The 70886-nt window shown below is 52.5% G+C and overlaps 1 protein-coding gene across 1 annotated transcript; it reads right to left on the bottom strand.

Moving 5' to 3' along the window:
• Positions 1-33999: 33999 nt before the first annotated feature.
• PLPPR4 (phospholipid phosphatase related 4) lies at positions 34000-60799 on the bottom strand. Its single transcript, XM_081111994.1, has 8 exons — positions 60573-60799; positions 51040-51225; positions 46508-46637; positions 43936-44131; positions 42285-42342; positions 41363-41536; positions 35534-38238; positions 34000-35465 (listed from the first exon to the last, which is right to left on the bottom strand). The coding sequence occupies exons 1-7, from the start codon at positions 60648-60650 to the stop codon at positions 36913-36915; spliced, it is 2148 nt and encodes a 715-aa protein (XP_080968120.1). The 5' UTR covers positions 60651-60799; the 3' UTR covers positions 34000-35465; positions 35534-36912.
• Positions 60800-70886: the final 10087 nt, after the last annotated feature.

Raw genomic sequence — 70886 nt, 5'->3', positions numbered from 1 at the left:
GAGGACAGAGGCAGCAGACAGGGCGGAGGCGGGCGCAGAGCCTGCTCCCGTGGCTGCGCCCTGTCGCCGTCCAACACGAGGGCAGGTCGGCACAGCCAGGCCTGCCGGCCTCGGGGCTGGAAGCACTTGGAGGTGCTGCATGTTTGGGCTGAAACACGCGAGTCAGCGCAGGAGCCACCAGCACCCCAGCAGGCGGCTTCTCGGTTCACACCCACACCCACGAGAGCACTCCTCAGCGAACAGCGTGATGGCCTCTCCCTCTCCCGCCTGCCCATTCCCGGCGACGGGAAGTCAGCGCTGATTCTTTACCTGTGTCAGGGACACGCGAGCTGGGTTCCCATTCACGTCTCAGAGTGGGCGTGATCACTGCCCGGAGTTCCCGAGGGCTCAGTTAACGGGGTCAGGGTGATCGTGTCTGATTTTGGTGTCAGTTGCTTTAGGGAAGATGTGACTTGCAAGAAGGTTCTGGAGGAAACCAGAAACAGGTAAACAGCCTGGCCGGCGTGGCTCAGTGGCTGAGCGGCGACCTCTGAACCAGGAGGTGATGGTTTGAGTCCCGGTCAGGGCACAGGCCCGGGTTGCAGTCTCGATCCCCAGTGGGGGGCGTGCAGGAGGCAGCCGGTCCATGATTCTCTCTCATCACTGATGTTTCTGTCTCTCCCTCTCCCTCTCCCTTCCTCTCTGAAATCCATAAAAACATATTTTTTAAACCTGATAAAGCTTTCACAAAGTAAAATAGACACAGGTAACAGTGGTGGGCGGGGGCTGGGGACTTATCCTTGACCTTGACCTTCTCTTGCGCTAATCCCTCTGGCAGGACCGGTCGAAGAGACTCCACGTTCACGCATCGTTTCCTTTCACAAATGCCACCTGTCGGCCCCGCGTCACAGGAGGGTCCTGGCGAGCTCTGGTTGGGGCGGAAGGAAGACGTGGAGGCCGAGGCTGCCGTGTGAGCGGCTCTTGGTTCCCCCCGGCTGCGCTGGCTGGGCTGGAAGCCGCCCCTGCCTGGCCGGCTGTGTCTCACCTCCCTCCGCGGCGTCAGCTCCTCCTCACGGGAGGCTGGGCTGAGGTGTGGCCCTCACATGCTGGGAGCTTTATTTTGCAACAAACATTTCTTTTTTTTTTTTTTTTTTAAATATTTTTATTGATTTCAGAGAGGAATGGAGAGGGAGAGACAGAAATGTCAATGATGAGAGAGAATCATTGATTAGCTGCCCCCTGCACACCCCCCACGGGGGATGGAGCCCACATCCCGGGCATGTGCCCTGACCGGGAATTGAACTGTGACCTCCTGGTTCATAGGTCGACGCTCAACCGCTGAGCCACACTGGCCAGGCACAACGGAGAACACTCTAGTCCTAGAGGAGAAGGGCTGGGCACTGGCTGTGGGGCTGTGAGGAGGGGTGGGGGTTCGAACGCCAGGGGCACGTCCGGACGGTGGCAGCTCAGGCTGACGCCTGCTGGCAGGGGTGGGGGAAGTGGCGCCAGATGGGCACGGTGGGCAGGCAGAGGGGAGCGGGCCCTGTCCCGGGCCGCAGCGGGGAACAAAGCCGCTCTGTGTCCGCCTCCCCGAGCACAGGAGGCTCCGTCTCGCGGGCTCACTGCCGTCCTTGTTTCCTAGGCACACCGTGCCCTCAGGCCCGGACGGGCGGGTCCACGTGGGTATCCGATGGCGTGTGAACCGAGGTGTGGCTGTCGCGACCTCCGGGCTCAGGATGAGCTTCGGTGTTGTTGAAGGTCAAGCCGTGGCCAAGAAGGACTTGTGCTCCGCGGGGTTCTGCGTTTCCCTGCTTTAGGGGGCGTCCAGCCCAGAGGGTGGGCGTGTCTAACCGATAAAGGGGACCACCTGCTCTGCCTGTGGCTCCCGGAGCTGGCGGGGGGCCCTTGGGGGCTGCAGAGGCTGTCCCCGGGCTGAGTGCCACCTCCAGCCTGGCCCGGTGCCCGCTGGGATGGGAGAGCCCTGTGTGCCCAGTGCCCACCGTCCCACCAGGCAGGAAGGGGTCTGTTGCATCACTGACCCAGACACATCCGTGGATTTCCCACGTGGCCTCTGCCCGCCTGAGCCCAGCCAGAGCCACGTGAGTGCGTGGGACCAGGGCCTCCTGACGGGCGTTTGAGGTAGGAATGGGGAGTGGCCGAGGCGTGAACTTCCCAAAGGGAAGCTGGAGGGTGAGGAAAGGGACCCCTCTTCTTCTCCAAGTGCCTGCAGGAAAGTCCGAGGAGGCGGCGTGCCTGGAGCGGGAATGAGAGCAGGAGCCGAGCCGCGTCGGGGGTAAGCGGGCCTCTGCCCGGCTCTGCCTCGCAGTCCACACGCGGCGTCCGGGGCGGGGCGGCCTCCCGGGGCCAGGGGCCAGCAGAGGAGCCGGGTGTGGAGGAGGAGGGCACCTCTGTCCTTTCCTGATCCCACGGCGGAGCGGAGCAGGGACGCATGCATAACAGACACTCAGCATACAGTGAAAATAATGAACCGATGACAGACGCAGGCCTGAGAGCAGACTCGCCTGGTTCCACGGGGGCACGGCTGAGATTATGTCACGGACGGCCTGGTGGGGCGATCAGGGCCTCTGTCCCGTAGCAGAGCGGCGTGAGGCGTGCAGGCTGGGCCTGTCACCCGTCCGCAGGCCTCCGTCCTTGCACCTGTTTTAAGTCAGGCCGAGAAACCTGTGAGGTCTCGGCAGGGCCTCGGTCGGCGCTGTTCCTGGACACGCTCGGGGGTTCCACTGCCGGTCGTGCAGCTCTAGGTTAGAGTCCCAGGACCATCTGCCCCACAGTGGCGGCTCCATAGCCCTGTAGGCCCCGAGTCCGCACACCCGCCAACAGGCACCGAAGTCTGCTTATGGGGACGTCACGGGAGCAGGCGCCTGGGCTCTCCTCAGCGAGACCGTCACTCGCCCTAGACGAGGGCCCCCAGGGATGGAGCTTCCAGGAACCTGCAGCAGCGTGGGTCTGACTGGGCGTTCTGTGACCCACCAGTGTTCAAACATTGTCCTTTTTAAACAAAAAAGTTTGTATTGATTTCAGAGAGGAAGGGAGAGGGAGGGAGAGATGGAAACATCAGTGGAGAGAGAATCATGGATCAGCTGCCTCCTGCACGCCCCACATGGGGATGGAGCCTGCCACCCGGGTGTGTGCCCTGACCGGGAATTGAACCATGACCTCCTGGTTCATAGGGTGACACTCAACCCTGAGCCCCGCCGGCCAGGCTCAGGCATTGTCCTTTCGTGGGTGGCGATCCAGCATGAGGCCGGGTCAAGGGCTTGGCTCCGGAGTCCCATGGAGCTGTGTGGGATGCCAGCGCTGCCGCTCACTGTGACGCTGGGCAAGCTCCTCCTCCCCTGAACCTGAGGCTCGCTGTCTTTAAATGGGGCTAAGAGCAGGGTCAGGGTCATTGTGAAGATGAAATGCCTGTCCATCATGTCGGTCGCATGTGACATTGTTATCAGGGACCTGGTGCAGCACGCCCTCCTCACGTGGCGGCTCTCACTATCGCATTGCAGGCGTATTCTTTGGCAGAAGACGCTTCCTGGCCCATTGTCTTTGAATCAAAGCCTTTCATTATGACGCTTCCGCTTTCTTTCTTCCTGACTTTCTCTACAAAGCAAAGCGCTATCAGTCCATCTGAGTCCACCCTCCTTCCTGAATATTCCCCACATGGCCACCTCACATCTCGTCTTGACATTCCTATTGCCCAGATATACCAATAGCATACACCAAACTACTTAAAAAAACATGTTTTTTATTGATTTCAGACAAGAAGGGAAAGGGATTGAGAAACATCACTGATGAGAGAGAATCACTGATTGGCTACCTCCTGCACGACCCCGACTGGGGATTGAGTCTGCAACCTGGGCGTGTGCCCTGACCGGGAATTGAACCAAACACTGAGCCACCCTGGCCAGGCTATGCCAAACTATTTACTTGACCACTACTGGCTTTTCTCCCTGGGCTCTGGGTGTGGTCTGTCTCCCTGATTGAGTTTTAAGCACCTTCAGGACAAGGATCATGCCTGACACCACATTTGTCCCACACGGACTATTCTAGAAGGCGCTGGGCAAAGAGCCGGTGCTCAACAAACAATGTGGAGTTCACTTTCCATTTGGAAGGCGAAGACAACACCCCCGCTGGAACGGTCTAAAGGACAGACACCTCCTGAGCTGTCACCGAGAGCTCTGGGCTCGGCCCGGGTAGATGATCCCTGGGCTCCCGAGGACCGAAAGGGATCTGGCCACACGTCACATGTGTGCGTGGGGTGTGGGAGGAGGCCAGTGAACTGTGAGTCAAAGAATTGGTGTAAACAAACCAAGCGATCACATGCCCTCTGCTCTGCCCCTGCCCACGGCTGGTCCAGGGCCGGCCGCGGGGCTGGAGAGGTGGGGAGGGCGGACGCCTGGCGGTGTGGCCTACGCCGTGAACAGGGCGCCCTCTCCCACTGCCTCCCAGGTTTCTCCGCGGCCAAGGGCAGGCCCTGGGCTAGAACAGCAGCTGACAGACAGAAGAGCCGAGCTGGCACAGGGGGAGGGAATGGAAAACGTGGTGCCCGGGCCCACCCTGGGGAGGCAGCGTCTTCAGAGCCGAGTGCGGGCAGCCTGGCAGGCCTGCGGGAGGCGCGCCCGGGACCTGCAGCGCGGTGCCCAGGCCAGGGTGGATTCCGCCTGCGTCACAGCTCTGCAGAGGGCATGGCCCTCCCAGCCATGTCCGCATCGCCGCCCGTCCTCCCTCGTGATCCGGACGGACCCTGGGGTCCACCCTCCCAGCTCCAGGTTCCAACGACAGTCAGGAGACGCCCCATTGGCCGCGTGTCCCTACCCCCCGCAGGCCCCCGTTCGGTTGGTGAGCTCCGTGCCTGTGACCAGGTTGCAGGCATGAAGCACCTGAGTTTCCAGAGCTTGTATGTGCTCCCCTCATGGAGCAGGTGAGCAGGAGGTGGCACCATGCCTCGTGCGTCCCGGCCCGTTTCCGAGGTCTCCTAACTCAGTAAGCGATCTCTACGGCCACAGCGCACACCCACAGGGGCTGGCCTGGTTTTTCTCGTCTGGGAAGAGACAAACCTGTTTAGCCAGATGACTTCATCTTTACTCCAGCGACTGGGGGGGTGGGGGAGGGACTACAACAGAAGACAAGAAAGGCCGCAGTTTCCCGGAGGGATCGGCGTGGGAGGGGGAGGATGCTACTGGGGGCGGGACAGGCCGCGGTCTGCTGGGAAGCAATGAAATGAAACGGTGATTGACGCTCACAACTTCAGCCTCGGGCCTGAAGGAGCTGGCTCCACAGTGGTGGATGTGGAACGCTGGGTGACTGGTTTTCGGATGGGAGAGGGCACGGGGTTTGGAAATAGCACATACATTGCACGTTGCTTTAGGATTTCAGCGCTGCATTTGAACCTGGCTGCTGTGTTTGCTCTGGGTGGCGCTGGCTCCGTGGTTTCTAGTCTTATATACGATTTCACTTATTTTCACAGACACTTAACGGAGCAGACCCCACTGGTTGAGCCTATTCTTTGTAGAATTCTTCAGCAAAGCTGCCCACACAAGTCAAAATTCAGGAGAGTCCACGGGGAGAGTTAAATGCTCCGAATTCCAGGCCCGTCCTACGCACATATTAGCCTCTGTAACCTTCACCTACGACCAGTGCCCAGTACCGTGGACTTCCTACGTCAGTGCAGCGTGTCAGACCGTCACAGACGCCAAGGCTCACTGCGCTCCAGCCCAGTGCCCAGACCACCTGCCACAGGGGCCGTCTCACTGACGGAGGCGGCGTTCGTGCTGCCACCCAGGAGCCAGCGCTTCGAGAACGCAGATTTAAGTCGTGCTGCCTGATGTCCGACCTCAATGACAGCTGTCATTGGGCTAAATACACCCAAGTAATTTCTTTTTTTAAAAAATATACATTTTTACTGATTTCAGGGAGGAAGGGAAAGGGAGAGAGAGATAGAAACATCCATGATGAGAGAGAATCATGGACCGGCTGCCTCCTGCACACCCCCCACTGGGGATCGAGTCCACAACCCAGGCCTGTGCCCTGACCGGGAATCAAACCGTGACCGCCTGGTTCATAGGTCGATGCTCAACCACTGAGCCACACCGGCCGGGCCTCCCAAGTAATTTCATCCCAACGAGTCGTTTACGGGAGGGACAGAGGACAGGTGTAGACTAGGGCTTCGTAAGAAAGTTCGCGTTAATGCTGGGACCGGGCACCTCTGCGACACAAAAATACTCAGTGAGGCCAAAGAATGAGGCATCTATTTGTAGACCAGCTTAGGCAGAAATACTCTTCTCTCGTGACCACAGGAAGCCCTGAGGGTGTATGCGGAACGGACTGCAAGGCTGCACAGCAGTGCCTGCCTGTGCAGAGAGCCGATTGGGGACCCGCCCTGCTGGCTGTGGGCTGTGTGGATGGAAAGAGTGGGCTCTGGGGTTTGACAGATCTGGGCTCAAGCCCCGTCTCTGCGCCTTCAGAGCCGCATAACCTGGCCCTGGCCGGTTTGGCTCAGTGGATAGAGCGTTGACCTGCGGACTGAAGGGTTACAGGTTCGATTCTGGTCAAAGGCACGCACCTCAATCCCCAGGCCTGGTTGGGGCGCATGTGGGAGGCAGTCAACCCATGTGTCTCTCTCGCATCGATGCTTCTCTCTGTGTCTCTCCCACCTCCACTCTCTAAAAATCAACAGGAAAATGCCCTCTAATGAGGAAGCTGCATAGCCTTGGGCCCGTCGCCACCCCTCCGGTGCCTCAGTCTCTCCGTCTGCGGGGTGAAGGCAGCAGCTCTCCTTGCGGAAGTTGAGGGGTCACACCTGTGTGGGGAGCCCCGTGAAAGGCTGTGTAACCGTCCAGGCCCCCATTTCTCCGGTCCCCCCACTGAACCAAGGCTCGGGGTCCCCAGGCAGGATCCCCCGTGGCCTTGCACTCCGAGAAGGAGCGTCTAAAGGTGGAGCAGGGAGCAGCTCTGACCAGAGAGAGACCTGGAGGAGAGGGTCCCACACCTGCGGGGAGAAAGCACGGCAGGCAGGCAGGAAGCGGCGTCTCTGCAGGAAGAAATGAAAGAAACCGCGGCACTGAAGCAGGGCTGATTGTTGGAGCGATGAGCGGCGCAACGTCAATGTCAGGGGGTGTTGGATCCTCACGTCCCCACAGGGAACCGGTGGGAAGGTTCTGGCTGTGGTGGTGGCTGGCCAGCTCCTGGGTGCAGGTCTCCGAGGGGCTATGGCCCGGCTGCCGGACCCAGGGGTGGGCTGCTAGGGAACGAGGGTGCAGCCATCCTGTGTGCGAAATGCTAGAGCCCAGCCCGCGTGGCTCAGTGGTTGAACGTCGACCTAGGAACCATGGTTCGATTCCCGGTCAGTTCACATGCCCGGGTTGCGGGCTCAATCTCCAGTGTGGGCCGTGCAGGAGGCAGCCGATCCATGATTCTCTCTCATCACTGCTGTTCCTCTCTCTCTCCCCCTCTCCCTTCTTCTCTAAAATCAATAAAAATATATTAAGAAAAAATTACAGAACCCGTGTTGGAAACAGTGTCTTGGCGCTGGAGGTGGCCCCTTGACGGACAGCAGCGGAGTGACCCAGTCACCCACACTGGCACGGCCCCGAGGCCGGGCTCTGGGTCAGGCCCCTCTCGCAAGGAGACAGGCTGCCTGCACCCTCGTCCATCTGGTAGCTCACGTGCACGTGGGGGCATCTGGCTGGGCTGCTCAGCTGCCGTGGCCTGACTTCTGCTCTGATTTATGAACCTTGTTTGGAATTCTGGCTCCCGTGTTGTTGACCTCGAATCTGCTGGCCCCGGCGCCAACCCTGCTCTGTGGCCGGGTTTGCTGTTCATGTTCCCTTTGTTCGGAATTCTCCTTTCTTTCCCCTTTGGTCCCTGCCGGGCCTTCAAGAAATGCTTCAGCTTCTCAAAGAGAATACTTTTCTAAATGATTGTGATCATGGACTGGCCTCTGTAATTATCCCCGCGTTACATTCACCGTCTTTACAACCATGGCCGTGCCCTGGGACCGAAGAGGGCCCCTCGGTGCCAGGCCACCCCGCGAGGGTGCTGGACGTCCTGGGACCTTCTGCGGTGTGTTGGATCTGGGAAGACATTTCACTGGTGTGTTATTTGTGTTTTTTTGGAGCACAATTCCTCAAGCTTGATTAAAAAAACACATACACAATTGCCTGGCCAGTGTGGCTCAGTGGTTGAGCATTGACCTGTGAACCAGGAGGTCATGGTTTGATTCCTGGTCAGGGCTCACGCCCGGATTGTGGGCTCGATCCCCAGTGTGGGCGTGTAGGAGGCAGCCAATCAATGATGTTTCTCTCTCATCATTGATGTTTCTCTCTCTCTCCCTCTCTGAAATCAATAAAAATATATTTTAAAAAATAATGCACAATTATCTAGAAGCACTTTGTACCAAATCAATTTTTCTTCCTCTCGGTTAGTGGGGGGAGTGACTGTTACTAAGACAACGTTGGAAAAGTTTTACCAATATCGACCTCTTGCGCCTAGTGAGTGGGTGGGTGGTACATGACTCGGCTCTTAGAAGTGAATGAATTCTTTCGGGTAACAGGCACCAGGCAGGATGCGGAGGCCGACATCCTGAAATGAGTTAAGTGATTTATGATCAAATTTCCCTGAGCGTCAGAAGCTGGGCGGCTGGGTACCAGGCCAGTCAACCTTGTTTTTTGGGACGTGAAACAGGGTCCGAGTGAGCCTCAGGCGACTGCTCCTACCGGAGACCTCTTTCCTTCGTGCTTGGGAACGGCACCCTTTTCATCAGAAACGTTGTGAAACGTGAATCTATCTCACAACTAAAAAATCCCCCCGAGATTGACTTTATCCCTCATTGATTACTTAGTGCCACGTCACTGGGCAAACATTCCCAAGAGTTCAGTACCTCTGGGCCACAGGCAGTTTGATAAGAATATTTGAGGAGCACACCAAATATTTGCTGGGTCTTGTTCTTTAAAACGCAAGTTACATTTCAAAGCTCACCTAAAGCAGTGGGAGGAGACTTTTTGCTTTGGCTTTCCGTGGGCTCATGTTAGTTAAAAGCAGGAAAGTAAACCTATAAAATACATTCAAAGCATTCTTACCACTGAGCAGGAAACCAGATCACTAGCCCCGTTCCTTTCCGTGAAGAGTTTACTCAGGGGCTAACTTTCCTCGTTTGCTTCTGCATCTGGGCAGATGGCTCCTTATACGGGTCTTGGGTGCGACTCACAAAGTATCATTTACCTCCCTAGCGGGATGCTGCAGAGGATGCCGCGGACACTGGAGACTTTCCCGGCAGCGTGGCAGCCTTCTTCCTGCCCCATGGCTGTCTCTTCTCTGGGACTTCAGGTCCGAGGAGTCAGCCTTCCGCCCCTGCCTCCCCTGTCACCCTCTCCCTCTCCCCTGTGTTTCCGTTCTCTCTGCATGTCTACTCCGGCTCGGCTTCCAGTTCAGGAATGCCGCCCTCGTTCGTGTATCATCTAACGTTAGACGCATCCCGTGAGTTTTTAATACTAGTTACTGTATTTTTTTAAACAAAGAAGACTCTAAGGAACTACTTACTCTTTTTTCTAAAAACATTTTTTATTGATTTCAGAGAGAGGAAGGGAGAGGGAGAGAGAGATAGAAACATCAGTGATGAGAAAGAATCGCTGACTGGCTGCCTCCTGCACGCCCCCTGCTGGGAATCGAGCCCACAACCTGGCCACATACCCTGATGGGGAATTGAACCGTGACCTCCTGGTTCATAGGTCAAGGCTCAACCACTGAGCCGGGCCGACCGGGCCCACGGTTATTGTATGTTTCATGCGCAGAATCTCTGTGCTTGAAGGTGTCTATGTCCTGGTCAGGATCCCGAGGGGGATTGTGGGTGTTTGGACGGATGAATGAGGGCGTGAGTCTGTGTAGACGCCTTCGTCTGGACCCCCTGCAGCTCTGGGTCTGTTTCCCTGACTTCCCTTGCTTTGTAATCACATTGTCGGGTGACTTTGGATGGTGCTGAACAACGTGTGCTGAAACACTGAAATTAATTCGAAGCACCTGACAGTCACCCCCGGCCTTTTCATTGTAGGTTGTGTGTGTTTATTTGGCAAGAGCCTAGGAACACTGGAGATCCCAGATCGCCTCGGTCTAATTATAGAAATTAGCATGACACGGAGCTGGATTTCAGGCCCCGAGAAGGTGGAACTATTTCGGGCTTATCTGTACTCCCAGGGCTCAGCCCTTTGGGGTCATAACCCCAAACACGGGTGTCTCCCTAGAACACATCTGCTCCCCTCCCCCTGCCCGGCCTCCAGATCTCCACTCAGCATGTCAGCGTCTCTGTTCGAAGAGGTGGAGAGGGCCCTGAACGCAGGGCTCACTTCTGTGGGTCCCTTTCTTTTTTTATTTTTATTGTTTATTTATTTTTTAAAATCTTTATTGTTGACAGCATTACACAGGTCCTCCCTTTCCCCCCATTAACCTCTCCCAGCCCGCTCCCATCCCCCCCCCAAGCCCTCACCACCCCTTTGCCTGTGTCCCGGATTGTGCCCTTTCTTTCCCATGGTCGGCGTGTCTCACAGACAACGCTGATGGACTAAAGCTGGAATTTCGGTCCTGAGCCGTAGCCACAGCACGGAACCCCCCCCTCCCCCCCTCCTCGGGAGCTGACTTGTCAGAAGCCAGTAACGAAGCTCAGGACCCGGCTGGCACACTGGATGCAAATACAATGCATCATCGTATCATTTAAAAACGCCTGCATTAAAAATACAAATCTATACATTTAGTCTATACGCATGTATATGTAGTCTAGGGAAAAACGGGAAGGGAAGAAATGAAAATCTTTTTAAAAAATACATATTTTTATTGATTTCCAGGAGGAAGGGAGAGGGAGAGAGAGAGAGAAACATCCATGATGAGAGAGAATCATGGATCAGCTGCCTCCTGCACACCCCACACTGGGGATCAAGCCTGAAACCTGGGCAGGTGCCCTGACCGGGAATCAAACCCTGACCTCCTGGTTCATAGGTTGATGCTCAACCCCTGAGCCTCGCCTGAAAATATTAACAGTAGTGACACTGGCCGATAGGAAAGGCAGGGCTCCTGGGAATTCTCAAAACGGTAGGGCTGGTCCTGGGCATCTTTGCGCTCTCCCCCTCCCCCCCACTCCCCTTCTGCCTTCCTCGGTCCCGTGGCTGAGCACAGGGTGTTACTCCCTTGTGGCCCCGAGAGTTGCCCGGTGCAGTCAGGGCCACAGGCTCAGGGGAGGGCAGAGCTGACAGGTGGACCCAGGTTCTCTGCCGCTCTACCTGGAGCTGCTGTCTCTAAACTGAGCTGGCTGTGAGGTCCCGCGGCTGGGACGCCTGTGGAGAGGCCAGTGAGTGCTGAGAACCTAGTTGTGATTCCTGGCGGTTTCGCCGGCATCGCCTGGAATAAGAGAAGTCCGGGCCGATGCCAGGCGTGGTTCGTTACCCGCAGACGGGAGCTTCTGCCGGCTTTGCATAAACAGACCTGGTGTTCGTGGTTCGTGAAGTATGACCTACCAGGCTCATTTATCTCATGCTCTATCCTACCTCTGCGCTATGGCACATGGAAATGCTCTTTACAAAGCGACGTTAGTCACTATTCGTAACTCTTTCTCTCCCTTCCTCTCTCTGAAATCAAGTAAAAAAAAAAAAAAGGCAATAGCCCTAGCCGGGTTGGCTCAGTGGATAGAGCGCTGGTCCACCTGTGGACTGAAGGGTCCCGGGTTCAATTCTGGTCAAGGGCACAGGCCCGGGTTGCGGGCTCCATGTCCGGTGGGGGGAGTGCAGAAAGCAGCCAATCAATGATCCTCTCTCAACACTGATGTTTCTATCTCTCTCTCCCTCTCCCTCTCCCTTCCTCTCTGAAATCAATAAAAATATATTTTTTAAAAAAGAAAGACAGAAATTAAGGTCTTTATCCTGACATATGACTAATTACTCCAGATTTCTGTGGGGTGGTTGGCGCATCAGAAATCAAATGGCAACAGGGGGATGAGAGTATGAGTGGGGGGAGAGGTTGGGGGTTAATGGGGGGTGAGGACACATTTGTAATACCTTAACCAATAAAGAAATTAAAAAAAAGAAAGAAATCAAATGGCCTTCGTTCTCCCTGTCTGTGTCCAAACCTTTCACCCCAGTTAATTGGAGTTGAGTTCCTGCTGCTTCCGCCCAAAGACCCAAGGACGGAAAGAACTGGAACCAGACGTGAGCCGTGAGGCCTCGGCACAGGATGGTCAGGATGGAGCAGACCCTGGGGTTTTCCGGGACTCACGTGTGTCCGAGGCCGTGGAAGCTCGCAGAGCCGGGAGCCGGGCGGGCTGGGCCGAGGGAAAGCTGGGGACGAAGGTGAGGACTGGCTTAGGCGACAACCACGGAGCAGGGCCTCCCTTCAGAGCCGTCACTGGCCTGGGTCCCAGACAGAAGCCACTCTGAAACCCGCCGCCACGTCTGGGATCGCTAGTCAGGCACGTGACACGGCTGTCATTGCATGTCGGCTTCTGTGCGCTTTGATGCTAATCTGCTCAGGCTGCAGTTCTTGCTGCTCCTACCTCGGCTCTCTTTCCTTTTGAAATCCTATTTTCTGAAGCAACGGCGAGCCTGGAAAAGGATGCTCACATCTGGCCGGGGCTGTCACTGGCTGCTCGGTCCCCAACGCCAGGAAGCACATTCCTGGGGAAAACCGTGGCTTTTCGTTAAACCCTCTGGGAGGGCAGAAGCTCGCCTTGCCAAGGGGAGGCCCTCCTGTGCCTCGGCACCTGGAGGGTCACCTCTAAGCCCGCAGCGCAGGGCCTGATGGGAGTATCTCCGTGTGACGGGGGTTGGGCCGCACCCTCGTCTAACGGCGCTCTGCGTGGTGGGGCTCTGAGCCCCGGGGGTACCTGCTGGAAATGGAGGGCAGCCACGCGGGCATCCGACCACGATCCCGAATGAAACCCGAGACACCAAGCAGAAGTTCATCAGCCGAACCCCGGCCGTGAGCCCAGATGGCTCCGAGGTCCCTTCCCCGAGGCCCGGGATGGAGCTCAGCATCCCTGGGCTGGCGATCCTTTAACTCCAGAGCCGCTGGCAGGAAGAGGCCAGCTCCCCGGGAGTAGCTACCGTGTCGCCCATGGAAGAGAAACGTCCCAAGCCGCTGTTCCGGACACGCCCGGGGTCCCGAGGAAGGAGCAGAAACCTGCGGCTGTTGCTTTTCCCAGAATGTAGGGAGAGCGGGTCCGTTCTGCGGGGTTCACGCCCCCTTGTGGCCGCTGAAGGGAGAGAGCTCCCAGGGCCGGGACAGGCGAGGCAGCGCCACTCAGTAGGTCCCTGGATTGGACAAGTGTCCCGGCTGGGGCGCCGGTGGATGGATTTCTCTCCGCAGCCCTGTGAGCGAGGCGGGGGGCCTGGGGTTCAGTGAGAAGAGAGGTGGGGCGCTCGCCTCTTTTGCAAAAACCTGGAAATGGAACCTTGTTTTCAAAATAGTTGTCGAGAATGAGTCGTTCTGCAGGACTTACACTCACTTAGTATTTCCAGAGCGTTCACATGTGAAACACCGTCAGGTTAAGACACACACATCTGGGCGATCCAACCCGGAGCCTTGCGTGGCGTCAGAGATCTATGACGTGTGTAGATGTTTAAAAATAGCACTTCAATGTAGAGCAGCGGTTCTCAACCTGCGGGTCGCGACCCCTTTGGCGGTCAAACAACCCTTTCACAGGGGTCGCCTAAGACCATCCTGCATATCAGATATTTACATGACGATTCATCACAGTAGCAACATGACAGTTATGAAGTAGCAACGAAAATAATTTTATGGTTGGGTCACACATGAGGAGCTGTATTGAAAGGGCCAGAAGGTTGAGAACCACTGATGTAGAGGAACTGTGAATTGCGGATATTAAGCTTAGTGATCGCATGAACAATGGGCGCACAAAAATAATCAATCCAAACCCTCATTCGCTTCTACACGGTTCTGTGACCAGTAAAAGCAAGCATTTTACCAGTGACTCATACATCGCAAGCCGATGCACCTCCACCTATTAAACGTGTATCTTCCTGTTTCGATAATGACGATCTGGGACCTGCTCAAGCCATGTTTCACTAGCTCCTTTCCACATCAATCTCTACACGACCCTAACGCCTTGCAGACAAGTAGAGCGCAGCGAGAAGAGGAGGAGTTTTTAAGGAATAAATCCAGCTCACAACAATGCCAGCTCTTTGCAAGCGCAGGCTGAGCGCTAAGGCTGGGAGTGACTCCAGAAGAGAAGCTGGGGAGTTCTACCAGAGGCCAGATGGAGCGAGGAAAACCCTGTGAGCGGTAACGTCCCCAAACATACAAACATGGCGTAAAAGGTTGCAGACCTACTAATGGCCGATGCCCATTAAGGAAGGAACCTGCTAAGGACGTCGCTTTAGTGGCAGCGACCCCGAGGCAGACTCGGGGGCCTGTGAGCTCGCCCAGGTCTTGTTCCTCATGTGCAAGGGGGTGATGATGGTAGTTGTGGGGTTTGGGAGGAAGAGAGATAATGTAGCTAAAGCCTAGAATGTTTTAAGGGCAGGCAGGAGGGAGGGAGGGAAGCAGGGAGAGAGAGAGAGAGAGAGAGAGAGAGAGAGAGAGAGAGAGAGAGAGAAACATCCATGATGAGAGAGAATCATGGATCGGCTGCCTCCTGCACACCCCCTACTGGAGATCGAGCCCACAACCGGGGCCTGTGCCCTTGACCGGAATGGAACCCGGGACCCTCCAGTCTGCAGGCCGACGCTCTATCCACTGAGCCACACCGGTTAGGGAGGCACAGGCTATCTTTTCCTTTTAAGCAGCGCCCTCTTCTGGCTGAGAGAGAAATGAATGCACACACTGGTTTCTTCAAGGAAAAAAAAAATTTTTTTTTTTAAAAGACCAAAGATTTCTCTGCACAGGAGGGTAGGTTGGAGGGTGCACAGTGCTCTTGGGGTGAACACAGCTCCGTCTGTAAGGGAGGGTGTCTTGCTTGGGCTGCCGTGCCCAAACGCGAAGAAACCAGCAGACGGCTGGTCACTGGTCCTTAGGGAACCACCACTTCGTGACGCCCCAGCAGAAATGCAGCCCCCGCCCCACACCGAGCCTAGACGGGCTTTGATCCGCTGCCTCCTGGTGGTAGTCGGGGGAGGGCTGCCTTCCCTTTGTTCGGAGCAGCGCGGATCTGGCGGGTGCGCCGGGTACTTTGTGTAGTTTGATCGTGGGTGACGGGGAAGGCCGCTGACTTTTTCAGTCCTTAATATACGTCCGATGACGGAGACAGAATAAATGGTATGACTCGTACTCACGGCTGGGTAAGTCGGTTAGCGTGACCGGCGGGTAAGCAGGCTGGGAAGCCGAGTCACTTGTCCACCATGACTCGGACTCATCATCATGGCCTTTAGGCTTCTCACTCTCCCCGTTCTGCTTAGGGAAGTTTGTCTCCCCTGTTCCCATGACAACGACTACCCCACCACATGTCTGCAGCCTGGACCTCCCGTGGCTGTTCTCCATCCATCCCTCCAATGGCCTGTTCGCCGTCTTGTCTAGGCCTTTGCCAGCCCCCTCCAGTTCTGCCTGTTCTCATCGTCCTTACCATCTCCGCCCACACCGTGTTCTCCGCTACCCTCCTCAAGCTCAACTCAGAAATGGCCCACGCCCCGAATCATGAAGTTCTTTTTGTTGTTGTTGTTAATCCTCATCCAAGGATATTTTTTTCCACTGATTTTTTTTTTTTTTTAGAGAGAGTAGAAGGGATGGGGAGAGATGCAGAGAGAGAAACATCGATGTGAGAGAGACGCATTGATTAGTAGCCTCCCGCACACACTCTGACCAGAGCCAGGGATTGAACCTGCAACCCAGGTACGTGCCCTTGACGGGAACTGAACCTGAGACCCTTCAGTCCAAGGGCCAACACTCTAACCACTGGGCAAAACCGGCCAGGGCAGCAACGTTCTTTGGATTCCAATCCCCTGTTATCTCCTGGCCCAGAACAAGGTCCATATCTGTTTAAGTCTTGTCTGCGTGGCTTTTTATTGTAAATAAAAGGAATTACAGCACTGAGCTTGAGCATCTACTGGCCGCCAGCCCCCGAGGGCCTCTTCACCTGCATTAATTCCCGGATCCTCTCCACATGCGGGGGGGGGCGGGGGGGAGGGGGGGGCGCGGTGCTGTCACTTGCAGATGCAGTGGCTGGAGAGGAGGGAGCGAGGACTCACTCGTTCTCGCCTTTCCCCGCACCAGACCCTCACCTGGCGCCAACACGAATTCGTTGAATGGATCACGCGGAGGCTTATGAACCTCTTCCCGTGGGACCCACTTCCCTGCTGATCTTGTTCAGCAAGAAGGAACGTTGGGCGCCTGTCAGGGGGAGGCGTCTGCAGCTGGCAGGCCTGTCCCGGGGCTGATGGCTGCCGGGCCCCGAGAGCCCGGGACGAGGAGCATCCAGAGACCCTGCGAGGTGCCTCCGAGGAAGGACGGGTGTGGTCCATGGGCGTTAGTCCTGGAGGCCAGCCCGACAAGGAGCAGGGGCGCTTGATAACAAGGCGCTTGTCTTCCGTCTGGACAGCGTTCGGTGGGTGCTTTCCCCACAAGCATCCGGGGTCCTCGTTGTGGCTAATCCGACGGGTTCTAGTTGCGTTTTCTGAGCACAGCAGGTGACAAGGGGCGGGGGCAGCCCTGGGCCTGCGGTGAGCCCACCCGGGACAGTCCTCCCGTGGACAGCCTGCCCATGGGAAAGGCGTGTGCACGGAGAGGACACCAGGCCGGGAAGGGGCAGAGGAGAGGCGTGGCCCGCGGAGAACGGACGCCCTGCAGAGTGGCCGTCAGAGGCGACTGCTCAGGGGAGCGGCCGGCGGCCCGCTTCTCCTCCGCGGGCTGTTTTGTGCGGCCCTTGCCGTCCTCAGTGACTGGGACCAAAGCGGACGCGCACTTTCATGTCCTGGCTCAGTTCTAGAACACCCGGCGGCAGGGGGAGGGGGGGTGCAGTGTTCCCAGGGCGATGCCCTGAGCGTGTTTACTGTTGCGCTGAAGGCGTCAGGGACAGCTCCTGGGCTGGGCGGCATGAGATTAAATGCCTCCTACAGGCCAGCGGGACGCAGCGCCTGCCCCCTCTCCCGCCTCCGCCTCATTTCAGGCCTGAAATCTGCGCAGCCACAACCTCCTGCGTCTCTCTTCTTCTTCTTCTTTTTTAAAAAATATGTTTTTATTGATTTCAGGGAGGAAGGGAGAGGGAGAGAGAGAGAGACAGAAACATCAGTGATGAGAGAGAATCATGGGTCGGCTGCCTCCTGCACGCCCCACACTGGGGACGGAGCCCACAACCCAGGCAGGTGCCCTGACCGGGAATCGAACCATGACCTCCTGGTTCATAGGTCGACGCTCAACCACTGAGCCACACCGGCCAGGCTCAGAGCAAGGACTTAAACCCATACAGCCGAAGGCTTGTGCCGCTGGTCATTTCAGATGTTTCTCTTTGTTGCAATACGGGCAGAGGGGACTTAAAGGGTGTCTTCTGTGCCTAAAGCTGGATTCTGTAAGTCGCCCCAGAATAACTCTGACATTAACAGTAAAAAGGAGCTTCAATCCCGAGTTTAAAAAGAAGAGCGTGTGGGCGGCAGCCTCCGTCAGCGCTCAGGGAGGGGATCCTCTGGCTGCCGCCGCCGAGCCCATCCTATTTCCCTGGGAGCCTATTTATGGATTTCTTAACGCTGATTTCAGAGAGGAAGGGAGAGGGAGGGAGAGAGAGAGAAACATCAATGAGGAGAGAGTCATTGATCAGCTGCCTCCTGCACGCCCCCGACTGGGGATGGAGCCCAGAAACTGGGCATGTGCTCTGACTGGTTGACCACTGAGCCACGCTGGCCAGGCCTGAGAGCATATTTATACCCAGGCGTTCAGCTCATGAAGAAATTGAAGAATTGCTCTTTAATGATGAAAATGCCACATGGTCGATGGTTAGAGGAAGGACGAGAAAGCACAGACCCGTATGCTCTCAGGTGAACAGGCGTGTACTGGTATGTTCAGGTGTGAACCCCAGACAGGACTCCGCATTACATGATTCTACTCTCATGCAGTTAGGGGGAGGGAATGCGCAAAGCCACACGTGTGGACGGATGGCTCCTTCTCAAGTACAGATTCCTCCAGCTGAAACCCCAGGAACCAGACATGTCCCCGCCCACGCCTCATCATTCGTGTGTGAATCATGCTTTCGTGCTCGGTTGACACGCCAGGGTCACGGCCATCCCTCATCAGGGAGCCCCGGTTATCTGGCGATGACCTGAGGGAAAGGGGGCGGGGGCGGTAGGAGCGGGTAAAGGGGATAAATGGTGATGGAAGGAGGCGGACTTGGGGTTGTAAACTGTTCAGATGATGTATTAGAATTGTACACCTGACACCTATGTAATTTATTAACCGATGTGACTGCAATAAATTCAGTAAAAAAAAGAAAAACAGTATTCTCAAAGGGAAAGCTGTTTCCAACCCCCTTCATTTTTTATATAATGGGGCCACTTGTCCAGCTCTGAACTATTTCCAGCTATCTTTGAATATCACTTTCTATTTTGGTAAACTTTAAGCATTTTCCTATTTTTTTTTTTTTTTTGCTATTTCCTCAAATAACATACCGGCATTTAAAGTTTAAGAATATATTACACTTTAATTAAGATTAAACTTTAAATTTAAACTCACAGGTACTAAAGTAAATCAGAATTTTAAATTAAACTTTAATGAAATGAAACGTTTAAATTAAATTTAAAATCACACAAAAGAACCAGAATTAGTTAAAAAAACATTGAATCTCTATGAAACCAAAAATGTGACTTCTACCATCTTAATCTGGTTGGTAGCCATTTGCAAAATTATTTCTGAAAATTAAAAAAACAACCCACACAATGAAAACAAATAAAACAAAATGGACCAAACTTTTTTAAAAAGCTAAAGAAGGGTAAAAAAATTAATCAATTAAAAATACTAAAATGATAACAGATGGATATTAAAAAGTTGGCTCAATAAAAATGTGCAAAGAGTTCCCACATACCCCTCCCCTTCCCCCCACAGCCCTTCCCCTCTACCTCTTTTTGCCTCCCACTCCCCCCCCCCCATTCCTCCCTTTAATATCGACTTTTAGAGAACCTTGATGCCTCTTCAAGCATCACGGTGAGATTGTAATGCTTGAGTGTGATCCACCCTCCCCCCCGCCGCCAAGCAAAAAGGGGACTTTATTGAAAATGCACCTTCAGGTCTGGTTAAATCCAGGTGCTCCAACTGTATAATCTGGGAACTTTTCTGCACCTCTCTCGCTTGTTTTAAATTTATTTTTATTGTTGATAATATGACAGATGTCCCCCATTTCCCGCCCCCTTTGGCCCCCCTCCACCAGCCCCACTTCACCCCGTTTTGTTGATTCTCTCTTTCCTTCACGAGCCGTGAACGCCATGAGGCTAAGACTGTGTTTGTTATTATTTGTCATTTGCCCCCAACATCTATCCCAGTGCCTGGCCTGCAGCAGCCGGTCTTCAACAATCCCTCTCCCCGTGACCGGAGGACAGGCATCAGGAGCCCAGGCTGGGCTCCGGACTGAACACAGCTCTGCGTCGTTACTAGTACGGGGCTTTGAAAACCTACAATAAACATTCACCACAATTTTGCTGTTTGTTTCTCTCCCAGACTAATTTAGATTTGGTGTTTATAGCTATTCTTGTGCGGTAAGTAGCTTTTAAAGTTTAACCGCAGGTGGCACACGAAGGGCACACATGTGGGCGAAAATGAAGTTATTCTGTTGTGTTTGCATGCAGTAATTCCTTCCTGCTCTCAGCTTTCCCTTGTCTGTCCTCAAACCCCAAGTGTTTGCGGAGCCGTAGGGGTTCGCGCACCTCCCGCAGGGGCAAGGCCGCCGCCAGGGGGCAGCGCACACCAATGCTCCATTTGTTGGCTCAGCTCTGCCTCAGGAGACTGTCCTTTGCCAGAATCAATGCGGGCCGTTATTTTTTGCATGAGTTTCTTTTTTCATCTGCCAAAGGCTTAAAATCTGTAAGTACCATTACCCTTTTCAGATGGTGTGTGTTTTTAAAAAGCCGAACCGCCTTCCAACTAGACAAATGGTAGCATGAAATAATAACTCGTTTCCGCAGCAACATTAAGTAATTTTACCAAGTTTGTAAGAGTGACATGCCAGGCATTGTGGTAAACTGTTCATCGGTAATTTTATAGTTAGTTTCCATTTTTTAAAAATCATTAGCCTACACACACACACACACACACACACACATACACACAGATATACACACTGGTAGAGGAAAAAGGAGATTTAAGGTTTTAAAAAAATAACCACATAGGGAATATTTAGGAACTTATGACATAGAAATGAGAAATCGAACATTTTTTTGGAAACAGGGATTCACGGTATTATTGCTTTATTATTCTATTTTTGTGCACTAGCTACGTACTTATCTTTTTCAGTGTGACAGGAAAAGCACAGCCCGCACTTTCTGGGGCTGGCTCGGCATAGCTCGCCTAACCAGCTCAGGGAGGGCTTTCTGCCAGTGATCTGGTTACATAGCCAACCCGGTTTTATCGGTTATTCTGGAATTTAGTTCCTTGTAAACGACGAGCCCATCAGATTTAGAGTCGAGTTTTAAGAATGTTAAGTTTAATGGTAATAAGACGACTTGTGTGTGAACAGATGCCTTGGTTAGAAGGAAGTTTAGGAGAGAAAAATGGCTTTTTTAGAGAAACTAACAGCAAGAAAGAACAAGATGTTGGTTGGGCCTGGGAACCACCAAAGAGCACCAGGAAGTTGGGAGAAGAGTCAGGTGGGCTCGAAGCTCTCCGATGCCTCTGTGTCTGCCCCTGCTTGCCTCTGGGGAGGGGGAGACGGACACCGGACACTGCTGGATGGTTTCCCTTGGTGTCGAAACCTGCTCCTCGGTGAAGAGCCTTTGACGTGCGCAGCATAAAGGCTGAGGGAATGCTCTCTGTAGGACTTAGCTTTGCCTCAGATGATGCCGGGGGCAGGGCATGTCAGCTGATGCCACACCCCACGTGTGACCCCTGGTGCAGAAGCTCCCATCCAGGTGTGTGGATTCCCTCTTGGGGACCAGCCATCCCCCTTTGCACCTTCCCAGGGGCTGCTCAAACCGCAAAGGCCCCAGGCGAGCCAATCCTGGTCCTCTTCTCGGAGAATGTAAAATCCTTATTTATTTATTTTTTAAAATATATTTTTATCAATTTCAGAGAGGAAGGGAGAGAGAGAGATAGAAACATCAAGGATGAGAGAGAATCATTGATTAGCTGCCTCCTGCACGCCCCATACTTGGGATCAAGGCCACAACCCGGGCCTCTGCCCTGGCCGGGAATAGAACTCCTGACCTCCTGGTTCATAGATCGACGCTCGACCACAGAGCCACGCCGGCCGGGCAAAAACCCTTATTTAAAACGAAGTAAAAAAGATAAAGTGAGATGAAGAATTCCCCCCTGCACTTCTCATCTGTGTGCTGGTGGCTTGGAGCGCGGTGTGTCACGCGGCAGGTTATGGGGGGGTCAGTTATGGGGGGGTCATCTTGCTGGGAAACAGTTTGTAAATTCCTTCATGACTCATCTCAGCGTCATCTGAGAGTTAGCTGTCTGACTAAACCAAACGGCAAAGCAGGCGGGAGCGTCTCTCGCCATGGGAACGGGCCGTCCGCCCACTGGCAACCAGGGCTCGGGTGGGAGTTTGAGGCAGCTGAGTGATCCTCTCCTTAGACGTTACCCTCAGACGCAGGCGCGGGCGGGAACAGGACGGGCTGGAGGGAGGCCTGGGAAGGGCTCAGCCTGTCCTACCCTTGGCACAGGACGGGCCGGGGCCAAGGTGACACTCAGTGTGGGAGCTGAGCAGCCAGGCCCAGGCGTCTTTCTCCGGGATCCCGTTAGCGAGGGCTGGGGGCCCAAAATCCTTCGGTTGCGGTGGGCTCAGTCCTTGGTGTAGTCCTCTGGTCCACATAACCCAGCCGCGCCCGATCGAAGCACCTTTAACGCTGACCTTGAACTCCACCCCCAGGGGAATCGCTGAGCGAGTGGCCGGGGAGGATGCTTTTGACGGACGGGGTGTGCTGGGGCCTGACTGCCTCTGGTTGTATTCGGTCCCTCTGCTTGCTGGGTCCCCTGGACGTGCCTGGCCGACTGCTGTGCAATCCTCTCCTCCACGGCTCTGCCTATGCCTCTCGGGCTGATCGCCTTCCCCCCACAGGAGGTCACCAGGCCCCGACAGGGGCAGCTGAGGACACAGTGGCCCAGACCTCACCTAAGTTGCACTTCACACTGGGACGGACCGGGTCTCCTCGTCTTCCCGTCTGTTCTTCTGGTTCCTGTAAAGGCCCTGGGTGTCCTTTCCTCCCGGGCACATGCTCTCTGCACCTGCACGCCCGGCCGCCCGGAGCCCTCCCGACCTTCTCCTTCCAGCTCGAGGCTCTTTCCAACGTGTCCCCTCTGCCCTCTGGGCTCGCCCAGGCCCCTCGCTCAGCCACCTTCTCCTCCTCTCCACGTGGGTCTCCCTCCCCGCCTCCCGGAACCTCTCTCTTCCCGTCACATCTGAACTGATTTCACGTGTCACCCTTAACCCTTCACCTTTTCTTTCGTCAAAATAGTCCTTAACCTTTTCATCCCAGTCCCTGAACAGGGCCTCCGAGCATAGATGGTGACCGTCCTCTCCCAGGCTCCTCCTCCCAGGTCTCCAGTGGCACCTCCACCAAGACTTCCCTCCACCTCCTACCCCACCCAGCTCTCCTGTGTGGCGCTGACCTTAGTGATGGTGCTGGGTCTGTTCAGTGACTGCGCGGCCTCCTTTGCTGGGTCCGAGAGCAGGGAGATTCGCTCATCAAGCACCTCGGAGCCTCGCCGACACTCGGCCCGCACTGTGTCGTCAATATTTACAGAGCAGCGACGGGCGTGCCAGTGTGTGCGGACATTGGAGGTCATCTTTTTTTGAGGAATGGTAAATATTCAAGGCAGGCAGGCAGGCAGTTTCTAACACAAGTGCACGAACTACACCTGTCTTTAAGTATTTTATGGATCGTGTATGGGGTGTCCGTGCACTTCTGGATAACCACTCTGCAGATCTTACACAGCTCAGTGGTTCGGCGTATGGCAAGGCACGCAAAGCTCGAAATGTGGTTTCCGTCTGCCTCCAATTAGCGCCTATTTCCGCGTTCTCGGGATTGACGGAGATTTCTCAGAAGTATCAACTGTGGGCAGTGGCTTCGTGAAAGGGAGCCAGCGTGACGTGGATGGAGGTTCTGAGCCGGACCTCCTTGGCTTTGGATCCCAGCCCTGCTGTGTTTTCATCCCCTGGGTCATTTGGGGCGGACGGATCCATCTCTCTGCGCATCGGCATCTCATTTGTACAATGGGTTCTGCATGACCTGCCTCCTGGGATTATCTAATGGGTTGGAACGTAACATACAGGGTCACATCCTTTCTATCGAATCGGTGCCGAATGAAAGGTCTCCCTCGGCCTGGCCCCGGGACCTTCTAGGCCCTAGAATTCCCTAGAATCTAGGGAATCTGCATAATTTGAAAGATGCACCAGTTAGAGTCTCATCCCTTCTGCATGGTCCACTCAACGGGGCGGGGGGGGGGCGGGGTGAGGGATAGGGGAGCTTCTTTAAAACTGAACTTCACCTGGTCGGGGGCCGGAGAGAGAGGATGGAAAGAAGACAATCACCTGGGGTGCCCGGGTTAATGCCTTGAAAATGAGCAGAAGGGAACGTGTGTCATTAGCCTTTAGCATAGTAGTTCCTCGATTTCAGATTGCTTTTCATTGACGTGTGTTATTCATATGACCTCTTCTTTGGTGGTCGTGGTGTGCATTGGCTTCTTAGCAGGAAGGTGTGGGAGGAGAAGGCCATGCAAGGATGTGACTGCCCGTGACCCTCGAGCTGCCCCTGGACATTGGAGTCTCCTCACTCCCACCCCCACCCCCCATCCTCACACCACCCCCCTCCCATCCTTGGAATGGAAGTAGGTTCTGCCCACTGTTCCTACAGTGAGAGCTACTTCCAGGGGTACAGCCTGGAGACAGCGATGCGTTATTGGAACCATCTGAAGGCGTGCGAGGCTGAGCCCAGTTAAGGCCTCTGTATACCCTGAGGAAGCTGGAGGCAGGCGTGAGACCTACTCCTCTCGCCGTCGCCAAGACCAGCGGGTAAGTCAGTTCCCTGGCTATATGATGTGGTTATGTTATGTTATGTTATGTTATGTTATGTTATGTTATGTCACATTCATTCTATTTTCTTAGTTCCTTTTAAAAACAGCCGCCCATCACCCGGGAGTGGTGTGCCGGCTTCTTTGGTCTCTCCTTGGCCTTGTGGATGGGGCCCGTTTCAGATTTCACCCGGGGAAGCTCCCGGGTTTACAACCAGCAGGATGGTGTCTTGATGTTTTGCGCTGTGATTCCTTTCCGTGTGCTTTTTAACTTTACCTGGTTTAGGAGGAAAAGATAAAATGGATGCTGCGAACGCGGTATTCAAATGAACTCGGACGATTCTGAAAGTGCGAACGTGGCTAAGAACGGCACGAGGGTGTTCTTAGTGCGAGGGGACTGCGGTGCTCTGGAGGCCCCTGATTACAGGAGCACAGGCTGCCGCTCAGGAGAACGCAAGCACTTGGCCTCCTGTGCCTTCCGGAGGGCGGCCTGGGCCAGCTCAGCGGGAGAGCAGCTGGCTCACTGCTTCTAAAACCCTAGGATTTCAAAGGCACATCTGTCCGTCAAAGCCTGTGAGCTTTGTCCTTGTAATCGTCTTTTACTTTGGGGATAGCCAGGATCTTTTAGGACTGATTTTTCAGAAAGTAATTACGAAATACTGCACTTGGATGTGGTAAGAGGGAGCTGAGACTACCCACCAACCAATCACAGAACTAATGAGAACGAATCCTTAACGGAGACAGAAGGAGAGTGAAGGCGGCAGACGGTACGGGCCTTGCTCTTTGGCCTTGCGTCACCCGTGGCACTGTGTTATTTTGACATGTAATTAAGGAATACTGAAATGACGTGCCTATGTGCCCTCACGATGCGGCAGGAGGCTGTAGAAAGGTTTCTTCGTTGGCATTAATCTCTACTAACTGCTCCTTGGTTAGGATGCTACGATAATAACAATGTAGATGCTTAACCATTATTTAGTGCTCATTAGGGTCCAGATCCTTCGGTAGTTATTTCACATGCGGAATTCTCCCAACATTTTGTTGAGGCAGGTGTTTGTAAGCTGCGTCTCCCCGGGGAGGAAAGGGGAACTCGGAGAGATGAGGTAACTTTCTCAAGGTCCCTGCAGCTTCGGAAGTGAGGGAGCTGTGTTCTGAGTTTACGTTCACTTGGTTCGGGAAGCCTTCAGTCTTGGCTGCTGGTCAGAAGTCTGCAGAGGAGAGCCGCTGAGGGTCTGGTGGATGGTTGTTTCAGGGAATGTTGTTGTGTATTTCTGTGAGCAGGTGATTGCCATCAGCAACATGGATCTCGTGTTTTCTCTGAAAGCTTTTAGGTGTGACCTTTCTGCGGGGGTGGGGGTGGGTGGTGCTGGGGAGGTGAGTAATGGCCTAGCAGATGACTGAAAGCACGTTGTTGCCATGGAGTCGGCGAGAACGCCCAAGCTGAGGGAAAGTGGGATGGTGCAAACCGATGCTGGTATGTAATTAAGTCAACCCGCAACCCATTGCTCCAACAACGCATCAGGGAGCTATTATATGCCAAGTAACATTTTTAAAAAATACGGTAAGGTTTAAAGACACAGGCTAAGTGAAATAAGCCAGTTAGAGAAGACAAGTATCACATGATCTCACTCATATGTGGAACCTAATGAACAAAATAAACTCATGAACAAGAAAGATCCAGAGACATTGCAATATGCAACAGACTGGTGTATTTCAGAGGGAAGGGGGGCAGGGAAAGATTAACCAATGAACTTATGTGCATGTATGTCTGGCCCATGGACACAGACAATAGTTTGGGGCGGGGGAACCTCTGGAGAGCTTTCAACAATAATGATAAAAAGACATAACAATGAACAGCATAAACTCTGTCCTTTCCAAGCTCATATTCTAGCTTGTATGGCAAGAGAGGAGTTGCCGAGTCTGTAATTGCAATAATAAGATATATTCCCTAGGAAAGGCATGGAGGAAAGTTCCCTGGGCACCCATAGAAGGGGGGGCTTGGTTGGCGTTTCGAGGACTTGTTTGGAGAAAGGGCCAGGCATGCTGAGGCTGTACTGGAGATCTAACCGTAATCGGCAGGATCAGAGAGGGCCGCTGTGGCCTAAGCGAGAGAACTTGTGCTGTCCCTCAAATCATACGACACACCGAGCCCACCAACGGGCAGCATCGTCCTAGCCTCGACATGCATTATTCAGAAATGCAGATGCTTTTAGGAGGTTCGCATTCAGACCAGGGTCCGTGGTTGGTCATTTTTCTAAAGTGCCCGTATGGCAGGGTAGGCAAACCAGAAGCCTCTATTTTCTCTTGATCTTCTTGTAACCCATCCATCGGCTGGTTAATTAACAAGAGCCGCATGAAGCTCCCAGGCGGTGAGGCAGCTAATTGGCCTTGGAATCCGAATCCCGCTAAATGGCAAGTCCCTGGGGAGAGACACTATCTTGCTACACTCTGCTCTCTCGGTAAACTGCTTGGCATGAGAAGGAACAAAGGAAGCCCGGGGAGAATAAGTCACATTGGGCCCAGGCCGCCCTTTGCCAGGGCTGAGCTGGATGCCTGTGCGTGCCCATGTCAATGACTCCCTAGGGAAAGGAAATATTTAGAAGGAAGTGACCTCGGAGCCTGAAAGACCTCCCATGTGTAACATAAAGCAAACCAAACTGGTAACGACGCCAAGGCGGGTCGCGCTCGATATTCTTCTGTGACTTTGTGGGAACAAATGGGAAAGGTAATTGAAGGCGGCTTCCTGCTCAGTGAATCTATTTTCAGATCCTGACCCACTTCAATACGTAAGAGGGAAGCAAGACGCGTTCCCTGCGAACCAAGAGGAGTAGGATCCAGGGCGTCAGGGTCAGCCTCCTGGGGAAAATAGTCATTAAAACGAGCAGGAAACTTAGTCTCAGATGAGCACCTTTTCCTCTGTTTTCAGCTTTATCCCAGGCCAGGAGGCCATGCTTGGCTCTGCCGGGCGTGGTCCTCAGAGGGTGGTCTGTGTGGTACCCGTGGCTGCTTCCACTAAACGGCCTCAGGGTATTTCATTTGGGAAGCCAACTTGAGAAGTTGCTTAACGTGACACCAATGTGGTGACATTTAAAGAGCTTGCTTTGCACCCTAGCTGGTGTGGCCCAGTGGATAGAGCATCAGCCTAAGGACTGAAGGGCCCCGGGTTTGATTCCAGTCAAGGGCACGTGCCTGGGTTGCGGGCTCAATCCCCAGTAGGGGGCGTGCAGGAGGCAGTCGATCCATGATTCTCTCTCATCACTGATGTTTCTCTCTCTCTCTCTCTCTCTCTCTCTCTCTCTCTCTCTCTCCCTCTCCTCCTTTCCTCTCTGAAATCAATAATAAATATATTTTTTAAAAAGGCTTGCTTTGCTTCAGTGCCTTTCACTTTTGAGCCACAGGAAAGGAGGACCCGGGAGCATCCCAGGTGAAGGTGAAGAGCAGTCTGTGCCCATTAGGGCGGATTCAGACAAGTTAGTCTTTCGGGATGGAGCATTCTTTGCCTAAAGAGATCCTTCCTTCCTTCCTTCCTTCCTTCCTTCCTTCCTTCCTTCCTTCCTTCCTTCCTTTCTTCTTTCTTCAGTAAGGACATGCCTATGACATCTAGTTTCTTGAACTATTTATTCCTCACAGATGTGAAGGCAGTTTTTTGTGTTGTTGTTGTTTTTTGCAGCACAAACCATGCTTTTAATCATTGTTTTTCTGATCGTTTATTCAAACAAAAGGCCTCTGTTGTGGGTATGGATGGACTAGGTTCTGCTCTGGGTGCCCCTTGTCCGAACAGACCCAGAAAGGGAAGGCATTGCTGAGACGTGGTTTTGGACGCGGTGCGTTCTTTCTCAGCCTTCTAGCAATGACACGTTGTAAAAGCATGGTTCGTGATCGGCATTCCAAATATAACGGAAGAAGAAGCTGGGTTTCTTTAGCATCAGAAAAATGCATTTGATCATAAGTGATGGAATCTCAGAAATAATAGCTTCATGATGTGATTGGATCCCATTTCTGTCGTCATGGAAGATGTTTGGATTAATACCAGGTACCCTCGCTTCCCTCAGGCATCTGAGAAGGTCCCCTTAGACTTTTATATCCAAGGCAGCGCTGATGTCTAACAGACATTAAGTATCTGACATACATTTCATTACACAGTCAACCCTGAAATGAATGCAAACACCATGTCCACGAGTGGACCACTGTGCGGGATGCAAGAGGATCAAGTCACGTTCTTGCAACCTCTTGATGCTCTTCCCATAATTCCCAGAAGAAACCGCAAAAGGGTGAGTCACGAGACTGGGAACTGCCAGGGGGCAGTTCCACTTGTCTGTGCCAACGAGCATTTCCCAGACGAAAGGGGCACAGGCAATACCCTTGATTGAGGTGCGCCGTGAATCTGCCCAGAAAGCATGATGCTAATGACAGTGACAATCGAATTCCAGAAGAAGAGGAAGACTTGGCCAGTAGTCACATGATATTAATATTTTGTTTCAAATATTTTTCCATAAAAATAGAGATTATTTTTAAAAAAACCCCCAAACATGTATTTTTGTTGATTTTAGAGAGGAAGGGAGAGAGAGAGAGAGAAACATCAATGATGAGTCATTGATTGGCTGCCTCCTGCATGCCCCCTACTGGTGGTTGAGCCCAGAACCCAGGCATGTGCCCTGACAGGGAATTGAACTGTGACCTCCTGGTTCATAGGTTGATGCTCAACCACTGAGCCACCCCAGCCGGGCAGAACACAGTCATTTTTTTATCGTTCAGCTCCCTCTTATGTGTAAGGTGCCTACAGGTAGCCCCCTTTATTCTGATGAAGGGAAAGAGCCCCTTCTTCAGGTGAGGGTACAATCACCGGAAGCACCTGGGAATAAGGCCATATGTGGTATAAAAATACAAGACTCTCACTGTAGGGGAATTTCACAGGCTTCAGGCGAACGTGGGCTCTCTCCTCTGACGTAAAGTGGCTGGGGTGATAAGGGTTGACTGACAGACTCAGCGACATGAGGTGTGGTTAATAGATGTAACTCAAAAAGAGGCCATGGCTGCTTTCAGTGGGGAAAATTAAAAGTGTCCCAATGGTACATTTTTGCTTTGAAACGCTTGAGTATTCTTTCTTCTCCCAGGTACTTGCCAACAGGCACCTACACAGCTTGTCAGTTCCAGCTTCTATTTTCACACCATGACGGATGAAAGATGTCTGTTCCCCTACACCTTGATTCACAGGTTATTTTCTTTCCTCACAATTCCTCTTGCTGCAGAAGGGTGTTCAAAAACTGAACTTTCAGAAGCCTGCTATTATTATAAAATAGCTATTTATAGTAGGCAACTGGCAGAGTTGCCATAGAAACTAAAACAGCAATCAATTCAGAACCTGTGAAAGTGTAAGTAAAGATGTGAGTCTTATGAATAGAAAGCAATAAAACTCAAAATTCCTCATAATTATTGGAAAAATGCAAAATAGATTTTTTTCAAAGGATAACAGATGGAAAAGCAGTTTACAATTATGGGTTTATCTCCGACTATAAATTTGTGCAACTGTCATGAAGCTAGGTCTGCTCTCCCTTTAAGATCTGTCAAGAAATCAGTTTTTTTGAAGAAAACGGGGTAAATAGAAAGCTCGGTGGACTTTGAGAGGCCTGTATCTTAAGGCAGACCGCTATCAGTCTCCTGGCCGCATTTCCCATATCAGACCTAGCTCGGGGGCCAGGCCCGAATCACCTGGATCTGACATACAGGCATCTCGACCCAAACCTGCATCTTCTACACCTGCTTTGTGTTAAATCCGCTGGATGAGCCGGGGAAGAGGCCAGGAGTCATGGCACGTGGCCATCAAAGGGGTACAACATCATGGCGCTTGGTTGCCTGGGCCTCTCCGCGGGCACCCCGGGGAGCGCGTGGTCGCAGCTCACGAGGGGGCTGCCCTCAGAGGACGGCCAGTGCTGGCGGGAATAGATTTCGTTTTCCCTTCACAACTAGGATTTAATTTATAAAACGTCATTCATAAAAGCAAGCCAGTGTTGCATTGATCAAGGGCGTAAGGAGTGGCTGTTCCCCACCTGGGGGTGTGCAGTGGCCTCGCAGAGGGGCTGAGAGAGGATGGTCAGAGGTGAGGTCCTTTCCGGAGTAAGTCCATGCCAGTGCGCGGCCCAGACCCAAGGCAGCTGTGAGTGGACCGCGGGCAAACCAATGCCGTGCCTGGATTTTCATCTAAACCACAGGGGACGCTCAGGACTTACCAGGGACCCAAGATAAGGCTGTTTCTATAAATACTCTTTTGCTGAATTAAAAGCTCCTCGTGGGGCGACTGGCACGCCCAGGGACCACGCGGCCGCTTTGCCACGTGTCGGGGCTAATCTGTCTTCGCTCTCATCATCGTTCTCTTCCTCTAGCGGAGGTGGCAAGCGAGCTGCAGACTTGCCTCAGACGATGCTTTTGCCGGGCCCTTAAAATACAGCGCAGACGAGCCCGCTCTCTTCCATGCATTATGAGAAGTTACTTGTATGTTAGCAATTTTTCTTCCAAATCGCATTATGTCATATCAGTTCATCGTGTAAATTCAGACGAGAGGGATGAGTCGCTATTGCTTTCTTACTGCTGTGGGGTTCTGCGGGCTCTCTGGCAAGTAGGTGGTGTGTCTTAATTAGATGTACGGCAGAGTTAATGTTTAAGGAAAAGTAATTATTTTGTGCTGCCTCCACTTTCTCCTGGAATATTTATGCTTTAGCTGGCTCCCCCCAACCCCACCCCCACCACCCAATATTTAAACAGTGCCAATCCCAATGAAAAATGCAGTGAATTTTCTGACTTAAAATAGGTTTCTTTTCAGAGGCCAGAGAGTCCACATTTGTACACTTAAGAATTAGTAAGTGCTCAGTCGCCACGGGAGGTCGTTTGGGACACAGGGTCCCACCACACTCCAGCTCCCACAGGTTTTTCCGTCGTTACCTTTGTTCCCATGGAAACGGACCCCTCTCCCACTCCTCATGCTCTTTAGAAACAGGCTCCAGGAGCCACGCCAGGAGGAAACCTGAGGCAGTCACACACACGTACAGGGGTGTGCTTCTTCTAGAGGCCGCGCACACCCACTGCCCCCACGCCACGTGGTCTAACAATCTAGACTGCGGGCACTGAAGACTTCCTCTGACTTGTCCCCATAGTGACAGCGCTCCAAGCTCCAAGGTCTTGCCGGGGTGGGGGTGGGGGTGGGGACGGAGCCGGGAGCAGACCTGGGAGGTGGTGGCTGCTCCCTGGAAGCTCAGTTCTAGGCCCAGCCTTGCTCCCCGTGTCTGCGGATTAACAAATACCCTGGCAGGTATGGCTCAGTGGTTGAGCATCGACCTATGAATCAGGAGGTCACGGTTCGATTCCCGGTCAGGGCACAGGCCCAGATTTCGGGCTCCATCCCCAGTGTGGGGTGTGCAGGAGGCAGCCGACCCATGATTCTCTCTCATCATTGATGTTTTTCTCTCTCTCTCCCTTCCTCTCTGAAATCAATAAACATATATGTAAAAGGTGCTTTCCTCCTATATCAGTACTTTCCTGTGGTCACTTGGCTACATGTCCGTTCTCTCACGTTGTTCACTCACGTATGTGACGGCGTGGAGAACAGAGGAGCGGAACCGCAGCGGGAACTGGCCTTTCCTGGATTTTCCTCCCGTTAAGCCTGGGGGAGAGGAGCCGTTTCAGACGCGGCCCCACTCTCAGCGTCCGTGGGGGTGACCCACGGGGCGTCAGCTGGATCTTCCCAGCTCTGAGAGTCATTGTGGCATTCTGGGATGTATTGTGTGGGAACAAGAGACCAGGGGATATGCTAGATTGAAAGAAATCTCTCAAGTCCCTGGACTCTGACATCTGACTTTGAACTTGAAAATAGCGGTGAATGCTGACTCCAGAGGCCTTTAACAAACAGATAGACTAGGTCGGTCCTTTGTGTGGGCGCCTGCCCAGACAGGACTGGCGGTGGGAGCCCTGGAACAAACAACCGTTGTGAACAGACGGCCCGTTCAAAGGACCGGCGTGCACCCCGCCCACCCGGGAAACAGATGCTTCAAAGGAGACAAACACAAGTAACAAATTTCCCCTCGGAGCCTGGGGGGTTTCTGAGCCCCGTGGAGTGTGGGGTGCAATCAGACAGGCCACCCTGTCTTTCTCTTGCAAACCCTTCGCACTTTCCTCGGTGCAATAAGTTCGGTTATTTACTTGTTTTCATCGTTTTTCCCACTCCCAGCAGACAGGACGTTCTGCACTCACCCAGTTCTTCTGATGTTGATTGAGCACCCGCTGTGCTGAGAGCTGCTTCTGTAGAACTTACAAGTTAGTGTTTGCCTATTATTAGTAGAACCGAGATGGACATATAGGTGCCATTTTTGTGTATGGACATGAGTTTGCGTTTCTGTGGGCATAAGTGCCCAAGAGTGCAATTCCGGGGTCCAAGGGTACGGCCCAGGAATTCTTATTTTTAAATGAGGAATTGACGCACCGCTTTCCGGAGCAGGTGGACCATTTTACATGCTCAGCGGCAATATGGAAGGGATCCAGTTTCTCCAAGTTGTTGCTAGCAGCTGGTATCATTACTTTTTTTTTTTTTTTTTTTTTAGTTTAGTCATTCTTACAGAGGGGTAGCAATATCTCCTTGTGGTTTTAATTTGTACTTCCCAAACAGCTAGTGACACTGATCATCTATTTATAGGTGTGTTTTTTTCTGTTTATCTTCTTTGATGAAATGTCTATTCATATTTCTTATTTTGCTATTTTAGTTTTTACTGTTTATGTGTGTGTGTTTTTTCACTGTTGAATATTGAGGTTTTAAAAATATTTTTAAAATGTAACTTTGAAAACATGGCCCATAACGGGAAAAGCTAAGTTGGTCCCCATCAGAATTTAAAACACTTGCTCTGAAAGATCTTGTTACCAAGATGAAAGGATACATACAGGCAGGAAAAAATATTTGAAGACACATATTCAACCAAGGACTAGTCACGGGTCCTTGACCCAGCTCCAAAGACCTTCTCCTCTGGCTTTCACTAAAAATTTTAGCTTTACATTTAAGTCCTTGACTCATTTTTACTTTACTTTTGAAAAGACCTCTTTCCACGCCTCCAGAAATATCTGTAAAATTACCTTCCATTATCTAACTTAGAGATGGGATGGGAAAGGCTGAGCTGGGGATGGAGTTAGGTTTTCCTAATGTTCAAAGATGGACATACCTCTTCTCAGAGGACAGCAGAGGCTGGAAGAGAAAGCCATTAAACAGGGGAAAGAGCCCTGGTAGGGAGGGTGCCCCACACTCTTCCTTTGGGTGCGAGGTGTCCTGAGGCGGTTAAGAGGCGGAGGCTTTATGTACATACCATGGTCATCATCTCTTCTTCACGCTCACTGGCCTGCTTGTCGCTGGGTCTATTTTGAAGCTAACACCAGAGTCTAGATGGAGTTCTCTCACAGGCAATGTGAGTAATCTATGTCTAGAGAAGTCTAAGAGCGCTCCCTTTAAGATGCTCAAGGTAAAAATACTGAATGATAAGGAAATGCTATGTCATGGTTTGACAAGCCTTTCTTTCCTGGGGCAAGAGTCTTTCTTCTAGCAGCGGTTCTCAACCTGTGGGTCGCGACCCCTGAAAATACGTCCTGCATATCAGATAGTTACATGACGATTCATAACAGTAGCAAACTTACAGTTGTGAGGTGGCAACGAAAATAACTTTATGGTTGGGGGTCGCCACAACATGAGGAACTGTACTAAAGGGTCGCGGCATTAGGAAGGTGGAGAACCACTGTATCAGTTCTGAGGCCTTCTTATTTCTTCATCCGTGTTCCTGCAAGCCAGGTCATTACCGTTCATACATGCTCTGAAGTTATAAACAAAACAAAACACACAAAATGACCTAATTCTGATGAAGAAATCTAATCTTTATTTCTAGGATGTTAGCACAATATACTCACACGATAGCTTTGATCTGTACTTAACAAAATACATTATAGCACTTTACAAACTTGATCAGTTTGGAAAACACTGTGCAACATTTTATTAAACACGATACTTTGTGTATATATATTATATATCTATTTCCATAACTTTATTTACTTTAAAAAGATAATTAACTCTCTTTGTTCAGTACTTGGTTTTACCAGGAAAGCACAGCCTAAGGGCTCAGGGAGGAGGAGGTGCTCTCTGAGCAAATGAGAGGAATCGAACACGGGGAAGGGTACCACCTGTCAGTCTCGCTTACTCTAAGTTAAGGTACCAGTGGAATGTAAACATTTTTTTTTGTAATTATTACTATCTTTTTTACAAAAGATGTGTTATCAAATACACATGCAGAGGTCTGAGTTCTCGCGGCTGTCGTTGGATTTCCTTAACAACGTGGTACAATTGGAAGTCTTTAAAAACTGTAGCCTTTGGCACTTTGAGTAGAAAAAGAACGTATCAAGATTTATGTAAAGAACAAAAGCTTCAATGACTAGAGAAGTTCTTTAAAATCTTTTGTCAAGAAGTAGGAAAGATTAGGAAATACCACACTGCGCCGGAAATGCTGCAGGATTTGTTTTTGTTGTGTTTTGTTTTGTTCTTCAGAGTACTAAAACCTTGCTCCCTAGGAACCGGCCAAAGCCAGGCGATTCGGGATGGGGGTGTCGGGGGAGAAGTGGGCAAGGCAGTGCTTGGTTCCCACTCCCCGCTCCGAGAAGGAAGTTGCCAGAGGGACGGAGCTGAATCTGTATTTTATTGCCAGAGTTTTCAGTTCTGCTGGTTTCGGCTACATCCCTAAGCTCCCGGAGGTGGGCGGCTCTCGGAAGCTCGCCCCTTCCCCGCAGAAGGTGGTAATGACAGGTACCCTCCTTTCTAAACAAGGCCTTCTGGTCGCTCTGTATCCGACGCCCCGGTCAGGCAGGCGGGCCTGGTTGTAACCTTGGGTCCCCCTGGCAGTCATGCGTGGAGGTGAGGATTCTTAAGAAACTTGTAGAAAACAGCGCACACTACGCTCCAAGGATCAAATACTTCTTTGCACCTAACAGAAATGTTTATGTTGGAAACACCTCAGCATGTTTTGTTTTTGTTCTTATTGGTAATACTAGAGGCACGGTGCATGAAATTCGTGCACTCAGGGCGGGGGTGGGGGTGGGGGGTGGGGGGTGGGTCCCTCAGCCCAGCCTGTGCCCTCTCACAGTCTGGGAGCCCTCAGGGGGATGTCTGACTGATTGCTTAGGCCCACTCCCTTATGGGGAGTGGGCCTAAGCCGTCAGTCAGACATTTTTAGCACTGCTGCAGAGGCGGGAGAGGCTCCTGCCACTGCCGCTGCACTCGCCAGCCATGAGCCCTGCTTCTGGCTGAGTGGTGCTCCCCCTTTGGGAGCGCACTGACCACCAGGGGGCAGCTCCTGCATTGAGCGTCTGCCCCCTGGTGGTCAGTGCGCGTCCTAGCGACTGGTCATTCTTCCGTTTGGTTGATTTGCATATTAGCCTTTTATTATATAGGATTGTTTTCCTGAAAGCCCCATTCAGGACAGATAGCAAAGACTGTCGTGTGCACACGAAGCACCAAGGTTTTGCCTGTTTAGATGTTTTAAAGAAATGCAGCCTTCGTTTATTCTGGGAGATGCTTTTGTTATCCATTTGCATCTGTTTCACATTCTTCCTGTGGGTGTCGAGTGAACAAAAATGAGGAAGAAGGTGAAACCCACCGATGTGGCCCTAGTTTACTGGTTATCAGGACATCAAAAAAGCTAATAACCTGGAACTGCGTGGAATTCTTGGATTACTTGTTCAAAGAGCAGCCTCAGCCAGCCAGCAATGTAGCCACAAGGTCAAGTTTTGGTTCAGGTTCCTTGTTCCTAAGTTCACAGCGATACATTTCACTGACGCCATGTCAATGGTTGTTTTCACTTTAAAAATAGCAGAGCTTATCTATAACATCAAAAAATATATAGAAAATCAATAAATAAAGGACAAGCCATAAAACACCGAGTAGGATCACAACCATTCAAAAAGCTCTCTCTAAAACAATATATTTTTAAGTGAAGCAAATTTACTCACTGGAAGCCAGATTCTTCATTAGCAGTGCCTGCACTGAAATAAAAAGTAAGCCGCAAAGAACCAAAAACGATGCAGAAAAGCACTTCGCGATTCCCTTTTGCTGAAAACACACAATGTTGTTGTTGTTGAAGAAAGCATAGCTTTGAAGAAAAAAAATGCACCAAACCTTTGCATGTGTGGACAGTGACAGCCACTGCGGGGGAGCTACGGGGTGCCCACGTCTACCACGAAGCAGCCAGCGACCTCTCACACAGTAGCGTTTCTCAGACCGGGACTGCACACACTACTGCCCTGCTAGGTAGAACTGGGGGGCTGGGAGGCTGGGGGGCTGGGGGTGCCGTGGGAGATGCACTGACTAGACTAACCAGCACCCCCACGGGGAGTGTGGGGTGCGGATTCTGATGAATGGATATATAAAACCGGTGGCCTGTGTGTGGGGAACCGAGGTCTGGATCCCCACTGCTAAATAGAAAGGGGGGGGGGATCCCTTACGTTGGCACATTGGGGGAGTGACATAGCATCCAGGGAAGGCAACCGCTGTCCTCTGAGCTGGCCCCCCGCAGAGCTCCCGGCCTCGCTGAGGTCCTAGGCTTGTGCTTCTCCCTCCCCCGGGCACCCCACGCGCTGAGGGTAGCAGCTCCCACGGGTGCGTGAGTCAAGGATGCTGGAGGAGCTAGTCTGGTGCAAAGTCTCACTGTCCACCCCCCCCCCCCCCCCATCTGCTGGGACAGCGCGCGAGTAGGACCCACGCTGGTCTGTCGGGCGCGGCCCTCAGTCCTTGTAGGCCCGCGTGGGGGAGGTGCCCTTGTAGAAGATGTTCCTCGTGTTCTCGGGGCTGCTGCTCCGCTCGGGGATCAGGATGATGTTGCCCTTCCGGCGAAGCGTGGAGTCGCGCGAGGACGACACGGACAGCGTCTCGGAGCCGCCCTCGCTGCCGTCCACGGGGGTGACGCGGATGGTGGTGACGCCGTGGTGGTGGTGGTCGCCGCCCTCGATGTTGCCGCGCTTGCGCTCGCCGGAGCCCAGGCTGTCCCGCAGCGACTCGCAGCTCTCCGAGTCCCGGTTGAGGTCGTTGAGCTCGTAGGTCTGGCGCAGGCTGCCCTTCTCGGGGGCCTTCCACTTCCAGGAGCCGCTGCCCTCGCCCTCGGTGGACGCGGGGATCTGGATGACCGGCCGGCTGTTCTCGGGGTGCGCCTCCACCCGGACGATGCCGCCGCCGCCCGGCTCGTGGTCCGTCAGCGCCTTGTAGCGGATGGAGCCGGTGCAGGTGACCGCGCTGCCGTCGGCGCCCGGCGGGCCGCCCTGCAGGACGCCCTGCTGCTTGGACATGGCGATGACCTGCATGATGCGCGGCTGGCTGCTGCCGCGGCTGCAGGACACGGTCTTCTCGGCCGCCTTCAGCCACTTGGCGCGCGCCGAGCTGCCCTTGGGGGACGCGCCCAGCGCCTCGTGCGCCTCCTCGGGGATGTGCACCAGCTGCGAGGAGCCGGGGCGCGCCTGCAGGGACACGCGCGGGCCCCCGGGCACGCTGTTGCACACGGGCCCGGGCCCCGGCTGGATCTTGAGGTACTGGGTGCCCGGCCCGTGGTGGTCCCCGTTCACCCCGACCCGCGCCGGCTCCGAGCTGGAGCGCAGCTCGATGGCCCGCGGCGGCGACTGGCCGGGCTCGGGCTCCATGACCTGCAGGGACAGCTTGCGGCTCTCGTTCTTGCTCTTCCACTGGCTGAGCAGCTGCTTGGAGCGCGCCGAGTCCATGGAGGCGTGGATGCTGGCGTGGCGGCGCACCGGGTCCTCCACCGACGGCGTGCTGGCCCGTGGCAGCGTGTTGCTGAAGGTCACCATGTTCTCCTTGCCCAGCGGGCTGCGCGGGGTGATGATCTCCACGTCGGCGTTGGCGCGCTTCAGGCTGGACAGCGTGCTGGCGTCGCGGGGGGTGCGGGCGAGGATGCCTTCGGTGCGCGCGATGCCGTCGCAGGCCCCGGCCTTGGCCGCCAGCACGCGGCTGGCGTCGGGGTGCAGCTCGGCCAGCGACCGCAGGGCCTCGCGGTGCTGCAGGCTCTCCTCGCTGGGCAGGAAGTTCCCCACGGCGTACAGGCCCTGCGGGGAGGGGTGAATGCGGGGAGGGGTGTGAGTACGGGGAGGGGTGAATGCAGGGAGGGGTGTGAGTGTGGGGAGGGGTGTGAATGTGGGGAGGGGTGTGAATGTGGGGAGGGGTGTGAGTGCGGGGAGGGGTGTGAATGTGGGGATGGGTGTGAGTGCGGGGAGGGGTGTGAGTGCGGGGGAGAGGTGTGAATGTGGGGAGGGTGTGAATGTGGGGACGGGTGTGAGTGCGGGGAGGGTGTGAATGTGGGGACGGGTGTGAGTGCGGGGAGGGGTGTGAATGTGGGGAGGGGTGTGAGTGCGGGGAGGGGTGTGAGTGCGGGGGAGAGGTGTGAATGTGGGGAGGGTGTGAATGTGGGGACGGGTGTGAGTGCGGGGAGGGTGTGAATGTGGGGAGGGGTGTGAGTGCGGGGAGGGGTGTGAATGTGGGGACGGGTGTGAGTGCGGGGAGGGGTGTGAGTGCGGGGGAGAGGTGTGAATGTGGGGACGGGTGTGAGTGCGGGGAGGGGTGTGAATGTGGGGACGGGTGTGAGTGCGGGGAGGGGTGAATGCCACATGGACACCAGGTCACTGGGAGCTCCTCCCGGGGACCTCTGACCACATCAGCAAGGTGCACGCTCTATCCACCACCGACTAACACACATCGCGAAACAAGGGAAACCAGTTACTGGGGGAATAGTGTGCATGTGAGAGCACAAGCCACAGACTGTTCAGAAATATGGATCCCTTGATTTTTAAAATTTTTTTTTTTGGGGGGGGGGGTTAGTCCTCACCCGAGGATATTTTTCCATTGATTTTTAGAGAGTGGAAGGGAGAGACACATGGATTGGTTGCCTCCCCAACACGCCCCAGCCAGGGCTGGGATCCAGCCTGCAACCGAGGTGCGTGCCCTTGCCCGGAATCGAGCCCAGGACCCTCCAGTCACGAGGCTGATGTTCTATCCACCGAGCCGAACTGGCTAGGGCTGGAGCCCATTTTTCAAAACTGAATTTATTGAGGTGACACTGGTTAATAAAATTATACAGGTTTCAGGTGTACGATCCTATAACACATCACCTGTATATTGTATTGTGAGTTCACCATCCCAAGTTAAGTCTCTTTCCATCTCCATTTATCTCCCTTTCCCCTCTCCCACCTCCCCCCACCCCCTATCCCCCTGGCAGTCACCATGCTGCTGTCTGCCTGTGAGGTTTTTATTTTTATTTATTTACTTATTGTTGCTCCATCCCTTCACCTTTTCCACCCAGGCCCCCTACCCCCATCCCCATTATATTTTTTATCAGTTGGGTTTTCTCTCCCTTCTCTCCCCCCCCACCCTTTCCGGGATGTTTTTGTAAGTTTAATCCTCTGTATGTTTTGAAAAGAAAAGTCAGACAATGACGGATGGATGAACATTCTTCTGCTTTCCCCAGTGGTTCATGTTTTTCTGGGTTTCAGGATCTCTTGTTGAGTGGCACCTCCGGGGGCTTAAATGGTTCATGTTACCTCTCATTTCCTATCACTTGTCTGACGGAAAGCAGAAGTTTGGAGAATCGAGAACAACACCTCATGCATGACACCAGGTTTTGCAACGAGGTCAGGCGTGTGTGTTGTCACAGTTGCCGGGAGCACAGCCCGTGTGGGCAGCGTGGCACAGAAGGTTCTGGGAAGACCGGGCAGAAACTGTCCCTGATTGGGGCGCCCATGACCTTTCTGGACTTAAACCTGGTCTTCAGTGGGGAGATCAGAGTTGGTGGATTTAGTGCTATTACACGAAATCGGAGCCAAGTTTTATTTAATCTTCTGTCTGCACACGCGGGCTCTCCATTTCTTGTTTTTGATTTGGGGGATAAAACATTGGGAAAGGTTGAAATTCCGGGTCAGATGTTTACCCCTGTACACACAGAGGATCCGATCCCTGCGGGGTTATTCGGTTTTGAGGCGCTTCGTTTAGAGATGAGAGCCAGGGCAGACTCCCACGTGCGTGCTAATTCCATAGGTGGTAGCCACTGTGTCCTTTTCCAGCCAAACGGAGGAATCCCACGGACTTAACAAGCTATGGAGCCGCTTAATTTACAGTGGTGGTGGCCTAGCCCTGAGAAGTCTCCAATTTCAGGGCACAGAGAGCAACAGGAATGGAAGAGGCTCTGTCTCTCCAACTACTTCGGTTCCTGTTCAAACCTGAAGTATCTGTCTGCACTCTCGCTGCCAGAGTGCCTGGGAGAAGCGGTCCCTACTTCATGTTCCATTAATAACTGCATTGAAATGTAGGAGCATCCTCCACTAGACTGCAAGTCACCTCTGCCTACGGTATTCTTACTAGTCTTCACACTGTAAACGCCTCGAGGATATATCTTATTTGTCACTCTTTGGGTGCTCAGTATAGTGCCTGGCACGGATAGAATATTGCATAAATGTAGAATGAATGAATGAATGAATGAAATGGACAATCTCGGTTTTCTTATTCTGAGGACACTTCCCTTGAGAAAAGATCAGGCTTGAAGACAGATTTCTGTTAAATAATTCCGTATTAGTTGGATCCATTGGATCCAGGTGCCCCATTTGTGTTGCTGGGCAAGGTATATGGTCTTCAACTAATCCTTCGCTTTCACCATTCACTCTCCCCATCTGTAAAAGTATGCTCATCCCTGGCTCCTGTGTGTGTGTGTGTGTGTGTGTGTGTGTGTGTGTATGTGTGTGGATAAAATACAATATTCCTTCGAAGATCGCAGTGTCTGGCCCACGGTGAGAGTTTAATAGCTTATTAGACTGGAAGTGGGCTCTGTGCGTTGGGTCAGAATGGAGATGCAGCCAGGTTGTTTGTCATGAATAGAAACTATACTTTCAGCCAGGGGTCCTCAAACTACGGCCCGCAGGCCACATGCAAATACAGATATTGTATTTGTTCCTGTTTTGTTTTTTTGCTTCAAAATAAGATATGTGCAGTGTGCATAGGAATTTGTTCATAGTTTTTTTTTTAAACTACAGTCCGGCCCTCCAACGGTCTGAGGGACAGTGAACTGGCCCCCTGTTTAAAAAGTTTGAGGACCCCTGCTTTAAGTAAATCCGTACAGTGCCACCTAGTCTACACGGGATTCCATGTTGAACCGTGGCTTGTCCCATAACAATAGCAACCTCTTACCAAGTACAGAGCGATTCCTCCTCCGATCAGGAAGCCGCAGTAGACGTCCACGGGGTGGTTCTTGTACTGCGTGATGCGCGTCAGCCCGCAGATGATGCCGCAGATGGTGAACGTGAAGACCAAGAGGGGTTTCAGGAGCTTCGAGGAGTCCGTTAACGTCGAGTTGAAGTACATCTTACACATGAGAGAAAGAGGTTACGTCGGGGAGGAAGGTCATTTTACTATGACATCATCACCAAATAAAAAGCTGGACTCCAAAGTCTAACCAATGCGCTCCACATCAGTGCTACTGTCCCGCTCCCCCTGCTCTCTCTACGCTCTCTCCCGGAGGGGAAGGACACGCCAGACAGAACTCATCAAGAAATTAACCTCAGTGAATTACATGGACGTCTGAAAATGATGGAACCGGTACAGTTAGCCACACGCGTGTTTAGCCTCCAGGGTATTTGTCATAATCCCTGTTCATCCGTCTCCCGTAAGAGCTGATGGACTATTGTATTAATCGGCTACGATGACAGTTCATGGCACAGCATTTATCCTATCGACACTGACTTAGAACTCACAGTTACAGGAGCAAAGCAGCTCAAGCTTGTGCGTGTGTGCGTGTGTGTGTGTGTAGACGTAAGACGATGCTTTCAGTTTTAGAATTACAACCTCCACCAGTTCAGAGTCCCCCCATGAAGCCCCTATTCCACTACAGGGACGCCAGGCTGCGTGCCTAACACGGCTGCGCAGCACCGTCCGTTCCTCTGGCACTGTCCCTGGCAGCACCGTTGCTGCTCTGGGCGCCGTGGGCAGAAGGACCCCTGTGCTGGAGCTGACTGTTTTGTTGTTACACGGCGGCCTGATGGGCTTGGGAGGAGAAAGCTCATTCCTGACTTCCTCTGGGACACAGACCGATGAGAGAGACCCCGTTACTCACCGACACGTACACAGCGGCAAAGGCAGCGAGGGTCGCGTGCTGGGAAGGGAATGATTTTCTGCCGAAGGAAGACAGTCAGATTACGCCTCCTGTTTCAGACACACGCCCACGACCAGCTCAAGAACACCGTGTGGCTCACACGTTCAGCTCAGACGCCACCAGGCAACAGCAGTGCCTGGCATTTATTTTCCGGGGAAACATCTGAGCGGTAGGAGAGGCACCGCTCACCACCCCTGGCATTAAGGCCGCGTGGGGCACCTTCCCAGAGCAGGTGCTGGCCCCGCCCGGGTCACTTCCCCACACGACTGCAATGACGGTGGAAAGTAGAAGCGGATTGGAAGACATTGTAATTGTTTGGTGTTAGGATCATGTCAGTTCATAAAGTGAAAGTTCATAAAACCTAGGATTTTAAAGCTTTTCATTTTTTCTATGCTCCTAAATATATGGTTTCATGTACATAAAATTTTAAGACAAAATTATGTTCTCATAGCCATGGGTCTAAGGGTGTGTGTGTTCACAGTCCATAAAGCATAAGAAAGATCTCATCTTCACAAAACGTTCCTCTGTGTAGTCCCCTTTGAAATGAGTGTTATCTCAGGAGCCACAGAGCTTCTTGTTTAGTTAAATAATTGAAGAAGCAGGGAGCTGGAGGCTCACAGGGTAAGGGGAGAGACATTGGAAAAGAAACGAAAGAAGGACGGAGATTTCTTTTCATGGAAAAAACAATTCAGTTATAATCGTGTCCTCCTCGTTGTTTGGTTCCCAATGGAAAGGGTTACCATTCAATACAGACAAGATAACGTAAGAGGACTGAGAAAGGACAGAGACCCCAGGCCACAAATGCGGGCTCGGAATTGCTGAATGGACCCGAGGACCCGAATGAGTCTAACTCCACACATCAGGCTCCCACTTTCTGCGAATGTGCTTTTCAACTGGTTTCGACCCTGAAACCGATCTTTGGGAAGTCCTTGAATGACAAATACAACTCACATCACAGTCACTTACTGCCCCCAGCCTTCTGGGACTTATTTCTCTTGAACTTCGAAAATACCTCCTGCCATTCAAGTTTCTTTTTTTACTTTATTGATTGAAAAAACGTTCATGCATTGGTAGGTTCTGGAGTTTTTCTATCTCCTGTTTTTTTGAAGTGCAAGGTCAGAAGCTGTACAGATCTTCCGGGTTTAATCATGCCATCCCGGATGTTACCCCTTTTAAAACTCCACCAAAAGGCCAATTCCCATGGTTGTTTTATAAAACACACAATGGATGAGCAAATATCATGGACATTTAGTCTTCCACTTATGTCAGGATGGATACATACCGACTGTAAGCACGGGAAACTATCAATAGCCTATAATAAACCGAGCCCGATCACCTAAAGCGTCACGAGCAGAGGGCGGATCACAGAACCCGAGTAGGTTGAAAGGAAAGATAGCGGCAGAGTGTGAGCCTGACATGTGGACACAGGGAGGAAGATGGGGAATGAGCCGCCGCCGGGCTTCTAGGGTGTCACCACGACAGAGCTCACTGAATGGAAAAGCAAAAGAACGTCAACATCATGGCGGCCACAAACGGCCGGCCTCAGGGGGGCCCCCGGCTGCTAAGGAGCCTGCGCACCCCGAGCTGGCCCGGGCTCGGCGGCCGCCCCTACCTGCCGCTGTTGATGACGGTGAGGTCCGAGCCCGAGCAGATATCTTCCACGATGTAGGAGTTTTCTTTGCAGGAGACGTTCAGGGAGGTGTAGTTGGGCTTGCACACTGTCAGGAAGTAGGGCGCCTGGTACCCCGTGGACAGCTGGATGATGTCCGTGATGAGGGCCGTGGAGCACAGGCCGAACACGTGAACACCTACGCGCGAGAGGGCAGAGCTGTCACCAGGTTAGCGCCCGGCGCGGATGCTGGCCGCCATCGACCTTCGAATCTGTGGTGATCGTTTTCTCTATTTCGAGCAGATAATACAGAACATCCCTAACTTCTAAACAGATGCTTAAGGTCAATAGAATAGCAATGAGTATCTTTAAAGTAGTCATTTGAGGTACTGTTGTCAGTTTAAATAAGGCCAATTCCCAATTGTATTCACCATAGGACCCCTGTCACCGTAGGACCCCTGTCACCGTCGGACCCCTGTCACCGTAGGACCCCTGTCACCATCGGACCCCTGTCACCGTAGGACCCCTGTCACCGTCGGACCCCTGTCACCGTCGGACCCCTGTCACCATAGGACCCCTGTCACCGCAGGACCCCTGTCACTGTCGGACCCCTGTCACCGTAGGACCCCTGTCACCGTAGGACCCCTGTCACCGCAGGACCCCTGTCACTGTCGGACCCCTGTCACCGTAGGACCCCTGTCACCGCAGGACCCCTGTCACCGTCGGACCCCTGTCACCGTAGGACCCCTGTCACCGTAGGACCCCTGTCACCATAGGACCCCTGTCACCGCAGGACCCCTGTCACTGTCGGACCCCTGTCACCGTAGGACCCCTGTCACCATAGGACCCCTGTCACCGTAGGACCCCTGTCACCGTAGGACCCCTGTCACTGTAGGACCCCTGTGACTGTCGGACCCCTGTCACTGTCGGACCCCTGTCACCGTAGGACCCCTGTCACCGTAGGACCCCTGTCACCGTAGGACCCCTGTCACCGCAGGACCCCTGTCACTGTCGGACCCCTGTCACCGTAGGACCCCTGTCACCGCAGGACCCCTGTCACTGTCGGACCCCTGTCACCGTAGGACCCCTGTCACCGTAGGACCCCTGTCACCGTAGGACCCCTGTCACCATAGGACCCCTGTCACCGCAGGACCCCTGTCACTGTCGGACCCCTGTCACCGTAGGACCCCTGTCACCATAGGACCCCTGTCACCGTAGGACCCCTGTCACCATAGGACCCCTGTCACCGTAGGACCCCTGTCACCGTAGGACCCCTGTCACCGTAGGACCCCTGTCACTGTAGGACCCCTGTGACTGTCGGACCCCTGTCACCATAGGACCCCTGGAACATGTTAAGGTGACGGGTTGGGTTAAATATCGGGAATGAAGGAGAATTTAAAACAATTTGAAGTTGCTTACCATGCTTGAGCTGCCAGGGCTCTGTCTCTCCCTTCCCCTCCGACCCCCTGCAGCCCCTAACTCTAGCCAAGCCGCCAAACCCTCCAGAACCGGCCCTGACTCCCTGAGGGCTGCAGGTGCACTGGGATGCTCACCCGGGCAGAGCGCTGGGATGCTTATCCAGGCAGTTCCTGACGCTGCCACAGGGCCTAGCCTTGTCTCCCCGTCTCCCTGGGCCTTGCTTAGTGGGCAGGGTCCCGGCCATGATCCAGACCAGACTCCCTCTCGGTGCGGAGACAGCTGTGTTTAATGGCCTACGAGGTGCTGATGAGCCCCGTTTCTCTGAGATGACAGGTTGCAGGTACAATACCTTTCCACTGACTTACTGGGAATGAATGTACAGCATTCCTGTTGGCGTGAGGAGCTGTGGCTTCACTTCTCAACCCACTTACAAATAAAAAAAGACCTGTGACTCAAAGAACATTACGACGTTTCCATGCCAACCAGAAGAGACGGAGGTTTAGATGCTGGATTGATACAGAGGCCGGTAGCCAGGCCTGTGGGTTTTCTGCGGGTCTCAGAGAACGGAGGCGGAGACTTAGGGTAACCAAGGAGGAACAGCCATGGTGCGGGCTGTCGGGTGACATCTTACGTGCAGTGATTTCTGGACAAAGACACTGCAGGACAATCCACATGGAATCACTGACGTGACCAAAGTCATTGGTGAGGAGCCATTCATTCCTACTGGCCTGCCGACACGTACTCTCACGTTAAAAATGAACACAGCCCAGCCAGCGCGGCTCAGTGGGTGAGCATCCATCTAGGAACCAGGAGGTCACGGTTTGATTCCCCGTCAGGGCACATGCCCGGGTTGCAGGCTCGATCCCCAGTGTGGGACGTGCCGGAGGCAGCTGAGCAATGATTCTCTCTCATCATTGATGGTTCTCTCTCTCTCCCTTTCCCTTCCTCTCTGAAGTCAATAAAAGTATATTTTAAAAAATGAACACAGATCCAATGGAACCATTTCAAAGTAAATGCATGCTTCCGCCAGAGCTCAGACAAAAACATGCTGAAATGCGCACGTTAAATTACAGCCTTAGAGACCTAATCTCTGTGATTAAATAGAACATTTCTGTTTGAAACAACCACTTCCTTTCTTTGCGGCTCCCACACCCACCGACAAATCGGACGGCCCTTCTGAGGAAGGAGTTGAAGTTGCAGCCCCCGGCGTTGATGTTGGGCTCCAGGCCCACGCCGTTCCTCCTCTTGGACAGGCAGCAGTAGAGAATGCCTTCCCCCACCATGATCTGCAAAGACAAGAGGGTCCCGCGTGGGCTCAGTGGGCTCAGGCGAGTGATAAGCCACCGCTTAACACACCGTCAACGCCACAAGGCAGAGAAGCATTGTCCTAGCAGAGATGTGACCGGTCTCTCCCTCGCAGCCAGGCCCCCGGAGGGGCATCGGTTGGACCTTCTGAGCTCCTGCCGCTGGTCAAGGGCTTGATGGCATCTGGAGTTTCCATGTGGCAGCACCAGATCTGGCCCTTTGCTCACCAGCACCCAGCGGCTCCTAACCCACGAACCCCCCGGGGACGGATTCTGCCCTCATTCTTGAAATCTTGGCACTTCGTTCCTAAACCCAGGAAACAAGATGCCCGGGGAGAATGGAATAGTACAGGGGTGTGGTAGGAGCACTTGCCAGCAGACGGTGGCAGTGAAGCAGCTGGGATTGCGCAGAAGGGCCTACCCACAGAGGGCATGCGCGAGGGGGGGAGGGTGCTGCCAACACGGTGGCCGGTGGGCGTTTCTGGGACACGGACGAGCCCTCCGCCCCGCCCACTGCGGGAGCCGCTACCCACACGTGCCCACTGAGCACTTGGAATTCAGCTGCCGCAGTTGAGCCCAGGTTTTATTTCATTTCATTGTATTTAATTATTTAAAATGGAAGGCCACCTGGATTTAAAGGGACATAGCCACAGGTGGCCAGGGCTGTCTTATCGGAGGATGCAGGCTCCGGGAGGCTCTAGGGAAGCTAATGTCAGGGGAAGCGCTCCAGGACAATTGAAATGGAATTGTGGCTGATGTAGTTGAAGTCATTTCTGAGACGTTCTCCATTCCTACTGGGCAGCGTGTCTTGGGTATAAGCCAGTTAGAAACGGTGGACAGACGAGCACACTGCCCACCAGAAAGGCTGTCTGATAGGGGCCTGCACTTGCCGTAGGATCTACGACACTGCATGTCAGTGAGGGGAGCGACTGTAGTTAGACCCCAATCGACCGACGCCCCCTTGTATGTGGCTCCTCGGTCACTCTGTATAAGGGAAGCAAGATCTGAAATCATGAGTTTTATTTATGCAAAAGAAATCTACAATATTTGGGGTTACTGTGCCTAAGAGATTATTGTGAAATTAGAATTGACTTGTGTAAACATGCAGAAGTGAGAAAAGCAGGGTTACGTAAGATCCCGACAGTCCCTTCAGTATAAGTGGTCGTGTCCCTTTAAGGACTACGACCATGATTAGGGCTGAAATAGATTTTTCCAGGGAAACATCCCAGTTCCAGTACTGAGCATAATATTTTATGAACTATTTAAAATGATAGGCTTTTAAAAACTCATGACAGGAACCCCCTGGCCTTCTGCTCTATTTAATTCTATAGGTACTATGGAATCTGCATTTGTATAAAAATCAATTTTCTTAATGAAACTCTACCAATAACCACGTGTGTGTGAAGATCATGCGGCATACATGCTAGGCTTTTAAGATCAATCATAGAGAAATCATCAAAAGGATTTTTTTCCAAATCATTGAACATTGAGTTAATTATACGTCTTGAAAAATATCATCCTACATTATCTCTGTAAGGTAGGCTAGGCGACACAAAAGGCTCTGTATTCTGCCTGGTGCACCCCGTGCATGGAATAGCATAATGGTTGTTTCAAATTGATCATCGCAAGAAAATTACCCATTCATTTCCGAAATGCATTGTCATAGGGCTCAAAGAGATGGAGTTCGTTTTCACAACTTCAATAACAATTCTGTGGATAATTTTGTTTCCTTTTTAATTACATCTGTAATGATGATGCACTTCTTATTAGTGAACGTGAGGTTACATAAGAATTTGTTGGTACAGCGCCATTAGGAAATGATGTCTCACCATGCAACATCACAGCCATGATCTCAAACGACCTTGAAGTTTCTGGAGTTTTATATTAGAGCTGCTTAATATGCTGAAACACATATGTCAACACTGTGCTCTCCGGCTATCTGGCTTGATTATAGAGAGAGGGGTGTGTTGTTGTTTTTAACCTTTATAACATTATTTTATTTTATTTTTTTAGAGAGAGTGGAAGGGAGGGGGAGAGACAGACAGAGAATAACATGGATGTGAGAGAGACACATCGAATGGTTGCCTCCAGCAAACACCCTAACCAGGGATTGAGCCTGCAACCAAGGCCTGTGCCGTTGACTGGAATCAATCCCGGGACCCTTCAGTCCACAGGCTGATGCTCTATCCACTGAGCCAAACCGGCTAGGGCTTCTGTCCGCATTTTGACGTCACCCAACTGTCCCTCTCTCCAAGGAGACCATCAATGTTTTCCTCACACTTCCATTCAACCTTGGCCTCTATGCCATTGCATGGATTTTCAAAATGACCGAATTTGGTTAAAGATGGAATTCTCCTTGGGGAGGGGAGGTGCTTGCTGATGTATTTCCAGAAGCACCCGCCTGTTTCCATGTCCATTTCTCAGGGCTCAAGGAAGAAAACTTTGACCCAGAATCCCCCAGGAAGCCTCTTTCCATGGCATGTTAAGAATTTCTAATGGGAAATGAGGGAATCAGAGAAGCAGAAACACAGACATGAGGCCAAGGTCCCCGTCCCCAGCACATGTGTCAGCAAAGGGATGGATGTGAGAGTCATGGTGCTGGGTGGGGGGTTGCGATACAACTAGACTTGCTTTCCTAGCTGCTCAATAAAATATACCTGGGGAGAAAGACAGGGATATAGAAAAGCAAATTACTCAGCTGGTTAATATCAACATAGCCTTTTGAGCAGACTCGTGGCCATTTGTATTTTGTTTCAAACAAACCAATCGATAAATTTGTCCATTGCCCCCCAACGAGGAGAAATGCTTCCTAGTGTAATAGCGTGAAAGCACATGTTCCTGTTGCTCTTATAAAAGGAGTGGGCGGTATGGATTTTTCACAAGCCCTTAAAGAAGCGACAGGAAAGCAATGTTCTTCTGAGCAACATCGCACTTTAAATGTGTTCCCTTCGTCGGGGTCTCAGCTACGTGCAAATGCATCATTAGTAGCTCCCAGGGAGTCACTGGCGCTCAAGCAACTCATTGATTTTCAAAGTGTTTTGAGGTCTTCTAAGCGTGATGAAGTTCTTTGGAAAATTAGGTTCTAATTTTATCTGTGGAGAGCATTTGGTGTGATTTATGTGCAGTGCAAACAGCGTGTTATGGTTATTAATGTAGGGGGGATTTTTAGGAAACAAACTCACAGCCAATGCAAGCATAGACTTTAGAAGGCCAATGCCGAGACTCACCCCAAACTGCTGACGCGCCGAACCGGCACCGGCCAGCTCGTTAGGAAAGGGGCACACACCCCGTTCCCAGGCAGCATTTTATTCAGCAGCCCCTCCCCCGATGTTCGTGAGCCCGAGGAACGCAAAGGCAGCGTTCCTCCTGTGAGAAATGAATATGATTCACCTTGAAACACGTTTGCTGCCCTGTAGGCAGGATTCGGGGGGCACAGGCGATGAGGGGAAGGGTTGGCCAGGCTTATTTATGAATGAGTTTATCAAAAAGCATGCTATCCCCCTGGCTGGGTGGCTCAGTTGGTTGGAGTGTCGTTCCAAAAGGTTGCAGGTTCGATCCCTGGTCAGGGTGCGTACAGGAGATTGATGTTTCTTTCTCACATCAACGCCTCTCTCTCTCTCTCTCTCTCTCTCTCTCTCTCTCTCTCTCTCCCCCCCCTTCCTCTCTCTCTCAAATTAATAAACATATACTCAGGTGAGGATTAAAAAAAATAGAGTGTTATTCACAATGTGTCTGTTGGCAACCTAAAAAGAACTATGTTTTTAATTCAGCTCCAGCAGGGGAGGGCATTTCTTTATGCTACATATTTTTAAAGGCAAGTGCCTGTTCTGCATCTGAAGTATTTTCTGTGTGTGTGCGTGTGTGTGCGCACGCGTGTGCGTGTGTCACGTGAGTTATGCCCTCTCTATAGTTGGTGACCCACAGTGCTCGGAATCAGTGAAAAGTGCCAATCAGGCAAGAAAGGGAATGCTGAGAGATATCAACATGCGCCTTTGAGAGGAGAGTCTAATCTCTTGGCCACATCGTCACCTGTTTTCCCTGCGGCTGCCGCACTTCAGATACCCCGTAAGCACGCGGATAACGCATTAATGCGTGTGTGGACCAGCCACTCAGGAGTTATGCAGTTACAAACCTCCCCCTCCCAAAAAAAAATGATTTGTAAACTGTTAGCGAACCTTCATGTTTGCAATCACATCTCCTTGAGTTATGCATGCAGTGATTTTAAACTGTGATGCATTCCCACGTGATGTGGTCACGGCCTCTCAGCGACACGGTCTTCCCGGGCCTGGGAAGACCCAGTGGGGGTCTTTGAACCCACTGGCTGCCCCGTGGGGGCCGCCTCATTTTTCTGGGCCTCAGGACCCAGTCTGGGGGCAATGCTCACCGTAATGGCGGGCCCCGCGAACGCCAGGCTCAGCAGCATGAGCAGCGGGATGGCCTCCTGGGCGGGCTCGATGTAAGGCATGCTGAGGCTGCGGTCATAGCAGCTGAACCCCGAGTGCACGGGCTTGAAGACATCCGTGAGCTCCAGGAAGTACAGGCTGACCACCGACGAGGCCAGGATCGGCAGCTGAGGAGGAAGGACAGGGGTCGCTTTATGCTCGCCCGCAGGTCCCACACAGAGCCCGACGCCTTGAAGTAGGAAATGAGTGTGTCCCCCCACCCCCCACCACCACCACCACCATCACTCTTGCCAGCTTCGGAGTTCACGTCATTCCTGAGCACTATTGCCTCTGCCTTCAGAGCCCGCCTCCGGGTCATCCACCGGGGTCACTCACCTGTGCTCCCGGGTCACCTCCTAACTGGCCTTCCACTTCCACTCCTACCCAGCCCACCCGACCCAGCCTTTTCCTACCCATCACCCCAAGGGGCTTCTGAAAAGATCAGAGGACAGTCACTTCCTATCTTAACCCCTCCACTGGTTCTCATTCTGGTCCAGATGTCACCCTGGGGGATGCGAGTTTCTGCAGGACCGGCTCTGGCTTGCTTCTCACATCTTCTTGTACATGTTTATACCATCCCCAGCCCCTGTCCACGACAGTCCAATTGGTCTTTGCTATTTTTTTTAAAAAAAAATTTGAGATCTACTTGGTGTGCAACATTATACTAGCTTCAGGTGTACAACATAATGATTTGGTATTTGTATATATTGCAAAAGGATCACCACAACACTCAGCCAACATCCATCACGACACAAAGTTACAAATCATTTTGTCCTTGTAATGAGAACTTTCCAGATCTAGTCTCATAAATTTATAATACAGTCTGATTAGTTATAGTCTTCATACTGTTCATTATATCCTCAGGACTTATTTATCTTAGAGCTGGACATTTGTAACTCATGACCCCCTTCTCCCATTTTTCCCACCCCACCCCTCTCCACTGGCAGCCACCCATCTGTTCTCTGTATCTGTGAGTTTGGTTTGTTGTTGTTTGAGATTCCACATATAAGCAATACTGATTCCACACACAGTATTTGTCTTTCTCAGTCTGCCTGAGCATAATGCCCTCTCGGTCCATAATGTTGCAAATAGCAAGATTTCCTTCTTTTTTGTGGGTTGATAATATATTGTATGTATGTACCACATTTTCTTTGTTAATTTATCAGTGGACACTGGGGTTTTTCCATGTCTTGGCTATTGTAAACGATGCTGCAGTGAAGATGGTGGGGTATATATCTTTTCCGGTTGGCATTTTAGTTTCCTTTGGATATATCCCTAGAAGTGGGATCATATGGTAATTCTATTTTTATTTTTTTGAGGACCTTCCATACGTGTTCCACAGTAGCCGCACTGATTTACAGTCCCACCAATCGCACACCAGGCTTGCTGTTCTCCATATCCTCACCAACACTTCTCTGTTCTCTTTTCGATCATAGTAACTCTTACGGTGTGAGGTGGTAGCTCACTGTGGTTTTGATTACATTTCCCTGCTGATTAGTGATGTTGAGCACCTTCCTATGTATGTGTTGGGTATTTGTATGTCTTCTTTGGAAAAAAGTGTCTACTTAGAGCCTCCAGCCATTTTCTAATCGGATTTTTTGAAGGTATTGAATTATATGAGCTCATTTATCTTTTGGCTACAAACCCCTTATCAGCTTTGCGAACATGGCCTCCCAGTGGGCAGGTAGCCTTTCATGCTTGCTGATGGCGTCCTGTGCTGTGCGGAGCTTTTCATGTGATGGAGTCCCACAGCCTTTCCCCTTTTCCTGTGATACTCAGTCCCCTCCTACCCCGGGCCCTTGGTACTGGCTGTTCCTTCTCTCCTGGGTGCTCTTTGCTGGCTCTTTGTATGGCTGGCTTCCTCTCGCCATGTAGCAGCAACTTTCTAAGGCGGCCCTGGCCCACCCTTCCCTCTCCACCCTTTCCATCTTGCTCGCTTTTCTTCCGGGCACTGACCACGGACTGAAATGTAACACTTCACATACTTATTTTTCACTGCTCTCCCTATCTCAGCCCCTATCACTGCCTATCTCACCCCCTCCAGTGGTTCCCTTTCGGGTCCAGATGTCACCCCGGGGGATGCGAGTTTCTGCAGGACCCTGGAAACCCATGCTCCACAGAGCGCGCGTCGGCCAGTGTTCACTGCCGAGTCCCCAGGGCACAGTTCCTCCCGGCACATGGCCGGCATGCAGTGCATCATTAATAACTTAATGAAGCCACACACACTTGTTGACAAGTGACTGAGTAAATGAGTAAATCTTGATTTATAACAAGAACTAGACCAGAGTCACCAGATTGAGCCAATGCAAATCCAGGTCACTGAGCGAGATCGGGCTTTAAGACGAGCAGAGAATGACTTTTACTGCATGTACCGTAAACATGATTTATTGTTTATCAGAAATGTTAATGCCACTGGATGTTCTGCAGCTTATCTGGTAAACCTAAACGAGACGAGTTATTTTCTGGACTGTGTGCTATGGATTCAGTTATTCATTCAACCAACCTACCTAAGCTCGGTGCTCATTGGTGCCAATTATCATGCAGCAAACAAGACAAGGGTGTGGCCATCAGGGGTCACAAGCTCGGGGAGAGACCGCTCCGAGCCAAAGAGAAAATACCCTGAAGACGCTGTCCGGTGCTGGGCCTTTCGGTGCCTGAAAATGCAGGCGTGTTGCCGCCGAAAATCTGTTTAGTTTAGCCCTCGCCGGTGTGGGTCAGTGGATAGAGCATCAGCCTGCGGACCAAAGGGTCCCGAGTTCTATTCTGGTCAAGGGCATGTACCTCAGCCGCAGGCTCCTTCCTGGCCCGGACCCTGGTCAGGGCTCGTGCAGGAGGCAACCAATCGATGTTTCTCTCTCACATGGATGTTTCTCTCTTTCCCTCTCTCTCCTACTCTCCCTAAAAATCAATGGAAAAATATCCTCGGGTGAGGATTAACAAAAAAACACACCACAAAACAAAACAAAACAAAAAACCTCTTTAGTTTAAGGCCTAGTTACTTGCGGACAATATAATATTTATTTAATGAAACAGAGCAGGTTTTTAAATAAAGACATTATTGACCACCATGATGCCTTCTATTCCCAAGAGGTTCTCGTGTGATGAGGTGACCGTTGGGCTCCGGTCCGGCGGTGGCGCCTGGGAGGCTGTAACAGTAGCGTCTCCACTCACCACCGGGTGAGCCAGGGAAGGCTTCCTTCATCTCAGTTTTCTGACCTGTGGCTCGGGACAGGCTAGCGCCCAGCATCCAGGCAGCCCAAAGGGGTGACGTGGTACAAGTCAGACCCACAACAGCGGGGAGGAAGACCAGTGTATGCACGTGAGCCTCATTATTGTCGTTGCTGTTAAACGATCAATAAGATCCTCGTCTCCTTCCTCCTAATGCCTGCCCTGGGGCGGTTCCCTTGGCGAGCATCTCCTCCCTCTGAGTTCCCAGCGCTCCCTTTAAGGCAGCGGTCAGCAGACTGCGGCCCCTGGAGTGTGGCGCTTCCACCAAACACCACGTGCGGGCGCACGTACAGTGCGGTTGAAACTCCGGGGGCACACCCAAGGGGCCGAAGAGCCGCATGTGACGCTCCAGCCGCAGTTTCCGACCGCTGCCTGTAAGGGAAGTATTGGGCGCTGGTCTTTACCAGCCGTACCTGGGACAGATCAGGTGCAGGCTTTGCCCCGCTTCCCAACTAAAAGCCTCCTGAAGGCTCGGGCCTAGTCGTATCATTTCTGTATCCCCACTGTTACTACCCATCAGAGAGACCTCAGACACACACGCATGTAGGCATACAAGGAGTCAACATCCAGGCGACATGATTTCCGCCAGACACGCCTCTGCTTGAAACTGCCGGTTTCCCAGACACGCCGTTTCCCGCCCATGCGCTCATCTTTCTATTTGTTTTCAAACTAGGAATTTTGAAAGAACATTTTTCTTCCTTTTTGATGTCTGTTTCTCTGACTTGTTTTAAAAAGTCCCCTTTACTCTGTCTTTTTTATCAATTTGTTTCTCAGAGTGATTTGAACAAAATATTTATACCACTTGGGGAAAAGCAATTTGATCCATTGCTTTCCTGCACCGTGTCTTATGCTGGACAGTGTAATGCATTAAATGACAGTGTTTACTTCTGACACATATATCTTCAAAGACATCTTTCATCTTTGAAATGCTCAACAGCAGAACTTTCGAAATTTCACAGATGGTATGTGCAAAATTTGGCATAGACATGCACGTAATACAATCACATGGCATCTTCCGATTGCACTGACAGTGAGATTTAAAAAGATATTTAAAGAGGTTTATGTAATCATGCATTGGGAATTTTATTCTCTAGTTGTGTTGTAGTCAAGAGTAAAAGGATGAGCCGCACTGTTTTTATGCACAAATACAGAGGAGGAAAATTACCTGAAGATTGGAAAGCAGTTTCAGAAAGAAAGGACTGACTCTTATAATTACCATCTGCCAAGGGACTTGTGAGTAATAATAATAGAGCAATTTGTACAGAGAACATTAGAACAGTCTTAGAGAACAGGGCAAATAAAAGAAATGTGTTCCAAAAGATTACATTTGCAAGAAAATACTGATTTTTTACACCAGTTTTATTATTATTATTTTATAATTTAGGGTGAAGGTATGGTGCATTTTATTTTATTATTATTTCTTTAATCCTTACCTGAGGATATGTTTTTACTGACTTGAGAGAGAGAGAGAGAGAGACAGAGAGAGAGAGAGACATAGGGTGTTCCCCTCAAAAATGTATACGCACTTTAACAACAGATAACTCACTTAATTTTCACTCCATTTCAGGTTTAACTCATTGGGAATATTGGGCGAAGCCAGTCTAAGCCTGAACAAAGAAAACTTATCCTAAAGTGCGAGCTGATGTTTTTCTTTTTATGGGGGTACGTAAAAGATAAAGTTCACGGTGCAAAACCGTCAACAGTTGAGGAATGGAGGGCGCACAGATACCCAACAAAATGATTCTTGATGTTTGAGGTTCCATTGCTCCTGTTATCCACGGAGCCTGGACCAGACAGTCATCCTCTGAAAACAGGTGTTCACACACACACACACACACACACACACACACACACACACAAAAGTTCATTTCTGTAGATGCTTTTACACTTTGAAAACGAGCTGTATGTACATAAACACTGACTTTATAATCCTGCAAAGTGGGGATACATTTTGGAGGCCACCCTGTATTTCCTGGTTCCCACACCCAAACGACACCCTGGTTTATCTTTTCTTCGAAATGCATTGGTTTCCATTCCCTGCACTTTCACTTCCTTTGTGATTTATACCTATATGGTCTAATGTCAGTCTCAGAAGCATGTGCAGCAAGGAGGGAGGCAATTAGCCTCCTTATGCCAATTAGCAGAAATGAGTGTCTAATTACTGGCAGGAGAAACACCCCAACACTAATTGGGTCCCAAGGAGCATTTCTGCCCGTGGCCCCATGTTCCAGAACTCACGTCACTGTGAGGAAACCTCCCATTCTGCAGGTACGGGAAGGCCGTTTCTCAGCTAATTTATTCTAGAAGAAGCCATAGAAGGCTGGGGTGCGCATCGTTAGAAACCTCCGTTCCAGTCCCTTCCTCTGTGGCCAGCATGGGGGAGGAGCGCCACTTGGATTTCCAGCAAGTCCTGGGGCCTCCCCGAGTCTCGGTTAGCAGAGGCAATAGCTACTCCGGGTCTGTATTTGAGGGTCGAGTGGGATAATGAATGTGAGCACGTTACATTACGAAGCGCGTGCGCTGGGCGTCCGGGTCCAGCTTCACACGGCGCGCCCAGTCCGTTCACATGTCGCATTGGAGTGACCTGTGTTCTGAGAGTGGTCATCTCGGGGAGCTGTCTCATAGAAGGGATTCTAGAAACACCCACGATGGGGCACAGCCCTGATCCCTATCCGCTGTGTGTCCCCAGGGAACTCGTAAATCTTTTCAAGCCCTGACCCGCGCGTTCACGGTGAAAAAGATAATCAAACGAGCGGTTCCCGGGCACCTGATTTTAGACGACTTCACTCCGGAGTGGGGCACGGCCTCATCGTTTTCTTTTTTAAAGGAGGCTGCTTGGACATGGCCTGGGCTGTATGCACGTGCTGAGCGGAAACATGTTGTGACGTCGGCAACACATTCCCAGCGTAAACAGGAACAATGGTGCCTCAGATACTTTTTGGTTGTTGTTTTGTTTTTAAAAATATTTTTTTATTGGTTTCAGAGAGGAAGGGAGAGGAAGGGATAGAAACATCAATGATGAGAGAGAATCATGGATCGGCTGCCTCCTGCACACCTCCCCTGCTCCCCCCGCCCCAGCCCCGGAGAGCCAGCCCGAAACCCAGGCATGTGCCCTGAACTGAAATCGAGCTGTGACCTCCTGGGTCATAGGTCAGCGCTCAACCACTGAGCCACACCGGCTGGGCTTCTCTTTTTATTTTTTATTTTTATTACTATAATCATCATCATTAACCTCAGTCTGAGGTTGGTAGAAGCCAGCACTTGTTTCTCCCTGTTTGAGAAAAGCAGGACGGAGACCATCTGAGTGACGTGGCCGTGGAGAATGGTGGTGCCTAGGAATGGTGTCCCACCCCCCGATGGCAGGGCTGAGGTTCAGTATCTGTCTCAGTAGTTGCAGGAGCATTGGGAGGGGCGGGAGGGGCCTCCCCTGGTTCCAGGTGTGCAGCCAGCAGCGGCGCCATCCTGAGGGGTACTCCGCCCTGTGGAGGGTGCATGAGAACCCGCAGGGCAGCAGACCGCTCCCCCTGCTGCTCTGTTCTCCCCATAAGACCCCGATGTGCTTGGTGTGAGAGTTCCTGCCCCACCATGACCATGACCTTCCCTGAACAGAGCAGACGGAATCGCCAGACTTACTCATATGAGTCGTTCCAAGGAGCCGTAATGTCCCCCCCCCCCAGGCCCTTAGAGAGGGGCGGGCCTGTCTCCCCGCTCTCTAGAGGGTCTCTGGCCGTCCATCCTGCATTTACGTTTCAGGGAGACCATCCGCAAGCCAGGTTTGTGGCTGTTCTCTGCACCCCAAGACAGTGTCATGGATGCTCATTCAAACGCCATGAATGGGCTTCCAGGAACTGCTGCCCTGTGGGAGTTCTCAGAGGGCAGCCACCAGGTCAGGGTGAAGGGTGATGCGGGCTCCCACCCAGGAGAGGAGCGACTTCAGGGCCATGTTCCTGCCTCGAGACGCCTCGTGAGGCGTGTTCACTGTTAACGTTCTAAACCAGGGGTGGGCAAACTTTTTGACTCGAGGGCCACAATGGGTTCTTAAACTGGACCAGAGGGCCGGAACAAAAGCATGGATGGAGTGTTTGTGTGAACTAATAGAAATTCAAAGTAAACATCATTACATAAAAGGGTATGGTCTTTTATTTTTTTAGTTTTATTCATTTCAAACGGGCCGGATCCGGCCCGCGGGCCATAGTTTGCCCACGGCTGTTCTAGACGCAGGGACCTGCCCGCCCATCCAAGGTGCCTCTGAAGCGCACGCCTGGGTCCAGCAAAGGCGCAGCCCGCGTCCCCCGCTGTGCGCCCCTCGTGGGGGAGCGTTTTCCTTGAAGCCCTGTGGCTCGGAGACTCTCATCCACCCACAGCAGCCCCGGCCGAGCTCCCTGTGCTCTGTCGGCGGGTGGGTCCCTGCAATCAACCTGCCTCTCCCAGGCACAGGGAGTCCATCCCGACATCAATAAAAGCGCCTTCCTACAAACAGTGGGTCAGCCACGTGACCAACGGCTGGGCAGGGTTTAACTCAGAAGCAGGTGCCCATCTTTCTACTCTCTTACCCTTTTATAAAAATGTTTTTATCCATTTCAGAGCGAGGAAAGGAGAGAGAGAAACATCCATGTTGAGAGAGAATCACGGATCGGCTGCCTCCTGCACGCCCCACACTGGGGATCAAGCCCACACCCCGGGCCTGTGCCCTGACCGGGAATTGAACCGTGGCCTCTTGGCTCACAGGTCGACGCTCAACCCCTGAGCCACACAGCCGGGGCTCTTTACTCTGTTCACCAGGGCGTCTTCTGCTGCCCACATGTCTCTTTAGGAAATTCTTTATTATCTTTTGGTAAAATCGCCTAAAACATGGCCTCAAAACCCCTCCTGGAAAGAGGAAGGCAGCAGGGAGTGGGCCCATTCGTTACTTTAAGACAACCGGACAATTTCTTTTCTCCCAGGGGTGGTGGGTGAGGGAGGCAGCCATCGTCTCTCTGACACTTTCTGCAAACCACCTTCCTCTTTCTTCCAAGGGACTCCCCTTAAAACCATTTGTGACTCTTGAGACAACACTTGCAAACAGACTGTTTTCCAGGAAGACAGCCTGGCCAGCCCCTCCCCCAGTGTCAGGCGGGGGCGGCCCCACCACAGATAAGCCTCCGGAGCCACAGCACAGGATCTGCCATCTGTCCTTGCAAGTACTGAGCCTCCATATTTGGCCGAGCGACGGCCGAGGAGGGGTATGGATCATTCAGCAACAGCCTTCCCGTCCTCCATGCAATGCAGGCCCTGATCGCACAGCACAGCGCCATGCCCCTTGCCACCTGCATTCACTCCCCCGAGCACCACATTTCTCCCGGCCTGCGATTTCATCAGCCTCTGGCTTAGCAAGCCCCCCCCCCCCCCGCCCTTGCAGGAAAGGCCTGCACCTGCCAATCTCCACGGCCCTCCCCACACCCCCTCCCCGAAGCACTGCATTCTGGTGAGTTAGAGACTCCTTAGGGATACATGGCAGGGTAACTGCTTGTCTGTAATCCTGCTCAGCACAGCTCAGGACAAATGCACACGGACAAACCTTGTAAGACCAGATGATGTCACTTCTTTCCCACATGCGTGCATACCGACATGGAGCCATCATGTATGCATGTGTGTGTGTGCGTGTATAATTTTTTTGCTAACCATGGAAGAGGGCCCGTAGGTTGGTGCCGAGATTCACAGGCCCAGTTTTAGGAGCAGATGGGAGCACCATAGTGGCTATGCCAGGAGAAGGCTTTTATGGTTTGTTTGTGTTTTTGGTAATAAAGCCACCCATAGCCCTCGTACTCTGTACACATCGGGGCCCTCACACACCGGGCAGGGCTGTGTGCATTTTGCGCATTTGAATTCCTAATCAAAGCGCATAGGGTTCTAGAGGCACACTGGCAGGTTGGAGACACAAACCCAGGAATATGGCCTCAGGGCCCCTGGGAGCACCAGGCTGTGCACACAGCCAGGGGGGCTCGGGCACCCGCCCCCCCCCCCCCCCCCCCCCCCCCCGCACTCACACAGGTACCCTTCCCTGCAGGCCGCCCCGCAGCGCCAGCGCCAGAGCCAGCGCCTGGGAAGGGGGGGCAGGTCGTCCCAGGCACCGGGCGGGGAGCTCCCCGAAGGTGAGGGGGGAGGGGATTGGCCACTCCAGGCAGCGCGCACCCTGGCACCGGGTCCAGGTCCCGAACCCCCGGAGCTGCCGGGAGAACCCGCGGTGCCGAGGCCCTGGCCCACCTACCTCCACAAAATAGAAGCAGGGCAGGAGGGTGACGCTGTCCTTGATCACTTTGCCCTTCGGCCTCTCCTTCGCCGACATCCCGCCGCCGGCCGGTCGGGTCCGTGTCCTCCCGGGCGAGGTGCGCACCGCGCAGCAAGGGGAGCTGCCTGCTCCAGCCGCCTGCGCCGCTCGCTGATGTCACATCCCCGCGGGCGCAGCGCCCCCGCCTGTCCCCGCCTGTCCCCGCCTCTCAGGGCGCAGCCCGGTGGTCCTCGGCCCCTTCCCTCCCCGCTCAGGTCCCGCGCCCTGATTCCCCGCTGAGATGACCAGCTCCGCTCCAAACTGTTGCTGCAATGGCTCGCCTCCCTCCCACCCTCCCTCCCTCCCTCTCCCCGCTCCCCCGCCCCTGCGGGCTGTGGGAACCTGACGTCAGAATCCGAAAGGGGGGCGCGCCCCTGGATTCTGCAGGCTGCGCCTGGAGATCTAGGGGAGCGAGGGTCCCCTGGGAGCTCTGACCTCGGGATGCTGGAGGAGCGCACAGCCGGGCTCCGGCGCCCGCAGCAACCACCCGGTGAAACCCAGGCGTGCGCCCTGACCCGGAATCCAATGGTGACCTCCTGGCTCATGGGTGGATGATCAACCACTGAGCATCCCGGCGGGGGGAGGGGGAGGGGGGTAATCCTTGTTTTGCACTGCACCCCGAACACTCGGAGTGAGCTGTGCTGTGCGTTTGGCTTACTATATTCTCATCTGTTCTCCCCAGGGCAGGCCAGGCATGAGTCGGAGGAAGGGCAGGTGCCACTTTGCCCCTGTTCACCGCCCCCCTGCCTAGCTTGGCTCTCAGGCCACCGGTTTGCTCAGAAATGCCCCTTGGTGCTCTCCGTGGCCTACACACTGTGTTCAGTCTCTAGCGTGGCATTGGGCTCCCCTGGTCCACCCTTCGCCAGCCTGTCCACCTCACTCCCCATTCTCCCAGAGCGGACCCCACATCCAGACACCCCAGCCTGCGGGGCGTTGCAGAAACATGCTCTCCTGCAAGCAAGCCTTTCCCGGGCCCTTCCTTTTCTCATTCTCGAAGTTTCCAATGAAAAGCAAGTTCCTGATGAGGAAGAGGGAGAGAGAGAGACAGAATCATCCATGATGAGAATCATGGACCGGCTGCCTCCTGCATGTCTCCACTGAGGATCTAGCCCACAGCCTGGGCATGTGCCCTGATCAGGAATCGAACCGGTGACTTCTTGGTTTCTGGGCTGAAGCTCAACCGCTGAGCCACATGCAGCCAGGCCTGTGATTCTATTTTTAATTAATTTATTGGGGTGACGTTGGTGCATATGGCCATACAGGTGTCAGGTGTGGGTTCCTGTGTCACCAGGCCTACACATTGCACTGTGTGCCCCCCGCCCAGAGTCAGATCTCCTCCCGTCGCCATCCGTGAGGACCCTCTTCCCGCAGCGGCTCTTTCCGACGGCCTTTGGACACGGTTTGTAGGTCAGGTCGCATTCCGCCTTGATTGCCTTTAGTGTTGCTTCTCCAACAATATTTTGCTTCTTGGGCGTAGGCGCCACCTGTCACTCGTCTTTCTTTAACCACTTCAACCTCAGCACAGTATTTTGTATACACGGAGCCTCGGTGAGGATTTGGGGAGCACAGACCTGTTATGATCTCTGCTCTCTCCCACAGGGTGAGGCTGGCCCTGGAGAAACAGAGCTGAGTCAGCAGCACGGATTACCTCAGGGCTTTGTGGTCCCGGAGTCTGCTGGGGTGAGGTCTCACTCTCTGACTTTTTCCCAAAGCTCTGAGCACACGGGCACCTTTCACCAGAGGTGAGAAGGGAGTCCGACACATGAGAATGAGCCCCGATTTTGATTATACAGTTCTCGTAATTTTTCTCTGATGGCGCCCTGGGCACAAGGCGTGTGTGTAAGAATTATCCAGTTCTCGCGATTCTCCTCTGATGGCGCCCTGGGCACATGGCTGGGTATAATGATTGCCCAGTTCTCACAATTCTCCTCTGATGGCGCCCTGGGCACATGGCTGGGTATAATGATTAACCAGTTCTCACGATTCTCCTCTGATGGCGCCCTGGGCACATGGCTGGGTATAATGATTGCCCAGTTCTCACAATTCTCCTCTGATGGCGCCCTGGGCACATGGCTGGGTATAATGATTACCCAGTTCTCACAATTCTCCTCTGATGGCGCACTGGGCACATGGCTGGGTATAATGATTGCCCAGTTCTCACAATTCTCCTCTGATGGCGCCCTGGGCACATGGCTGGGTATAATGATTGCCCAGTTCTCACAATTCTCCTCTGATGGTACACTGGGCACATGGCTGGGTATAATGATTACCCAGTTCTCACAATTCTCCTCTGATGGCGCCCTGGGCACATGGCTGGGTATAATGATTGCCCAGTTCTCACAATTCTCCTCTGATGGCGCCCTGGGCACATGGCGTGTATAAGAATGAGTCCCCCAGGAGAGTTTGCAGCATCGCTTGCTGGGCTGTGGGAGATGCCTTGGTTTTCTCACGAACGAGGGTCTTGGGAAGAAGGGGCCAGGACTCAGAGCCCTGCTTTCCTGGGTGGGAGTGAAGGGAGTCTCCGGGTGACCAAGGACGGCCTGGACAGGAGGTCTCCTGGCGGAGGAGACACACAGGCTCACTAGAGGGACTTCTGGCTTGGTGACCCCGACTCATCAGAATGGGGTGCAGGAGGTGTTAGGAAGGACCAGCACTGGAGGCATATGTAACTGAGGCGGGAGCCATTCAGGCCCTGGTTCTGGCAGTGCCATGCCTGCAGGAAGGATGGATGCGCATGTGATCGGGAGGGCGAGAACTCAGACCCCGTCGTCCCAGTGTGGGTGCTGCTGCGCCTGGGCAGGTGCCTGTCACCGGGAGAATTGGAGCAGCCCTGCGGAGCTTGCCTTGGCCTGTGGGGGGCCGAGCGGGGGCAACAAAGGGAGAAGCACAGCTTTTCAGTCTCTCTTCTGGCACAGGGTGTGGGGACCAGTTAGCCGCTGGGGTCCTTGGGCGGTGCAGCAGGGATGGTGAATGACAGCTCATAGGCCCAATCCAGGCTGCTCTTCTAACTGGTGTCATTGGAACACCCGTTTCTCCCTGTAATGTCTGGGGCTACTTGGACAGGACAGGGGCAATTGAGTAGCTGTGACAAAGAGTGTATGGCTGGCCCGGCCAGTGTGGCTCACTGGTTGAGCATTAACCCATGAACCAGGAGGTCACGGTTCAATTCCTGGTCAGGGCACAAGCCGGGTTGCGGGCTCGATCCCCAGTGTGGGGCATGCAGGAGGCAGCTGATCAATGATTCTCTCTCATCACTGATGTTTCTATCTCTCTCTCCTCCCTTCCTCTCTGAAATCAATAAAAGATATTTTTTAAAAAAAGATTTGATAGACGTGAAAACTCTTCCCTAATATGCCATAAACTGCAGTAGAGTAATATTTTTAATACCACATTTAAATTTCAGACATCCATTTGCCTTCGCAAATGTTATTCAGAGAAAATTTTAAACTTTAAAATGTCATAAAATGGCAAGAGCGACATTACACAAATATCTTTAATTTGTTCAATCTGTGCTAAGTTCTCTCCAAGTAATTTAAGATGGCCCGCCAATGAGAGTAAATGAACCAATATTTCACGGGAAGCAGCTGGAAGCTGGGTCTCCATGTCATTTGAACACGGACACCAACTGGTATTTGATTAGAGAGGAAAATGCTGGACTTTAATGAAAATAACAGTGTGTCCCATTGTTGACCCATCATGGCAACAGAGTCTTCAAAAGTCTGTATGCTGAGCCCTGGCCGGGTGGCTGAGTGGGTGGGGGCCCTGTCCCATCCACCAAAAGATGTCAAGTTGGATTCAAGAGAAATGTATCTGATATAGGAGTAAAGGACACCCTATAAAAAACTAGAATTATTTATTTTTGGAATTTGCTCCTTAATGTTACGTGAAAATGTCTATGTTTGTGCCAAATCTAGTTTAAAGGCCAAAGTACTTTAAACTATGAAACACATGAACAGAGAAATGGACACGAGAGTCATGACACATGCATTGCTTAATGAATCTTTACGGTTAAAATTTACTACGTTTATAATTATGAACCCGAACAGCGTTAACTCCACCCAAGGAGGATAAGTCCATCCTAACGAGTTAAAGCCAGTTGTTCACATCGCACACGTCACATCTTAGGTTGCATTTTGGGGTCTGATATATCACAGGGAGAGTCGAGGGGGGGGGTGGTGACCAGTTACATCCGTCCTCCGTGATGGCACGTCCCTCGTGCTCTGGGACCCGCCTTGAGCGGCGGTGTGGACGGGCCGGGGCGAGCCCCCAGGTTGACGAGCATCACAGCCTCGCCTGTGGCGTCAGCCCAGTTCCATCGGCACCGAAGACAGACCCGCGAGGGAGCCCAGCCCAAACCGTCAGACACGAAATTTTGTAGGCCGGACCAATGGTTCCGCTAAATACTGGAGCGATTCATTCCACAGCCTGTGTCAGCGGCACGGCTTCTGCCTGGGACTCTGGCTGTCGAACCTTCTTTCTTCTTCCCCGAGCCCAGCTTCTCTGGCGATGCCAGGAGGTTGTCAAACAGCCTTCAGAACACATTCCTTTTCGGCAGAACTCAGCCAGACGCCGGGTTCCTGCTGCTCGTACCTAAGAAGTCTGACGGGCGGCCTTGGAGTGAGACGGGATTCTGATATTCGAGCGCATTTTTATTCCCAGTCATCTATGGCATGTCATGATCCCTTCTGTTCAGAGTAGCTAGTACACAGGGTGGCAAAGGCAGGTGTACAGTTCCGAGCACAAAAAACCCTGTTTATTCTGGTATTATTTTTATTAGTTATTGTATTATTTCCCAAGCAAACAACTGTAAACCTATGTTTGCCCCACCCTGTGTTATACGCTAACTTACGTGGAGGGCTGATGAAACACATTGCAATGAGCCAACCCATCAAGCAGTTGTTGGTGTAGAGAGGAATTGAGAATGAGTGGGAAAAAGCTGATCAGGTTCCCTGTCTTCCCCGCCACCCTTGGTCCCCGGCAAGCACAAAGGAAGAGTGAACGGTTTGGAAGAAGAGAGAGGATTAGAAAAGGGAAGCCAAGTGAGAGCTATTGGCACGAGCTATTGCGCCGAATTCTGTTACTGTGTCCCTGGCGAGGGCTCCTGAGATGCACGGACCAGAGGCAGCCACAGACTGGCTCTTCCCCCAGGGCCACCCGGGCCGGTCGGTAAGCGCTTTGCAGACTGACTTCTCCCCAGTGATCCGAGGTCTCGCAGAGCAGCTGGTGTGCGTGCGAGGCCCAGGGGTCACATGATGCGTGAGAGCAGGAAGGGGATGGAGGATGCGGGCGTGCGGAGGCGCCCACGCCATCCCCAGAAGCGTCAGCAGCCGCGCAGGCCGTGTTCGCGGTAGAAACATAATCATGGCTCCGCTCTTGAGGCGATGGCCATGGTGTTGTTTATAACACTGAAGGCGAAGAGGTTAAATGATACGCTTCCCCGGGAAAAGGTGCTGCATGTTAGATCCCTCTCAGACCTAGTTTCCCGGAACAAGGCGTTCTTTGCAAATGAATGAAATGAAAATGTCACTTTGCACCCTGTCATTCATGGTTTCGCATTAAACTAGAAGAGAAAGGACCCTACGAGCAGAGGAGCATTTCGCCACACCCGGAAGGGGTGCGGAAAGAGGCAGCTCCGGACCGAACCCCCAGTGCGGGCGGGCACGGACCCGCAGCACGCTCAGGCCATTCGGCCAGGGCCCCTCCGGCAAGAGCTCCAGGAGCCTGGCCCGGTTTCTGGTCCCACTGGAGTTCTGCAAAGCAGTGCCAACGATTTCATCGAGTCCTTGATAGTAGGAAATACAAGAAGGGTCCACGTTGATCCAAGCGAGCACCCCGGGAACCCCACTCCATTTCCGGAGCTTGGTTGCCATCGGCATGACCGTGACCGACCATCATGTCTGCTCACAGCAGGTTGGCCCACCACGCTCTTGGCTCGGATGCAGCCGAAGGGAAATGATGCCTGAGGGTCTGTGGGCTCCTGTCCTGAGTGGGAGGGTGAGTGTGTGCGGCACATCCTGCCTCCACGCCCATCTGCTGCTCTGAAACAAGAAAAGCCAGGCAGGGCCGCGGGCCGTGCCCATGGCAACCGGAGACCGAGAAAGCCAGGCATGGGGGGTATGCATGGCCTTGTTTGATCCCAGTGCCTGTCGGCAAGGGCCACCCCCCAGACCAGGACACGCCTTTATTTTCCTAGCATAGATCTCAGAGACACGGTCCTGCTCACGCAACAAAGGCAAACGTGTTGTTCCGGATACATTTTATTTTTTAATAAAATAAAATTCCAAGCCCAAAGGAAGCAACAACGCGTCTTAAAGTGTCAGGGACTGTTTTGTTCTGTAAACATCGCCCACACGCAGATATAAACACATCTCTTGTACACGATTTCTATCTTGGATTGTTTAATTCTATTAAATTATTTATGGATATAACATTTCGATTTGAATCCTCAATGTAACAGCAAAAAAACTGCTTGAAAAAAAAAACACACAAAAATCATAAAGGAAAAATACCACGATTCTTGTTACCAAAAGACCAACCATTTGAGGAGTCCCTTCGCTGCCACGTGGTCTCACACAGTTAAACAACAGCGTGGGGCAAAAGGAGGCTGACAGTGGTCCATGTGGAAAGTAGTGCAAGAATCAGAAAGTAATGATATGAGAATAAACTGTTTCGTGCACCCACACATGTAGACCTACTTCTCCCCCCCCCTGTATATGTGCAGCGTCCCCCAAATATTGTTTGCACACTACTTTGTATGCTGCTCTGCTCATTCAGCGATAGACCAGGGACATGTCCCCATGGCCGTACATACTCAGCTACCGCTTTTAGATCAGCTGTGTTTAGAAATAGCTCTATAACCAGATGTTGTGACCTGGACGTTCATCCCGTTGTTAGGAAGGGATCATTGGCTTTTTCGTTGGATGCAAACCTCTTGTTCTGTCCTTGGAGTTGGAGGAGAGAGATGCCACTAGGCAGGATCTCCTGGAGGGCCTGCTAGCCCAGCGGTTCTCAACCTGTGGGTCGCGACCCTTTGGGGGTCGAACGACCCTTTCACAGGGGTCACCTAAGACCATCGGAAAACACATATTTTCAATGGTCTTAGGAACCGAGACACCGCTCCTCTATCCACCCACATGCAGATATGCCCACATCCGAGTACCCGGCGTGTTAAAGGGTCGCGGCATCAGGAAGGTTGAGAACCACGGTGCTAGCCCATCGGGCCCACTGGCTAACGGCTGGGCCGCGTGTGGGCACGGCCCTCGCCAGGGGCTGTTCCCTGGGACAGGCCCCGGTGGTTGGAAGGCACCCAGAATCAGAGAAACATCTCCTGTTTCAAGAGCGCTAGTGGGTCGGAGTTCTGCTCGTGTCTGGGCTGTGGGAGCGGGCAGCGCGAGCCCAGGCCACCTGTGGGCAGGACTTCCATGGAAGGTTCCCCTGATTTCCTGGACACTTCACTCTGAGAAAGGACTTCCGCTCAAACCAGACCCTGGCTGAGCAAGTGAGCATCTCTCTTCTTCACTTCACAGCCTTCGCCTAATTTCGCCGTCTCTTCCCTCAGTCCTCCAAGCCCAGTCCCCGGTGTGGCCTGGCCACGCCAGGGTCTGCAGCCGATGGCGACGGCCGATTGTACCCACGTGTCCACCAAAGCTCCGCAGGAACCTGTGTCTTCCCAAGCACGCTTTACGCCTCGGCTTTGTCAGAACATCTTCCGAACGCTCAGACCTTTTATTGAAAATGGTCGTTTTCCGTAGTCAGTCTTCCTCAACTTGAAACATTTCAGCAGCCGGCATGGATAAGGTCTTAGAAACTGTCTCAGAAACGACCACAGCCTCTGGCCGCTCTGTCGCATGGCAGTACCCCTCACCGCAAGCACGCGGGGAGCTCGTCATCTCTCATTGCTTTTTAGTTTCGTTTGGGGAAAACAACAACTGCCTTTGCCTTCTTGGATTCCAAATCTGTCCTCTCAACGTTCAAAAAGAAGATAATTTTCTTTTGTTACTGCTCCATATGCTGCTGTTTTTCAAGAGGAACTATAACATGTAAAAATAATGATGAAAAATGTGTGCGTGTGAAAGGTCACCAGGGACATTTTCTCATTCAATTAACATCCACTTGGTACAGTCACATGGATTTTCCCCTGTAATGTTCACACTGGAGCGTTGATTCAGTTGGCTAGGGAGGATTTTGTATACAAATAGAGGGCTTTCTTAACAAAGCGCTTATTTTCAATGCCATAATTTTGGGGAACACTCTTACTTCCATTGGCAGTACTAGCTCTCAGGTGTTTCGCTAACTCAAAGATTTCTGACAAATCAGACAAATGGATAGAAAAACTGAACTCTTTTTTTTTAACCCCAGAAGTGAGGGATGATCTCCTTCATGCAGTCTGTGTCCTCACAGTACTTTTCTTCTAGTGTATTACATGTGAGATTTTCTTCATGGTGATGATGCTATCTGGGGCTTCGGTAGGGCAGGAGAGAAATTAAAAAGCAATTGTTGCTGTAAAGATATATTTGCACTAAGGAAATCTGAGTCCATAGGACATTTTGAAATTATTTGAAAATTCAGGAACATGTGGCTAGGAACAAAGTAATTGTCGATGAAGCCTCTCTTGGTAATAAATTTCAGATACTGGCAATACATGGATATATATCAAGCCAAAAGCACTTTCATTTTGGATCCCAGATGGAAGTTGTTTATGAGCAGAGAACATCCCGTTTATTTATAGCCCAGACATTACTAACACTTGAAAAAACAACAACAAAAAGCAATTACTGTATCTCCAAGCGTGTAATGACCATGTTAGACACAAGAGTCGCAAATTTCGCTTGATCATCCTTCAATCAAAAGCTGGATCGCAGAGATTATGGCTGTGCTTGGAAAATTAGGGGAAAAACAACACTTTCAGAATTAGAACATAAAAAGACAATTAAGCTGCTGCCATTGTTCTCCTGAACAATAAAGTTCCATTTTGGAGAAGACATAAAAGTCATCAGAGAAATATTGAAATTAAATTCGTCAGCTGATCAAAGATTCTTCCCCGATTCTCTCTCTTCCTTCTGTGGTGGGTATCTTCTAAGAGCCTCTTTGTATTTCCAACTTTCCCTTTTCTTCAGAGTCACAATTTTCACCCCTCCCCCCTCCCCATTTTTTTAAATGGATTTAAGAAAATGTTTTTATTGATTTCAGAGAGAGGAAGGGAGAGAGGGATAGAAACATCAATGATGACAGAATCATGGATCGGCTGTCTCCTGCATGCCCCCTACTGGGGATGGAGCCCGCAACCTGGGCATGTGCCCTGACTAGGAATCAAACCGTGACCTCCTGGTCCCGAGGTCCATGCTCAACCCTGAGCCATGCGGGCCGGCTCCGCTTCCTCTTTGAATTCCTGTTCTTAGTGGAGGAGGCCTGGTCCAGGCCTGGGCGTTTAGTCCTCAGGGTCAGAAGCGATGATGAGTCATTAGAGAAGGAAAGATGATACTCCCGGCCGCCCAGAGATGAAGATGACTCCCCTAGCCCCCCTCCCCCTCCCCCGTCTGTTCCCCCTTTAAATATTAATGGCACTGCCCTGGCAGCCTGCGAACGTGACTGGGCTGGCACTGGGCAGAGGCCGGGGAGCTGCAGGCGCAGTCCCAGGTAAGAGACTCAAGACGTCTTCTCCTTCTAGCTGCTACTTGCCCTGCCACCGCGCCCGCCCACCACGCTTGCCAAGGACAGGACACCCACATGTGCAACAGTAGATTGGCTGTACCCTGTGCCGAGGCTGGTGGCCCGATGCCTGAGCTTCTGTGGCCACTGCACAGGCGGGCCCTGCTCATAGGGAGGGGCATCTGCCCCGCCGAGATCCTGGGGGTGATCCTGCGGGTCTCCACGCTTCTGGGCGAAGGGGGAACCCATCGGGTGTGGCCCCACAGAGGTTGCTCATCCCACCACGTGTGACCCACGGGGCCTGTGGCTCCCCCGCCCCCGGGGAAGGGGCCAGAGTGAGGGCGGGCATTTCCTGACTTTCCAGGCGCTCCCTCGGGTGGGGCGGTGAGGACGCTGTGGGCTCCGACGGGCACCCTGAGCTACGTGGTGGAGTCTCAGAGCAGGTGCATGGACGGCGGCCCTGGCTTTGAACACGCTTACACTGCAGAGGTGGGCGAAGCGAGTGGGGGTAGGCCCCGTCATGAGGCTTCACATGTGGCTCAAGGGAGCGGCACATGGCCGGCACGTCCACGGGGTCACATTCGGACCATGTTGGCAAAGGGGCAC

Source organism: Myotis nattereri, assembly GCF_964212035.1.
Source record: "Myotis nattereri genome assembly, chromosome: 18".
Classification (NCBI taxonomy): Eukaryota; Metazoa; Chordata; class Mammalia; order Chiroptera; family Vespertilionidae; genus Myotis; species Myotis nattereri.
This window is presented reverse-complemented; position numbering and strand designations above follow the sequence as displayed.

Excerpts from the sequence above, each read along its gene's own strand:
- PLPPR4 (XM_081111994.1), bottom strand. The coding sequence starts at position 60,650 with ATGTCGGCGAAGGAGAGGCCGAAGGGCAAAGTGATCAAGGACAGCGTC. Across the intron at positions 46,638-51,039 it reads TCGCGGGGCCCGCCATTACG|ATCATGGTGGGGGAAGGCAT; the intron begins GTGAGCATTGCC and ends TTGTCTTTGCAG. Across the intron at positions 41,537-42,284 it reads TTGCCGCTGTGTACGTGTCG|ATGTACTTCAACTCGACGTT; the intron begins GTGAGTAACGGG and ends CTCATGTGTAAG.